The sequence below is a fragment of the Sceloporus occidentalis genome, unplaced genomic scaffold, assembly GCF_023333645.1.
Source record: "Sceloporus occidentalis isolate IW3139 unplaced genomic scaffold, rSceOcc1.0.p SCAF_213, whole genome shotgun sequence".
Taxonomy (NCBI): Eukaryota; Metazoa; Chordata; class Lepidosauria; order Squamata; family Phrynosomatidae; genus Sceloporus; species Sceloporus occidentalis.
This window is the reverse complement of record NW_028317193.1, coordinates 1,116,699-1,179,615: the sequence shown is the minus strand read 5'-3', so window position 1 is coordinate 1,179,615 and position 62,917 is coordinate 1,116,699. Positions and strand designations below refer to the sequence as shown.

Below are 62,917 nucleotides of genomic sequence, written 5' to 3'. Positions count from 1 at the left end.
ACAGGGCCCACTAAGCTCTTCTTACAGGAAAATGTGGGCACTCCATAACACCCTGATAAAGGAAGTAGCCATCGCTAGTGGAAAATCACACATTAGAGAGCATTTTGCAGCATGGAATTACATGCACGGGCCTGCTTGGCCACTCAATGAAGTCAATGGGAGTTTAAAGTGAGACTTGTGGCTTGTGCTTCAGTAACTGTCAAGGTTTCAAGTACAGCTCCTTTTTGGGGTGAAATATTTTAACTTGTGGTTTGGAACAAACTGAACATACAGTATCCGTGTTTCATAGTTACAAGGTTTTGTCTTTTTGTTTTGGCCAGCCATTTACTTACATTTTCTGCTGAGCTTCCAAGTGCCTCTTCCTCATACTTTTTGTTCTTCTTGGGAATAGCATTCTCCTGCTCTCCCCCGACTTTCTTTTTCTTCTTTTTGCATTTTTCTTTCATATCAGATGTTTCACTTTGAAGTTCATCCTGACCTGACAGTGATTTTTTGTCTCCATCTTCCTTAAGCTGCCTTTTGTTTTTAGATGAACAAATTTCTGATGCAGTTTCTCTGCCATTCAACGCTCCATTACCAACATCATGTCCAGCTGGGCAGCAATCTGATGCAGTTTCCGTGTTGTATTCTGAACTCTCTATCTCTCCAAGAAATGACAGTTTTCGTTTTTTCTTTTTCTTTGAAGATCCTACGTCAACATCAGCTTGGTGCAAATTAGTATATGGGGTGTCATCTTCACACAAGTCTTCAGCTCCATGGCTAGAATCACTTTTTGTTTTCGACTTGTATACAATACAGGTCTCATCCTGTGGCACCTGCTCATCAGTCATAACATCTTCTGCAAGAAAAGAAACTGTTTTTGCTGTCTTTTTTTTCTTCTTTGGTGTAGTAGATCCAGACTTTGTCTGGCTGTCAACCGCCTGCTCATCTGAAACTTTTTTTTTATGTTTTACCCCCTTTTTAGACTCTGATGTACTTTCTGCACCGGTTACATTTCCTTCCTCATTAACAACATCTGTATTACCAATTTTAGACTTGGGCTCCTTTTTTTTGTTCTTTTTCTTGTCTATTACTTTGTGATCTGTCTTACTGCCACTCACTACAGCAGCTTCAGTTTCAGTTTTGTCTTGGCCTTCAAATGTTACTGCTTTATCCTTTTTCTTCTTTTTGGTGATAACTGAGGCAGTGTCCACCACGTGTGATGGAGAGTCATCTTCCTCAGGCGTCATTTTCTTTTTTTTCTTCTTGGTGACAATCTGGTTACTCTCATCTGCAACTGGGGAAGCGTTATCGTCATTTGATGCAATTTTCCTTTTTTTCTTTTTGGTGGTCTTCTCTTCAGAGTCTGGAACAGGTTCATCTGGCATTTTTTCTTTCATTTTAGCTCCACTTTGGTTAGCTTCTGGCTCTGGGGTAGGAACACTATTTTCCTCTTCCATAATGTTTTTTTTCTTCTTTTGGCTATCCTCAGAGGCAGCTGAATAAACAGTCTTTGCCCCCTTTTGCGTTTTTTTGGTGGCCCTTTCTTTACTTTCAGGTTTGTCTACAGAAGTACCATTTTCCTCTGCTATAATTGTTTTTTTCTTCTTTTTGGTGCCTGTTTGGTTACTCTCAGGCTCATTGTGAGAAGTGCCATTTTCTTCTGCTATAATTTGCTTTTTCTTCTTTTTGGTGAAAGCTTGGTTAGCCTCTGGATCAGCTGGCGCAGGAACATCACATTCTTCTGTAATCATTTTCTGTTTCTTCTTTTTGGCAATGGCTTGACGAGTTTCCAGCACAGTTTCAGAAATGCAATCATTCTCTGGCACAATTTCCTTTTTTTTCTTCTGTTTTGTTTGTAAATGTGTTTGCTCAGGTACGCTTTCATGTGCTGTGTATTCAGGCTTCATTTTCTTTTTCTTCCTTTTTCCCTTGGATTCTTCAGCATCAGAAGCCATTGTTCTGGGAAAAAAATTTACATTTTTTTTTGTAGCGGAAAGGAAAAATAATTGTAATATTTTGCATACTGTGTTCTTAACGAATAAACAATATTTCAGAGCTATTTTAAGATAAGTGATTGTTTTATTACTGATCATTCCATTGAAAAATAAAACTTTCATTCATTCACCCATTATATTCTGCCTCATTTCCAAATATATCTTCACCTCTCGTCTTTACACTCTTTGCATTGAGACATCTTTCAGGACAACTCCTGTCCTCGTTCTGTTGCATCAATATATTGCTTAAATTTCTTTTTTTTTCTTTTAGAGTTGAACATTCCTTAAAAAATCCTTGCAAATGCTATGTATTATTCAACAAACAGAATTAGACTGATCGCATATCAACCATACATCTCCTCCCAAACTTTCACAAGGGATGTCATTGCTTTTTGGTCTTGTGAAAACCCAATGATTAGCAATGTCCCTGGAATTCCAAACTTAAGGCATCTTATCAAGTAGCTCAAGTTCCCATATGAGGTAACCTCATGCCATATGGTGACCTAACAAATGATTAAGGGGGCTACTGGATGCTCTGGTCTGGTAAGCTTCTTTTGATGACAAATCACATATCAGCCTACAGACAAGGGACATGTGAGTCTTCTAACTGGAAAATGGATTAGTATTCATAGCCTTCAGTATTTAACCTGTATACAAGCAGACGTGAGGTCGTAAATGGCAGGGATGATTATGGAGTATAACTGGCCTACATTTTCTCCAAAGATATAAGAACGCAACTTAAATGTGTACATCATGCATTTATATGATCAGATCTGGGGTAGCCATAATCAGTCACCATGGAAACAAACTAAATGTGCTGCTGTGGAGTAAACATGTTCACTCTGTAAACACTACTCAATGTAACTCGGCTTTATTATCATGTAGTATCAAGTTTCTTAATACCTTCTCTCTGACCGGCGACTCAGATCTACAACACGTGCGTCTCCATCTGCCTAACCCGGAAGTCAAGCACTGCACACGCTCCCGAGGAATGCTGGGTAGTGGTGTGTGTTGTGTACGTGTTGTTATAGCAACCAGCATCCTGGCCATGGCTGTAGCCAGCACCGGAGAGAAATTATCTGGGCGTTTATGGGACCAAATATGTCAAGGTATTTCCCTGCCACCCGCAGGGTGATCTTAATGCCAATGCCCTTCGGAATGAATTGAGTTTAATTACTGTATAATAACTGGAATGCTATTAATATATTATTAATATTAATAGCTATATACTGTACACAGTACCTCATGTAGTCAGAATTCCGAAAAGGGTCATTTATTTATTTAATGTCAGGGGGCCTGCTGAGATCAGGCATGCAATCGCCATGTGTATATTAACCCTGCGTTATTATTATTATTATTATTATATCTGCAGATTTTAAGGGATAATACCAGATTCTGGATCACCACCCGCATATTGTGATATATATACATTAAGTGGTACTTCACTGAGTATTCACTATGTCATTGTTTGGATAGGAAGGCTAGAAAAAAATATAAAAAATGTACCTGGACAACAGTAATTTTATTCTATGCATTTTCTATAAACAGCGACAGTAAAATCAGATCTGATGACAATATTGAAAGAACCCTTACTATTGTGGACAAGCGATACGTTATGATTTACTGTACTCCCTTGATCTTGGTAACAATACTGTCAGTGTTCTCTGGAGACATTGTCTTTCCAACCTCCTTTACTAGTTCCGTTCACTCAGTAAGTGAAATTTCCAAGAGGCAAGGTGTTCCTCAAATCATTTGCACGATGTTGGCAAACTATCCTATTTGTGGTTTCATAATGGATGCAATTTGTTTTAATTATAAGCCCCCTGAGACTTGAACCGATTATTATCCTCCTTAGCCAATGGCTCGCTGTTGTCTCGCGTTCCCCATGCTGATACAATGAATGCACACAGCTTAGATGTTTACAGATCTTTTGCAGCTGCAATATGGGTTCATTGTTAGCCCCTGAAGATGCGTGCAGCTGGATGTCTCTGAATAAATACATGGCAGGTTCTGAATGACACTGTTTATTTAATGATTTGCTTTCTGGCCTTAAACCTGTTTTTGTGACCCGCAGTCTAAATAGATTCTGGATTGTGCTCAATACGAGAGTCGTGTTTTAAGGTTCTTCTTCCACCACTCTTCAGAATACTGATCTGAGCCATTTCGATCTAAAAAATATATACTGTTTGCCTTTTCCTCCAGTTGGAAGATTGTGAGAAGTCAGAGAAAGATCTTAGGGAGAAAATATGTGACTACGATATGTTGGGCGACTGTGGAGGATGATTATGGAAAATGAGCTAATTTTCATGAATTTTGGGATGTCTTCCAATTAACAAAAACATTGTTGTGGCGTCTCAAACACAAGAAATAAGTTATTACATAGACTAGGAAATACTATACATACATTCAATTGTTTGAAAAGATGCATACGGGCAAAGTGCATTATGACAATTCGTTACCACTTGGATGTGGCTCTTCTCTACAACTTCAGATGAAGGCCCCCAAAGATCCATGGAGGCCCCTGACCTGTTTATACGGTAGTGTCACCTGTACTGGAGACAGACAGGAGTGTTAACTTGCATGTCTTTAACTGTAATGTAATGCTGTATATAAAACTCTGGGGTGTATATCTAATTCATTTTTCTTTTACATCGTAGAATATGAACAAGAGCAGCCTTCTCCTCCACCAGGTCTTTATTCTAAAGCAAAGCCATTTCTTTCTGTAAGTACAAACATTAATGTGCGACTGTCAATAATTAGACTGTCAATTACAGTAACACTGGTGTGAGTGACACACGGGGGGGGTATATGTAAAAATAGATTCTACATAGTTTTAAAAGAGTGTTTATTAGTGGAAGGGTCCAATTAGCAGAATGGAAAACACTTTGCATCAGAATATCTATGTTCCATCCTTGCAAATGCATGAAAGAATTCATCAGAAACCGCCACTATGCATTTGACTTCTTCCTTTGCCCCAGTAATGTACCCAGGTCTAGGCTGGCTAAGGCCCAAATGGGCAGAAGTCACCCTGCTACAAAACCGCGTCACTATGGGTCACTTACGGGGGAGAGTCGCCTACTTACGCTAAGGAAGCTGTGGCGGCTCAGCATTTCCCAGCACACCATGTATTAAAAGTGCGCATTGCCTGGCTCGGGCCTAGGACAGCGCCCAATGTGAATACACCACCTCCCCTAGCTACTTGTTACACGTGTCCGGCTTGTGTGTCTGTGTGTGCTTTACTGGCTGTTACTTTAAGTAGTGTTATAACTTAATGCTTTATTTGCTTCTGTCATAAGTGTTATTGGCTGAAAGATGAGTATTGGGTTGGTATAGCATGGGCCCGCTTAGTTGGGCGAGTCCCCTGAGCCCAAATGCTCTGGAGCTTCCCCCGCATAAAGGGATAGAGTTCATTAATCAGGGACGTTCCAATTGAAACTAGCATCCCCAGGTGGTTTCCTGTGGGTTCACTGCTATTTACGGACTGCGTAAAGATTTGGCCCACATCTGATGATGCTAACGTTTAAGAATGACCTTTATAGGATGTTATACCCAAAATGTATGGAATTTTATGATAAACTGAAAAAGAATCTCCTACACAGCTGATGTATATTTCCCCAACAATCCTGGCTCCTTAGTCGTGCAAAATTCTTGTTATTATGAATACATTGAAGCCATTTTGTATTTTTTTAAATACAGATCAATGATTTTGACGGACGTGTTAGCGATGGCATAAAACTCCCTGACCCAAAAACATGTAAGTAGATTAACATATGGCTTACATAAAGATATTTGCATGTCTGTATACTTTTCACTTTTGTGATATTTCTTGCAATGCCTATACTGAGGGCTAAGCAAGCCTATGTATAATCTTGGAGAACTCGAAAAGAAGTCTTTGCTATGGCTGCCTCTTTAAAACCCCTGGGCTATTTGATCCAGCAGCTTTACATCCAGGGACAAAATTGTACTAAATAAGAGCAGACTTTACCGGAGATCCCTGTTCTCCATGTTTTAGCTCATAATACTCAATGCTATGCCTCCCATTACGGTCACGTTGGTAGCAACAGTTACTTAATAAAGAGATGAGGAGCTTTCAATCAACTCTAGATAACTTTGGCTTACATGAAGCCAGTTATGTGCTGATGATGTCACATCATGTCTCGGCCAACCAGCTGGGAATTAATTCTAACAGGGTGTTTTTCTTTTGCTGCAAAAAATGCTCTTTTCAGCTCCCAAACAGTAGAGGGGATCTTGAGCCTACTTTGATATGTGCTTCGATAGAGTTGACACTCAATGAGTGTTGAGATCTCATCAGCATGTATTTAAACAACTAGCTGTCCAGTTATTGAAGAAATATAATGATATCATTGTGTATTTTGTATTGTGTGTTTTGCTCTTTAAATATTCCTTAAAAACATCTTGTAATATATTGTCTTATCTGCCCGTAATGTAGGTTCTCCTAGAAAATATTTGGAAAACTACATATTTCCTGTGTTACTGCCAGGATTGGCTGAATTGCTGATTGAAGCAAAAAAGCAGAAGTGCTTCGAAGTAAGTTTTTTATGGTTTGTGATATATTTTTTGTGGTGAGTGCTAGTCCACCAGAGGTGGCTCTACCACATAAGCATATTAAGCATGTGCCTAGACCTGAGTCTCTTGGGCTAGTCTAGACAGTTCTGTTGAACAGTATTGAACCAGACATGACAGATGGTATTTGAACACAAAAGAGTGAAGACCAAACTCTAGGACTTACAGCAGACAGTTGGTTTCATGGATGGAATAGTCAAGTGAGGCCAGGATCGTGCAAATTCCTAAACTTGAACCTGGACAAATGATCTGATCAACATTGCTAACAGACTTGATCAGTGAAGGAAATGCAGAGCCAGTGGAAGACAATATTGAGAGCTAAATAGGTATCAAAAAGTGAGAGGAGATACACAGGGATTGGGAAAGGCGGTCAGTAGGAGATTAAAGGCCATCCTGAACATGACAAGAGCAAACAAGGTTTAAGGTTTCTACAGCAGACTGCATGGTCCACATGGTCCGAATAGTTCTTTTCTATTAGAAGTTTCTAAAAAAAATGTAGTTTTATTCCTGTAATTGGTAAATTGTGGTTGTATCAAAGGACCTTGGTGGATTATGCTTTTTGGACAATTTATTAGCCTACTCATTTTACAAATTCGTTTAAGCTCTAAAGACTTAAAACAGTTCTTTAGAGCCAATAGAGGAACATATGTAAAGCTACATAAGCTTTTTGGGACCTCAGAGGTCCCTTTTGTATCCCATTATTTTTCCCATTAACTGACATAATAATGATTGACAGGCCATAGCGGTGCAGCTGCCACCTCCACCAGATAGATGTTTTAGATGATCTGTATGGTTAGGTCAACCCTGAGTAGAGCATTAGCAAAGAAGCAGTTTGGAGGCCGTGATTGTAAACAATAAAGATTCAACGGTACAAAGTAAAACATTATAATACACATTTATTATATAAGGAAATTACAAATGCGCAAAATAGAAACATGAAATTTGACGGCAGATTAGAAAACATTTGGCCCATTTTCCTGCTGTAACTTTAATCAGTGCTTGATCTTGTCGTAGATTCCGGATAGCTTTATCCTGTCCCATGCATGTTTAAATTATCTCACCAACTCTTCTGCTTGGAGGCTGTTCCACTTATGTGCCACCAAATCATACACAATAAAGCCAATATACGGTAGATTTTACATGTAACAATTGTGTAATCTGTTGTTTTCCTTACAATAAGATGCAGAGTAATTTTCTCAACAGGAGATGGCAGTCAAATGAAAACAAAAATGCTTTTTTTTTTAACAAAAAAACTGTAATAATAAAAAGAAACATTTATCCAGACGCTAAGATTAAAAAAACAGTCATTACTAATGATCGCTTTTAAAATTAAAATATTCAGTCCTTATTATAGCGTGAAGGATGTATTCATTTTGGACCAAATATCTCACAATCTGTCGCCATAAGTAATTTAAATGTAAGCGAAGATTGAATGACAAAAAGACATTCCATGACCATCGCATTGAGCCGAAGGGGACACGCACGTGAGACTCGCATAATAAGAGCAGCAGCTAGTAGACAATAGCAGATGCCCGGGCAGACGTTCCAGCGCCGAGTACGACAACAATGGTAATCAGATGCACAATGGTCTGACACACAGCAGATCTTTTCAAATAACACACTTTGAAAGGACATCACGAAACTGGTAGCAGAATCCATATGATTAAAGCAAAGAAAAGCATACATTTAAATAATAGGCAGATGGTTTAGGGATTTTACGGACTCAGCCCTGCCTCTTTTTATGCATTTTCCCATGCATTAAAAATAGGATAGGGGTGGGAAACTAATATATTTGAGACTGTAGTATCTCATGCCCTAAAACCCCCTTACCAAAAATATTGTGTATGAGAATAAAAATAGTACAGTCCTTTTAATACACATTTCTTTTTGCGAGAAGCCCTTTTAAGTGGGTGAAACGCGTTAGGTTTCTACAAACGTTAAAAAAAATTAAAAATAGTGTATTGCTCAAAAATGATGTATTAAATGAAATTGGGTATAATTTTATATTATTTCTCTGTTACTCTAACGAGGCGCCTGCACTACTTTTGTTTACAACCAACAAGGGGTCTCGTCATTGATGTTCATAGCAGCCTTTGGTTGAAACACAGAGAGTAATGCTCTCATATTTATGTATGAAAATAGGCTCAACACTTGGGATATTAAGGTTGGAACAAGTATAATGTTTAAATATTAAAGTCTGGTTTTCCATGGTATATTCATATATTGGGTTTGTGATATTTCTTATTTTAACCATGTGACTGTAGTACATATGTTTATTCACGGTACTGTCAGATGTAGGATGCAGGTAACTGACAGGGGTTAAAAATAATCTTACTGGTGCCTTAGAAATACTGTAGACTAATCTTTTTTGATTAAGTCCCATATTGACTACTAAAAATAAAAAAACATTTGCCTCTTCAAGCCATCTGAATGGAAACCATCCTGATCAGTAAAAATTGGCAGATGAGCCAAATGTTTTCTGTAAATGACTCCTGAATTCTATAGGATCATGTCCAATTGAGTTAGATTTAGTTACCTTAAATAGTTAAAAGCTGTTTGTGATGCCTTTTAGTGGACCAGCATTTATACAGCCAGATATCACATAGGCTTTCAAGGCCTCAGAGGTCCCCTGTACAGATGTAGTCAGATGTTATGCATTAATAGTATGCTGCTTGACAATTTAGATAGAAGATCCAGCTCCACAAATAAGGGTTAAAAATTCAAAATTTAATTAGACCAGTTAAAACATGATAGACAAAAAAAGAGAAAAAAGAGAGATGTGCTCAAGTGATTGAGAAAAAATACGCCAACGCGTTTCAAACCTTACGGTTCTTAATCATGGCTTAAAAGTATGTTGCTGCTACTGCACCTTATATATAAATGACTCTGTCTAGAGATTGATCTATGCTCACGCCCCCTCGTTAACCCATAATTAGTCAACATAGGGAGTGGGTGCAATTAATACAAACCAAACCAAGGGAGCGGGTGCAATTGATACAAATCAAATCAAAAGCAAATCAAGGGAGCGGGTGCAATTGATATAAATCATGGTACACATGGAAATTCTACATCAAATGATAATTTCAGTACGTATAACAAATGAACAAAAATCAACGTAATAATAATAATATAATATATAAAGTTTAATAAATATATGCTAGGTCATTTCTATAATTCATGTCCACAGGAAATCTCGTGTCAAGGCATAAAATCCAAAAAGCTTCCCTTAGGCGAAGAGCACGGGACCAATCACCTCCCCTATTAGGGGGGTGAACGCGTTCTATGCCTATTACTTCTAAATTAGTTGTATTACCATTATGTATTTCACTGAAATGTTTGGATAAACCAGACATGGATCGTAGCGAAGAAAGAGCTGTACCTAAATCATGTATGTGTTCATATATACGTCTTTTAAACTTACAATGACTGGTTTGTATGAATGACAGCCATACTAACCACTTAAGAGGTTTGAAATGTAAGACACTGCTTATCCCAGTAGCACAGGGGGGGTTAGTAATTCTTAAACGGTTAAAGTGAAAAAGATCCCCTTAGTACTTGTCATCTTGGTTCTTTATTTCTAACATGCAGCGGTGCACTAGGTACGTGTTTGGCATTAATCGTATTAAATGAGTTTATCAGTGCTGTTCTAGTATGTCCACCAGGGATGGTGGCCTCATTTTATTGCAGTTCCTGTCCATGATTAGGACACATCTGTATGCGAGACATGGTGAGCATGACTGTGACAGTTCACCGATTCTTCAACAAATTACGGGTAGACTCGTACTCGTTCCAGAAGAAAAAATGTTTTCATGAATTTGGAGACTGGCCAATCCGGCATGCCTGGTACAGCTGTGCCATTCTTATAGCAACCATCCAATTACAGAGCAGATAATTGGAATCCTGAAAGACCTAATGATACGTATTATGTGCAGCTATCATACTTCCAAGTACCTCTTGTCACTGAGTAGTCTGCTCATTTTCCAGCGGTTTGACTTCTTATTTAGCATTATCTTAGCTACAGGGGTACAGTGGAACCAGGATTACATAGGGAAACATAGGGACTTAGCTTTAAGGTTATGTATAATTGTACACATCTGCAGCTATACTTTTATACCCCTGTTATCTACACATTTTGAGAAAAAAATATTCCTGGTTCCTTAGTATTATAAATATTTGTTCATAAATGGTTAATGGCAAAGTGTAAGCTGGTTTCAGGCTTTGATGTGTGTTTGTCTTGGCAGATGATAGTAAGGAGTTATTGACCTTTTAAAGACTCTCAATGAATGGCATTTCACTTGTTTATTGGTCAATTAGAGAGCAGCATCTCAAAAAGTAATGGATATTAGGTGTTTACCTATTAAACGTTAACTGTGTACATTGCATATCGTGGCAGATCTTAAGTGTCCTTGGAAACAGGGTCTAGAGATATTATGTCGTGATCTAGTATGTTTTAAGTGTGACATAAATGGAATGTTTATCTAAGTAAAACATCCAACCGTCTACACCCTTTCCTGGAACGGGCAGGGGATCCTATAATTAGAGGGGAAGCCTATTATGTTGAAGAGATGTAAGTAAAACGGATTCACTTTTTATATTCTGACCAATTCAGCAGAAGTGGTACAGAGGCTAATACAGTGATGGAATTCAAACTTGCATGAAAAGGCGCTGGGCTATTCTAAATTAAGATGAGACCAAGGATTCACCAAGAAAAAAGGACAGACTAAATGAGCCAAATGGACCTTATGTCTTGTAAAATGTAGTGTTTCTACAGTAAAATGCTGAAACCATTCACAGCAATGATTTTTATCATAATTTTTGTGTGAGCACTTTTAATATGACACAAAAACAGGCACACTTAGGTAGCTGCCATAAAAAAACTAAGAAGGCTTCTTAACAGTATACGTAGTATATAGAGATGTGCTTCATCTTTCAGCAAGGGTATATTCTGTTAGGCCGTTACACCTACGGCCACAGTTCCACGGAGGCAGCAGCCCCTCTGCCACATTACTGATGGTCCTTTTGTGGGACCATGCTCCCTGGGGGCTACTTATCCATGGACTGCTTTGGCTTATCCACACCATATACTCATATAGCCCAAATACACTATTGTGAACTGTGCCTTGCTCCATAGATCACAGCCTCCTTAGCAAACGTACTCGTCCCTGGGTGTGCTTAAAATGCATGTCATGTCCCTGCACTCAGCAAAAGGAGATGCCAGACGCAGAGGTGAGAGATGGTACAAGCTGGTGGCATACCCTTGGTCAGCCCTAAGGCAGCGCTCAGCCAAAATATGCCACTGGAATTTAGAGGAAAGAATCATTTACTATGCCTTCGAGAGAGTACAGTTAAGTGGAACAGCAACTTTAAATGTCCTGTTCAGTGAACATAATGTTTTAGAATAACAGATAACCTCAATAAATGACCACAGCATAGCCAGCAGACAATGGATTCACATTTCCTCTGGCCATAATTGCTTTATTAATGTAATCCAACGGTGAGACATTGAAATAAATGCATTTGTATAGCAATTTATTCATATATCCTAGACTCAGACCAAATCAGCTGTTTTGATAGTACCGCTGGGAATTGATTGTCCCATGAGATGTAAAAAATAAATAGACATTTAATTTACCCCGTAGCAGAGATAACTCGTTGACATCAGTCTTTCAATGTATTTTCCCATTTAAAGTCTTGACTGTAGTTTTTTCTCTGCAATCTTCTTCAAATACATTGTCATATTCCTTCTCATAATATATTGATGTCTTTAATCACAACCACATACAGCCCAGTCATTAAGGTTTGAGTCTTCATCAGGTAAAATGGGCAGACTAGATGGACCGAATGGTTTTGATCTGGTATCCAATTCTATGTTTCTAGGATTACCTTGGAACATCCCATGGTTGGCTAGCCAGAGCTTTCCCTTTTCTGGGGTAGCAGCTTTGTGATGGGACAGAGCTAGCTGCACATGGTGAAAAGTCTAACTTCAGGGAGTGAAGTGGGTTGGGAGCGGGCATGGTCAAACACCACTCCTCTGCCCAGAGAAAGACGAAACTGGCCCGTAGACCCAGGTAAGCAGGGCTTCACCTGGAGAATCCTGGTGAAATCTGGAGAATTCCAAAGTATGTTTATCACAGCAATTACAGTGTCTACAGGCCCATGGTAGATTAAATAAACAATAATGTTGAATTTGTTGAGCCCCAAGATAAGAGAACGGGGAGTTTGATGAGCCCAACAGTGTGGAGGATCAGGTATAGGCAGCTGAGCAGGTAGGAATACAGAACAGATCAGCCAGAGTTGGGTTTGGTTCACTAAGCAGGTAGTCAGGCAAGCCAATTGTCCTCTGAAACGCCTTTAAGCCTATATGTAAAATATTTCAGAAATAGATGAGGCTTTTCATTGTAAATGTATAAACTTTCTCCTGACACTGCATTTAAATCAATATAACAAATAATTGATATATAAATCTAATGGACTTTATAAGACTTACTTATCTGAGTCTGTTTCCAGTTGCTATGAGGGCAAAGTATGACGCAAAATGATGCCATATTTATATTTGTACAGACCAGAACTGTGTGTTGGCCATTGCGTTATTTATAAATGGCTGAAGAAGAATGTTCTGTGATTTTGCTTTAAAAATTGGGTTACTTTATTTATTATATATTTTCTTACCAAATTTCATTACTTGCAAATGACAACTATATAAGTAGGTAATGAGACTGTATGTGCGCATGTTTCTTTTCAGAGAAGACCAATATGAAATATGTTTAAAAAGATCCTTAACAGATCACGTTCCATTCCTAATTTACCGTTTTAGTGGACATTATTGAATTTGCGTAAATAAAAGTGATTATGTAACATAAAAAACATACAGAGACTTTATAGATCACAATGTGTCTCATTTATATTTCTTTATATTTTTTTTATATTTCGAATGGAATTTAAGCTTAACAAGGACTCTTCTTCAAATACTACATTTTTGCTTTCAACGATACTTCATGATAAGTTGTTTTGCAACTGAAATTTGATTTGCCATTTCTGATATTTCTTATTTGGCAAACACTGATAGGAACTCACATGATATAAAAACAATGAAAACAAGGGATATTTACTTAGCAACTAAGCCAACACGCCACTTTTATCCTCTTTGAGGTTTTATTGTGGAAAGTTAAGTAATCTTATCATAGGATGATTTCCTCCTTAGTCACTGTTCTTCAGAAGCAAACAAACCTAAATCTTCACGTCACGTTCACCGCATTCTAACTAAAATTAAATATATATTTTTTTTACTGGGTAACTAAAATAATAGACCAGGGAGGAGCAGTAAGGATTTCGGTAAGACTCTCCCAGTCATGGAAGAATTCCATTTGGTCTTGGATGTTAAAATAATTGAATGGATAAAACAGTGGCTGTTACAGAAGACAGAAGGTTGTAGTTAACGTGTATATTCAAACAAAGGTCAGGGTCTCTTAATCCTGGGCGGGAGATTTCAATGTGGCTTTTGAACCCAGACTGGATACTTCTGAAGGACACTGCTGCACTCCCCCGCATGTCTCCCAAAAAATGAAAGCTCTACTTCATAATCTTCAGCTAGTAGATTGCTGGAGAGCGCTTCACCTCTGCGATAGGGACTACAGTTTTTTCTCCACGGCCAGGAGACTCTATACTAGACTTGATTATCTCTTCCTGCCATACTACCATCTCCCCAAATTGCTGTCTGCCCGTTATGGTCTGATTACCTGGTCGGATCATGCACCGTTGATATTGTCTCTGACCTCGACGCTGACCCGACCTGCAGCGACGACATGGCGTCTTAACGAATCACTCTTTACGGACCCGATAGTTCAGACTGACACACACTCCCTCCTGACTATTTCACGGATAATGCTATCCCGGACTTTTCCCCTCTTACTGTGTGGGAGGCTCATAAATGCGTAGTTCGCGGTCATTTCATAAAGGTTGGGTCTGAACGCAAGAAAGCTGCTGCGTCCGCCCTAGGGAAACTATATCACGACATCGCGACGTTAGAGCAGGCCCATAAAGGTTCTCTTACTGATGCTGCCTTCCAGCAATTGGTTCTTCTGCGTAGGGACCTCTCTTTGTTGTTGGTCGCTAAAGCAAGGCGCTCTTTTCTGAAGCTGAGGGCCCTTTATTATGAAACCTGGTAAATATTTGGCTAGGGCCCTGAGAACTCGCTGCCGACCATATTATATCCCTAAGATACGTTCAACGGACGGTTCCCACCGCAGGCTTCCCAATGAGATTATGTCTGCCTTTACGGACTATTATTCTAATCTATATAATCTGTCTGGTGCCCATTCGTCTGCTGATCAGGCTGCCCGGTCTGATAAAATACGTGCTTATCTTTCCAGAATGCTGCGGAGGAAGTTGTCTGTGGAGGAGGCGGATAGTATGGAGGCCCCTATCACTTTAGCTGAACTGGGGGTGGCAGTTAAGGCATCTAAGCTTGTCCTGGCCCAGACGGACTCCCTTTGATTTACTACAGGAGGCTGATGGATGTCCTGGGGCCACGGATGGCGTGCTCATTTAATTCTATTTGAGTGGAGGGATATTCACCCACACACCTTGATCCCCAAGGAGGGCAAGGATTTGGAGCAATGCAGTAGCTTCCGCCCCATTTCCCTGCTTAACGCAGACCTCAAATTATTTTCAAAAATTTTGGCCACTCGTATGCAACGGTTTATCCCGTCCCTGGTACATCCCGATCAGACAGGTTTCGCGCCGGGACGCGAATCCCGTGATAGTACGCTTAGAGCGGTGAATTTAATGCATTATGCGATCTCCTCCAAGACTGAAACCATCCTCCTGTTAACAGATGCTGAAAAAGCCTTTGACAGGTTGGATTGGTCCTTTATGTTTGCGGTCTTGGATCATTTGGGTTTGGACCAAATATGCAGCGCTGGGTCTCCTCCCTATATTCCCGCCCCTCGGCTCGGGTGCGTGTTAATGGAGTGTTAATTGACTCCTTCTCTATCACGAATGGGACCAGACAGGGCTGCCTGCTCTCTCCCTTACTTTTCATTCTTTCTCTGGAGCCTTTCATGGAGTCCATCCGATGGAACGGGGACATTCGGGGCCTCTTAGTTGGTGACGTCATGCACAAGGTCCTGGGTTATGCCGACGACTTACTTTTTGTTATCACGCAACCGCGGCTAATGCTCCCGGTTATACTCCGTGAGTTCAAAGAATACGGGGCCTTGGCTAATCTCAAAATTAATAATTCAAAATCTGAGATCCTGAACCTTAATGTGTCTACACTTGACGCTCTGCATTTGTGTTCCAGCTTCCCCTTCAAATGGTGTGAGGGGAAGCTGAGGTATTTGGGTGTCTGGCTTACACGAGACCTGTCGGAGCTTTATCGCCATCATTTCCCTCCCCTGTTGTCTGCTATTCAGAAGGACCTCAACGCATGGTCCCCTCAACATATTTCGTGGTTTGGGAGAATTAACACCCTGAAGATGGCTATATTGCCCAAGCTTTTATTTTTATTCCAGTCTCTCCTGATAGAGATCCCCCGGGCCGTTCCATGTTTCTGCGCTTCATATCGTCTCGAGGGTGCCCCCAGTACTTTCAGGCTTGCCACCTTTTGCGAGCCCTGGAGTGGTCCCATCGTCCTGCACATAAATTGTGGGTTGGTATTGATGCCCAGGCGATTTCTGTACCCCTGCACCACCTCTTGTGGTTGCCACGTCATCACTCCCGAGCTTTCGCCCGCACCCACCCGTTTGTGAAGGCTACGCTACTCGCACTACACTCGCTGGATTTATTGCACTCTCTGACGACGTATCCCTCACCCCTGACGCCCATTAGAAATAATCCTGACTTCCAACAGGGACAGGTTGCTGGCCCTTTTTTGTCTACCACGCTGACGGACAGAGCTCCAATTTCCGACTTCTTACTTGATGGCAGGTTGAGACCATTAGATACGATTCTACCAGGCAGACCGCCCACCACCCTCGATAAATTTCACTACTGTCAGTTGCTGAGTTTCTTCTCTAAATCCGCTCGCAAACATACCATGGCGCGTGCTCTTACTAATTTTGAGCTCTTATGCACTGGCCCATCCCTCCCTCCACATGGTGTTTTGATATTGTACCAACTTCTTTTACGGACGCAACTCACTGTCCCGCTACGTTTTCAAGGCTTCTGGGAGCAGCTGCTGCAGGTTTCTTTAAGCTCGAAAGACTGGGACAAAATTTTTCTCCTCACCCATAAAAGCTCACGCAGTACTAAGCTGCAAGAAACCTCTTACAAACTCCTGACCCGATGGTATAGGTCCCCTGACGTTCTCCATGCTGCCTTCCCAGATGTGCCAGATATGTGGCTCCGAGGTAGGGACGATTTTACATTTATGGTGGAAGTGCCCGAGGATTGTTCCATTCTGCCGTCAGATCCATTCGCTCATGCCCCGGTTCACGGACCGTCAGGTACCGTTTTCGACTGCTTTTTTCCTTTTGCATCATATTGACCAATCGGTCTCTAGCTATAGGAAGTCGATAGTGCCTCACCTTCTGAACGCAGCGAAAGCCTTAATCCTGCTTCACTGGAAGGATCCTCTGCTGCCTTCGTTTCGGGAGTGGATCCTGAAAGTGGAACATATCAGGAGTTGGCCATGTCCTCTGATGATCAAAGTGAGAGGTATCGGAAGATGTGGTATTATTGGATGGAATATATTGAGAGCCCCGATGTTCGGGCCCTGTTGCTCGTGTGAGGGGTCGCTTTCGGGGTGCGGCGCTGTGCTGGTTTCTGGGGGCACCCCCCCCTTTTTTTTTTTTTTCTTCTCTCCCTCCTTCCTGTTTATCCTCTCTTCTCCTTCTTGTGTGCCATCCTTCCCCGTGTCCTTCCCTTGTTATGTCAGGGATGCTACATCTCTGCGCCTCCACACTTACCCCCATCATGTCCTATTTTGATCGGTCCCTGAGGCCCCCTATTCGACCTACAGTTTATGCCTGGGCGGATCTATGTCGACACGATTTTTGGTACCTTACCTTTGGTATGTCAATGTGATGAACAATGTGTTTTCTTCCTACAATATTCTTACCGCTGTATATGCCCTGTGTTCGACTATGTTGGCCCACTGCGTTGGGCTCTATGTCTGCCTGTACTCTGTGGACTTATGGGCCCTGTTTTCCCCCTTTGTTTTCCCTTCCCCACTGATTTCTTGTTCTGTTGTTGTGATAAAACAATAAAACATATATTTACAAAGGTCTCCTTACTAATGTGGCACCTCAGAGTTTGGTACATGGAACCCCACTTTTTCATGTTCCTGGTGGAATAAGCCAAATGGCTGATTTTAGTAAATTAGAATGGTCGAGGGTGTGGCATCTACAGTTTTATGTTGATAAATTCAAAATAATGTAATTATTTCTGAGGATGTAAAATAATGTATAGCTAGAAGCATTAGTAGCAATGAGAGGGAGGTGGTTCTCCTACTTTACAGGTCTCCGGTCACACCCCACCTAGAGTATTGTGTTGAATTCTGCCCCCCCCCCCGACCTCCAGAAGAATATGGACATTCTGGTTAGAGTTTAGAGAAGTGCTACTAAAATTATTTATGGTTTGCTGGATAAACATCCAAGATTGAGAGAGGGGATGGAATATAAATATTTAAATACATAAAGGGATGTGGATGAATGAGAAGTAGTTTCTTGCATATTTTCTTACAAAGTACTTTCAATGTCCCTGGGACACCGACTTTAAGTCTTTCATTCCCAAGATACTGCAATGTCAAACCAAGTAAAAAAAGTATAACCTTTGTAACCCGTACTGCACCATACGTTCCTTGGGGTGCTTGCTTGGAAGGTGTTTTGGAAGAAAATCAGAACAAGCAGCAATGAATGATACAAATACCTTTTATTATGTACCACAAAATAAGATAGGGGATATATAATCATACAGTATTATTAGTGATACAACTGCTCTATTACTTTAAGTTATAAGATATTATATGTTTTCAGATCCCTGCTGTGCAAGCGATTTGCTCATCTTCTCTCTTGACAGTGTGGGCTGTGATGTTAGAATGGGAACATACAGCTACATCTGTACCTCACAGAATATACACCTACTTCGTAGCAGAGCTTTCATTTTATTCCTTTAATTAATTGCATTGTCCCCGAAAACAGTAGTTACTGTGCTGAGCTGTCACATTTAAGATGTGCGTAGGAGGCAAAATGACGCACTCAAGCACAATGTTACGTACCCCTGTTGTCAAGATGTCCAAAATTTCCTATGTAGATGATGCCATATTAAAGATCCCAACCAACATATGCAGATGATAAATGTTTTGTGGTGTTTTTTTTTTTACAATTCGTGTCTTGCCTTAATCATGTATTAGCGACTGGATGTGCAGTATTTAAAGGACAACCCTAGTGAGAAAAAAATGAAATAAATAACATTAAAAACAGTAAAACTTTAATGAAAGGACATAGGTAATACCACACTGCCCATACCAAAGATGCATATCTTCGTTTGTATGTGATATTTTACGTGACAGCAATTTTAGTTACCAGTGTGGGCATTACAATAAATACCGGCGGCCATTTTATGAATTGGAGGCAGCGATGTTTACAAATATTATAAATATTACCAAAGCTCAATGTTACAAAGCAACAATGGAAACTGAGTGTTTTAAGATTGAAAATGACTCGGTCTGCGCCTTTTTTTCGCTAATAAATCATTTATGTCCAAATGTTGATCAGCTTCGCCTTTCTAAGCACAATAACACAATGCTTTAAGGCTTGGTTTCAGAGTTGACCTTTGGTGGTCCATGGAGACTTATTGTTGTACAAAAGGATTACTGCTGTGAGATAGAGATAAAATCAAGTATCAAAAGGTTCATAATGGATATGGGTAACAAACTAAGTAATCAAGACAGGGTAAACAATAAGAAACAATACACCCAGAACACATTTGGATGGTTTCGCGCAACAACAGGTATACAATGATTTAGCAAGTTTACAATATGGAGGTTTAATAAGGTTTATTAAAGTATGTAGGCTGAACTGACATGTTCGCTCAGACGGCAGTAAAGGTTTAGGAGTATCCGGAGTATCCTTGACTTATACAGGCCTAAACTAATATTACCATTGTATACAGATAGACTCTTAGAACAAATCAAAGTATCACATCAGAGGCATCATGAAAATAATGAGGAAAAAAAACTATATGCAAGGTCATTAGTTCATGGCCAAAGGGTAAAATCAGTTGACTAGGAGAGCTACATGTTGTTTGGAATATTTTGACATGTAGGCTGACCTACATTCACATATTTCTGGCACAGCAAGTGTCCGTTTTTGACATTCGGAAACACGCAGGAAACGTTCACAATGTGAATTGTCCTGCCATATATTGTATAAACCAGGACATATTTATGTGCAGGCATCCGGGACCTGGACGCTGAAATATTATTAAATGGCAGGTGACACCGCAGTTATGTTTTGGCGTAAAGGAAGCTTTTATTTTTCATTAATATAATCAATTCATATACAATGTTTTAACACTATCTTGCTTTTTTAATAGTTTTCACAAAAATGTAACTATATTTTTGCTTATGTTTGTGCTTTAGAGCTCTTGAACTTTTAATCTTATCCAAATCTTTTAGGAAACCACAAAAGTCCTTATCAAACTGCTTTGAGATAAACTCTCTCCCAACAGGAACTTTCGTGACAGGTCTATGGGGAATAGACGTGGAAAAAATGGCCCTATCCACATATATAGAATGGCCCTGCCGATGGGGCTGCTCTGTTGGCTGCTGTGGTATAAGACACCTTAATAGATAACCTCTATTTAATGAATCATTCAATATTGTGACTATACCAACAATATGACCAGCTCTGTGAAACCAAACTCTAGAGGCCTTTCACAAATGGGGTGGCCCAGGGGTTCTTTGTCTCATCAGTAATAATCACTTATTTATAAATGTTTTAGAAACTGAGCAATTAACCATGGCTTTTGCTTTCTGGGTAGAGTAAAATACATTATTATTACATAAGAAATATCTGCTTGTTTTTAGAGGAAAAGAACGAAATTTGTCGCTTGTGACTTTCTCACCCAGTGGCTTTACAAGTAAGTAAATGTTTTAAATATTACAAATAAACGATGCATGACAACATAATCATTGATAATATACTCTTTGTCTTAATTACAGTCACAATCCAAAAAGAAACGATCAGCAGTTTACTGGCTTTTTTGACATTCCGTTTGTTGAAGAATGGTTGAAAGATCAGTAAGTACAAGCCAAAATATAGTTAACTAAAAATCTCAGACATGCCGGATATTATAACCATGGTAATATGCATTTTGTGATCCAAACACAACACCCAGGTACTTTATACAGAGTACAGATTCTGTAATCAAATGTTGGAGACACATCCTGCGTCTATTGATTAATTAATTAAGTGTTAATTTGGTGTCAAGGTATAAAACTATTGTGCGAGTGTGCTCTTGCAAATTGAGTTCTAAAATAAACTAGAACATTATGTTACTCAAATGATATCTGCCTTACTGGACATGGACAAACCAGCGCGATGAGCCAGAATCATTTGTATGTTTTTGGGAAACTTGTTGCGTGGCCCAAACAAGGGAAGGAAAATTTTGGTTGGATCAGGTCTGTCTTGTATTTCTCCATCCTTGACTAGCTGGAACCATTGTTACATTGGATCTAGCTCATGCTGGCTCAACCAGCTCTATTCACCACAATGATGTACGTAACATGGTTTAGGTTACTTGAGATATCTTGGATTTAGGCAACAACAAAATGATTACAGCCTGAGCACCAGATTTTCCTCCTAGGCTCCCCTGGGCACAAGTAGGGTTTATGAATAATAAACTGGTCTTTTGCTAAGTGGTTTAATTGGTATAGTCAGGAATATTCCTGCTGACTGCACCACTTTTGCCACTTTGCACTGGAGTTGCCATTTATGCATAACCCAACGTCTCCAGTAATTGTATGGGTCTGTGTGTAAATTACGTTGTTTCTGTGATGTCATCACATTTCAGTAGCTGGCACTTTGTAATTGGCTGAAGAAAACACTCTTTCACATGGTTTTTTACACTAATTCACTTTTAATGCACTTCTAAATAAAAGGGAATATATTATGTACTGTGGCATCCTTACTAATCTTCTTCTGTCTCTGTGATAGAAGTACAATTTACAACCTGTCATTTTCAGCTAGAGAAACATGGATCAGTTGACTTGGTAGTGCAGCTGGAGGTTGGTAATTAGAGCAGTATTTTGCTCGGTAAAAGCAGTACTTAATTCTACAAAAGGCTTTGGTGCTTAAGCACTCATTACTCATCAATCTGACACGTGCTTTATCAGCAGTTTCCTCACCTGCTATTTTACATCAGGAATAAAATCCTGTAATGTTAAAGTGAACATGCCACCCGTATTTGGATCATAAGAAAACAAAACACATTAAACTAACAGAGATCTTAGCAAGACTTTAGGATACTGATTGTATTCAACCTGCAAGCACACTAAAGAGGTAAAACACAACACTCAGAAGCTTGCTCCATACACTTATGGTATACAAAGCGTTATTACATAGAAACATAGAGTCTGACGACAGATCAAAACCATTCGGCCCATTAAGTCTTCCCATTTCCCCTTAATCAGCCCTTGGTTTTGTCTTAGATTCAGGATAGCCTCGTGCTTATACCATGTATGTTTAAAATCATGCTTGACATGGTTAATGCCTACAGGTGCTTAATTAGCCCTTTTGTTATGTGTCTTGATTGTTTCATTGGTGTGATCATTTAAATGAAACTACGTAACGGGTAGGTATGCTTTGTGATTAAGGCCCTGTAGGCATGAAATTCTTCAGCCATGTTTTTTCTTCCCCGTCTACCTCTAACAATAAATTTGTATTTACCTGATTTAAATTTATAGAATGTAAAATATCCTTCCATTCCGATCATTCTCAAATTTACAGTACTTTGATATTAAAGTGCATGACATCCATATAATCCACAAGAGGCTTTTAGATCAATATAGATCAATCTGACATATCCAAGGAACATAATTTGTTAAGGAACTCATTTGTTAAGGTACAGAATGTTCCTGCCAGATAACAATTGCTTGCTGTTTTGCATTTGGGTATGATTTCAGTTAGTCTTGGTTTAATGACACAGTGATGGCCTGAATGATAAGGATGTTTAGAAATAAAAAATGGCCAACCATCCATGACAGAACATGTTAGCAAAATCGTTATTTTGTAAACAAAGTATGATAATTGGATGCATTTCATGCTCCAAAGCTTTGGCAGTATTTGAAATATTTAGTATATCGCAATGATAGATGAAACCACCATGAAAATTAAAAAAAAATATCTTCCTTAATAAATGAATTACCCAAATGTTACTTATTTAGTCATTCACATCCTAAATTGTTTGGGTTAATCAAACATCTTTTGAGCGACAATACAGCAATTGAGTTGAATCACAAATAACATTTCTGTGGCTTTCACTGAATTTTGACAAGATGATTAGGTCCATCTTGTTGCCATTTAAGAGTACACAAAGGTTGAAGTAATTTCTGAATGGACAGCATCCTTGGCTATCATTTAGACCAAAGCTGACCATAGTAACTTTAAAAAAAATGAAAAAAAATCAACTACATGTTTTTTTAGATAAGCCTTCTGATCCGAACGCTCTGTGGATTGGTACTACATAAGTCATAAGATGGGCAATTATATGTCCATTAGTCATGCATGGGGCTGGTTGGCTTGTTCAGCATACGTTTTCCTAATTAAGATCAAGGTCCTACATTATCTGTAACTATTTCTAGAAATCTAGCGAGAGTCTGTTCCAGTGGCGTTCCCCAGAAAGCAAACTTTGGAGATACAATTCTTTCCACAATACTGGGTAGTAGGGATGACAGATTTCCTTCTCTCCTCGTTTTCTCTTTGATGGCTGAAGTCTCACACCTGCCATTTATTTTTAAATGACCTGCAGCCCGTAGCAGATATTTTTTTAAATAGGCAGTATGATATTGGCATGTTATCTAATCCCAACAGCAGACGTGATAAAGTCATTGATATGTCCCTGTGATAATATGGTCTCTGGATTAACAGTCTGTGACCTAGAGCTACTTTGGTGTACGCTTAAACACTTTAGTTATTTGCAAAGTACATTTCAGGTATAGGACTCCAGCATTTTATGTTTAATAGATTAGAAAAATGATTGATTTTACATAAAACCATCCTAAAATATTTTAATTTTGATATCTCCACATTTATATTGGGGTTTCAATGCACTAAAATAAAAAAATGAACCGACTTGCTCTAGTGTAGTAAAACCCCATGCTGTTTTCTGAAATAACACAATACTATTACATTCTCAGACTGCAATATGTCCAGCTTTCCTCTGGGAATTTAACAATTTTTAGCTTTAGTCAACCGGTAACAGTTTCATTTTGGAACCAGTGTGATTTCTCTATACTTCCCATGGAGCTCAAACAATTGCCACGGCAATACATTTCACAGAATAAGGTCAACAAGCGTTTTTCAATGAAAATCCAATACTAAAGTCAATAGTCTTCTTTGGTGTCATCTGGAAACTTTAGCCAAAATGTGTCAGTCATGAACATAAGTTGATTTATCGAACTGTTTTCCTACTTTTTTTCTGTCTGCAACGGTCATTATATTTATTATCTGACAACCTAATGTTTTAAGGAATTTCCTAGGAACAGACCTGCCAATAAAATAGTCTGTGACACTTTTGGCCAAACCCATCTCCTGCATGGAAAAAAACTGAGGCATTCAAAGGGGCCAATAAATATTGGGGTGGTTATGCAGAATCCACCACCACTACCACCATGCATTTGCAAAAAGGACACAACGGAAATGTAAAGGGATCTCTCCGCTATCATATGCATTGGCATATAATGGCTGGAATGTCTCTTAAATTGTACTAAAGTGTTCTCTAAAGCCCACTTCAGCAGCCAGGCAGGAGATGAGAAGACGGATTAGGTGTCCCTGCTGAAATTCTCTACTGACATGGGTATCAATCGCGGGACATCTTCAGCCTCTGACACTAAATGCAGGAAGGGAGTATTGAGCAGCAGGGGCACCTAGACATTGTGAAAATGTCTCCTGCCCCACGAGTGATGTCTTGTTATAGGAGATTTCAGAAATGTTTACTGGATTTTACTCAACAAGAAATGTAATATGTAATATTTCTTTTGCAGCCCAAGACCTCCTATTCCTCTATCACTACTGCTTTCTGAGGAAGAGGCAGCTAAGATTATACAGTCATTCTGGAGAGGATATCAGGTAAGACCTCTGTCTTAGAGTAGAAAACTCGTCCACATGCATGGACAGAGTCTCATTATGCTAATAGTAGAGACGACTCAAAAAAGTACAACGTGTGGCCTAAAGCGTGCAAAGCAATGATCAGACAACTGCACACCACAATATCGTCTTCAATTCGTATCTTTAAAGTATTTAGTTAACATTTTATAAAATGATTGATCAGTTAAAAAAATACCAACACAGCATATAAAGTATTCTTGATCTACTGAAAAATGTAATGTTGTAATGTATGATGGTTCTAGCTCTTGTCATCTGACCAAAGAATGGGGAAGGAGAGGGGTGTGAATAAAAAGTGAGAAATTGGCTTATCACCAAAAAATGTGATGAACTCTCACACAAGAATCATTTATACGTATCTTCAATGTTTCCTTCTTTCAAAATTGGAAACAAGAAAACACACAGCCGAGCCTAGAAACAAACTGTGACCAAAATGTAGTCATGGTTATGGTCAGCATGTGGTCAGGCATTACTCCTCTATCACCTATGGATTGTGTATGGTCTTTATAGGAAGTTACCACTGCAGATCAATTTTGAGAAAACGAAATTTGCCCTAAGGAAAGGGGAAATAACTGCATAAGCCCAAGGGAACATTGTGTTTCTTCTCTCTTCCTTCTTTACCCTTCTTTCATTCTCTTTCCTTTCTAGTGCCCTACATCTTGGTCTTGACCATTGGCTATTTTATAGCTACTGGGTGGCGTCCCCTTACTTGCGTAATTTGTATAGTCATTACGTTTAGAAATTATTATTATTAACACTGTATTTGAAGAATGTAGAAAATCATCTTATGCTGTGGAGCTTTTATATAGATTTTTGTTTTGTATGGGTTTGTTTGACCATATTGAACAGAGATGGACTGCATTTTGATTATTTCTGTATGTATTAGGAAGAAATTGTAATAATAATACTATTAAAAGTAGTCAGTGGGAGAAGGAAGACCTGGAGGGCAATTGGAATATGAAAGAGAGAGGATAGGAGAAAGGATAACTGTGACGTAAATTATCATGACTGTGGGAAAGGAGAGATGGTGTTCATCTGATATTAGCTTAGGAAAAAATAAAATATGGGAAAAACAGTTCACAATTTGTACCACATAGAGGAATATAAGGGTTCTCTGAATAAATCCCACAGTCTTTACATTATATATTAAGGTAGCAACACAGATTTATTAGTGGAAGGAAAGATTATTTCATACATCATTGCCACACTGATGAGTTGATTTTAAGACTGGGGCAATAAAAATAAAACAAAAATATGAAATAAAAAGGAAAAAAATTATTACTCTGTATCTTATGGGTTGTTTTAGTTTATTGGTAAATATGTATACTGGTATTAGCAGCATAAAATAATGTGTTCCAAAAATGTGTACATATCTCTCCTATTCCCAAGGTTTTTCTGGTTTCTTTTAAGCTGACACTAATGCCCTTGGTGACAATAATTAACAGTGACAATATCACTTCAGGCTTCAACATTTCCGAGACCTACAAGGCTAATCTTTATCAAGTAGAGCAGAATGTGTTCTATCATGGCAGCACAAGGCCACAGTAATATTTACTACACAAATAAAATATTCTGTTATGAAGAGTTTTCTGGTTTCTACATTAAAAGGGAACGGTCACTTTTAAGATTACTCCCAATCCTAATTACGATGCCTATATTCAACATATTTACAAATAATGTTTTTACTTTATCAACTAAATGAAGTAAAGGAGCTGCACTGAAATGCACAACAAGCAAAAAAAATTATATAAAAAGCAAAGCTTTTATTACATCGTGTAACTAAAAATATATAATACACTTACTTGATCAAAAAGAGCAAAAATCTGATTGACAGAAGACCGTCCAAGACCCCTAATGTTTCTCAAGGGGGATTTGGCGGTATTATTTCACCTGTTGGGCACAGGTGGGAGCTTTGTGGACCATTCATATTACTCTTATATAACTTTCTATAGGTGTGCCAATACAATTTTATTTTTTTGATACTTTATCAACTAAAAACCCAGAAACTCAGAATAGCAGGGTTACAGGTAAAGACTCTGGGTGAGACCTGGAATGTTCCCCGGTATGGCCTTCATATAGTCATACGAATAGTTCTACCGAAGGACAATGAGGCTATAAGTTATTTTAATGCTAGACATGTCTGCACAGATGAAACAATGCACAGTATGAACACAGTACTCATCTTTATAGAAAGATTCCATAAAAGCTTTACTGGGGGCTGTGGGAAGTAGATGGACAGTTTGTAGGTAATGTCTTTGACAGAGGCAGATGTGATGGAAACTATAAACCCGAGTGACCTCAAATTTAACTTCGGTTAAAAATAATGAATAATTCAAGTTTTAATTATTTCACTACAGGATTCAATTTTATTGTATATATCCCCACACAATCTTCTTCATCATTCCTTGTGCTTTTCACTTTTCCTGCCCTCCCCCAAACCTATTTAGCATAAATGTTTTTACATGTAGTATGGTAGTATGGATTTTACTTTAGAACATGTTTAGAATCATTTTTTGATGTATACTCAATACTTTTTTGTGTCTGATTTTATATTTTGTGGTATCAGAGAATAGGCTGAGATTTAGAATTGTGTGTATATAAAAGAATCAATGAGCTAAAGGCTATTAGCAAAATAACTCTTCTAGGTGCAGAATGAAATCACAGCAGATATTTGAAATCATTCATCTACTTAACCTCTATGCAAATATTGATTTAAGAAATGTTCTTGTCAATGCCCTGCTTCTCGTTCTGGAAATCTGTTGTCTGTCTTTACTGGCTGATGAATAACATCAATAACAGGACACTTAGGTTTTTGTTTTAATCTATTTGTTTTCATTTATTTGTAGAATGTTAACCCAAAGTGGCCATTAACCATGTGAACTTTTAACAAATATACCTTAAAAGTTTGGATCTCCAGATCCTGTTGAAATACCAGGCCAGTCAGAAGCAGCTAATGTAGTAGTAATAATAATAGCAAACATGCTTATAAATTTGTGGTTCATGCTAACGTTGAACGGTGGCAGCAGCAAAGAGATATCTATGGCAAACACCGTGCTTCCTCCCTCATAATAAAATGATATATGTATTCGGGTTCAGCCACCAGACTCACTTGTAACTCAAGACCCGGTTGCAACTTCACTACATTGTGCTGTTAGATCTAGGTCCTCTTATAGCCAAACCTCAAATTTGTTGGACAATACTTCATAAAAGCTTTTTAAACAATATTGCTTTTGTAAAGTTGATAAAGGGAAGCATGTTTGTAAATCACATGATTCATGTGATGATTAATAGAATTTATATAAATCTGAGAATAACCAAAGGTCCTGTGTTGGGTTGTCAAGTCGGTGCTCTTCAAACACATGCCGACAAAAATCTTTTTTTTCCCATTCCATATCACGCAGCAGTGGAATTAAAAGTCTAGCACATTTCATGTCACTTGACACTTGAGTCTAATCCTACATTGTTTTAGTGGTGTTTGTTGGAAGGTCCACTGTATCTGTGAAACCTGCCCCTGAAGAAATCCATTGGATTCATTTTACAATTGATTTTTCGAATTGCTTGGATTTATTGCTTTTACCACTTAACTTTTTTACATTGGCAATAATATCAGCATCTTGTTCTAGCAAAAAAACAAAAAACATCCTTCAGCATATTCCTTAATATGTTATGCACCAACAAGCATTTCTTCTTAGCTGTTCATGCATGTCTTCACCAATATCTGTCTTATTCTGTCAAGAGACACTTAGTGTAGTTAGTGTAGTTAGCATATAATATCATACCCCTTCCATTAGTCTTCTGTAAAGATGTTAAGCATAACGGATTCAGTGTTATATAAATGTTGACAATCATATTTATTAAGTAGAAGCTGGTTTACTATTAGTGAAGCAGACATGAAGCACTGAGTGCCGGTGGAATTAATGGACCTTTTGCTGACTTGAGTTGGTAAAACATAAATACAGTACAATGTAAATACTTACAGCCACACCTGGGAACCTCTCTGATATGATGCCTTAAGTTCTTCATCTCCGTCTTCTTATAGAAGCTTCTAACCACTCTTTGGGATAAATAAGGGGCAAAATTGTCAGATTGTGTAGAGATGGGTAAATAAGAGATGTCAGATCGGGGAGAGGGGTAGAGCTAGCTCCCCATGTGTAAAAAGCACAGCTCTGGAGTAATTCAAGTTGAAAGTGCTGAATTAGGATCAGATGATGCCGGATCCCATATTTGCCACCGCCTCATCTCCCCCTTGCCCCCCGGTAACTCCCCTACACATGGGCACACATTTTTACACACCCTCACATTTGCACAGACTTACACATTTAGGCCAGCACTCATGCTCGCACACAGTAATATATACATTCATGCTCACACACACACTTACACATACACATCCATGCTCATACACGAACATTTACAAATACATTTTCACACACACGGTGTGGGTAAGGCTAGTCCCCACACTCATATGGAGTCTGAACTTTGAGCGGAGCCACTGAACTTTGGGGCTTCAATAAAAGAAACATTTTGTTTTAGTGCATTTGCGCTTTGGATATTTTTTGTTCCATCATGAGCCAGTTTTAAAATAATAATCATTGGGCTCCTGGATGCAATAAGTAAAAAATAGGACAGAAATCAGAGAAAGTTACATAATTAGCATTCGTCTGTAACATGCAAATCTATTTCCTCTCGGGGATGTTACATTCAGTTCGTTATGTTGCGTAGTTTGTCTAGCAGAGCATTGATAATGAAATGTTGTCAGGTCACTGACTTATTCATGACTGCCAGAGTTATATAACGCTACTCAGCATGCCTGATGTATTTCCAGTTTTTCATTGTGATACCCTACACAGCTCTAAGGGTACAAATTAACGAAGGAATAGCCTCTGCCTCATCTGCCACTGAGAATATCTTTTGCCAAATCAGTTTTGCTCTTTAGCCTGTAAGTGAACTAAACAGCCATTAGTATGTAACAGACTTTTTAAAAAATATTTCAGTGCCGGGATTTCTCCTCAAAAGGTACAGATCTCCAACCTTCAGGACCGTCTCAGTATTTTTATTAGTCCTCAGCTCATTGCATATTATAGAAGTCTAAAACATTTGCCCCTCCCACGCATTCTGATGTTAAGATTATTTTTCATGAGGTAGACCTTACATGTAGATATTTTTCCTCATTAAAAAAAGTGATCTTTTTCACACAAAGTATTGGGTAAATAATTACTGATGCAGCCTTCAGAGCTAGCCCTACATTGTGTTATCATTTTATATCTTCAAGTGAGGTTTCCGTTACTGCAAGTGCATTCCTTATTACACCGGTGTTATTCAGAACAGTGCAATACTGTTCTTGGAACAGGTGAACATTGTTAGAATTCCATCTTTAGGCACCGCAGGCAAAAAAAATATAATATTCTTGACTTGCTCTTAGAATTCCACATATGTGTCGTCAGGCTTCCAAGACACACACCCTTACTTTGCAAAGTAACGATATTGTGGTCAACACAAAGGAACCAACAGCCCCATATGTAGGTTTCATTTGCTTTTTGTCCTTTATGAAGCTTGAGGTGTCAAGACCACAGATGACCACAAGGACCCTAATCTTTCTCTTCTGGGTCTGCACTCCCCTTTTTTTCCATAATTGACCAAAAAGAGGGGACATATCTTCTTAGTCCCCCCACTCTTGTCTTAAAGGGAAAATGGTGGCTAAAAGGGACAAGTTCCCTTATTTTTTTTGAAGCCGGAAGCAACCTTGTGCTTCCCTTGTCAATTGAAGAAAGTGAAGAAGTGCCACAAGTGGTAGTGAACTCAGACCGTATTTCACCTATGTAGCCCATAAATGGCCAGCATGTATGTGGGGTCTGCATGCGGAGAAGATTGTACACTGCCATGGTGGTGGAATTAGTTTGATATGTCAGTGTTAATTTTGTCTTCTGTGATGGCAGCAGTGAGGTAAAACTTGGGACATTCCCAAATGGGAGCTCACAGCTATTTTAGTGATGTCCATTATTGGCTGGGCTACTCTTGTCGTATAGATACATAATTACTTTGTTTGCCTAATCCACTAATATTTTCTTTTTTTAACAGAACAAAATGCGTAACAAAGGGATAAGTCATACTGGTACAATCAAATCAAATCAAATGAGTGAAGGCATCTGCCTGGCCTTTTTCCTTACCATAGCGCTGGCACCGTTACCAACTTCACCAGCATGGTTAAAGCACAACAACAATTTAGAGGATACCCAGCAAAAACATTTCAAATAGGCATGAAAAATTAGATAGGACTTGCCAAAGTTGGGGTACTTTGACATAGTGGCAGGTTAAGCAATATATGGCCATATAGTGTGACGAAATCCACAATATTTATACCTTAGATATGTGTTTTTAATTCTATTCACTGCATTTTTGCTCTATTTTGTGTATCTTTGTTTTTTATCCTAGTATATGCCTAAATGTTCTTTTCTGAAAGGTGTGCTTGTATCAACAGCATCCTTTAAGTTGTGTTTTCTGTTTGGACACTGTATGCATTCTTGACATTTTTACTTTCGTTTCTTCTCCAGGTACGCTGTGATCCTGAAGTTCAAGAATTACGCCAGTGGCAAAAAGATTTAAGGGAGGCCAAAGACATAAATAAAAAAATCCAGGAGTTTTGGGCTACACAGGAATCAAAAGGTAAAACAAAATTCATGGGCAAATATTTAACTCATTCATAAAAGTATTATTAAAAGTGCTGTTGTTGAACACCAGTATCCACTAACAGATACATGTATAAAATCTTTATTGTTTGTAATGTCACAGAATCACCTTTATAACGAGTCCATATAAAATGCATTCTCCAATAGGAACATACCATCCAAATATAGTAAGTCCAAAATTTCAGTGAAATTCAGATATACCGATCATATATCTAAAAGATCCAACGATACAGTGCAAGAATGTATACCATGCACAAGCATCATAACATTTGAGATACCACATTGTGCAGACACTGAAGGCAATATGGAAGATAGAGGAGTTTTCCTTTGTCTTGCAGTACTTTGGCAGTAGGTTTTAGAAATACACCTTGTACATCTCTTCTGATACCTGTTTTTAGTGAGATGTGGAAAATGAGAAGCAGCACTAGCCACTGTAAGCTACAACCCCAAGGGTGTTCAGTCAATCTCCAACTGCCTGAACAATCTGGAGTTGTAGTCCATTAACAAAGTACTTGAATTTGACCATAACAGAACAAATTGTGCAGCTTAAGGACAACTGTCTAGTTTAGTTAGCCAAAGGGTCTGATGGCTCTTTTATAGAAATTGTATATTGCAGGGCTGCATTAAAATCAGTGCGACACACTTTTTATAAAAACCCTGTTAAAAGAGTTATCTGGTTACCTTAGCCAAGGCCTAATTAATAGGTAGTTGAGACCTACTGGAACTGGACTGGCAGGAGTCGTGTCCTTGTGGCTTGGTGGTAGAGTAACAGAATTAGCCAAGATAACAGTACATTTGACATGCTGCCCCCCCCCCGTGTTATACATCTCACATACTGCAGGACAAACTTTACATGTGCAGATCAATGACATGAAATGTGAAAGTGTCAAGGCAGTAATTTGAATAATTACTAGCAAAGTCACAACGGTGATTTATTTTCTTTGGGTGATAAGGAAGGACAAGTGCTCTCGAATGTCATGCATTAAAATATTGCCAATAAATGCAGCTAAGCATTCCCTTAATTAGCTGTATCGTCTTTATTTTGGTTCACACTATGCAAGTTAAAATAACATTTTACAGCTTGATATTCTGATCATACCTGTGATACACATCCTGGTAGATTAGCAGGCTGATGGTCAAGCCAAACTTCAACCAAGGCAGACATAGGGTTCAGTTTGTTGAGGTCCTTGTATACACCAGTACCAAAATACCACAAAAAGGGGATGAAATGTTTAATCTGACTGGCCTCCAACTTGCACTCCTGTATTTCTGATGAGCTGGGGCACGTGTCTAACAAAACTACTGTAAACTTTCATGCTAAATCATTTTCTTGGCCCCATTGTGTCACTTACAGTCTTACTCTACTAGTGCATACATTTTGATACAGGAGACACTAGTGATGTAGAGAAGGTTCACCTAAGGGCCAATCTCAGAAATACCATGCTACCTCTGTTGCTACACCATAGTTTCATTATTTTAAATCGTGGTATTTGCAGGAAGGTTAAATGTACTTTAAAACTACTATACATAGATATGTACAGTTTGTTTTGGCTTAATATATGTGTCAGCACAAGATAAAATGGCACATTATATATTTAGATGTAAAAGCAAAATAATCAAAATTGTGCTTGCCATTTACTAAGGCATAAGTGTCATAAAACATGCAAGCTGTATGAGACATGTGTATGAGACATATAGCTGGTGTGCACACGAAAGTAATTAAAAGGTGGTGGGAAAAGAGACAGCACAAATAGCCATATACAAGGGCACTCGACTGTGTTTTTTTAGGGGAGGGAGGAAAGCAAGACAAGGGAATTTGGGTCCCAAAGATGAACTCATTAAAAGGGACACCTGGCAGGTAAGTTACACCAGTGCGCCCTAATGCGGGTGCTGCAGCTGGATGGTACCCAACACACATTACTACTCTGTGGTAGTAGCATTAGTTCATACAGACACTGTAAGCAGCAGAGGTAAGGATAATGGAGAACAAGCGAGGTGTTCTGCCGATGGGAGAGGGAGATAGGTGAGAGGGGAAGATGTGAGAGAGGTGGAGAGTGTGTAAAAGGAGCAGAAGTAGAGAAAAAAGAGGAGAGGACGAGAGAGGAAGATGAGAGGGGTAGAGCATTTGTGTATATGTAAGTATAAGTGTGTGGTGTGTACATGAGTGTATGGTGTTAATACGTGTATAAGCATATGGTGTTAAGAGTGTGTATGGCATCAGGAATGAGCCTAGGGTTAGTGGCCTCTGGGAGTGAATGTGTGTTATGTGTGTGTGTCAGTATTGTTAGTGTTGTTAGAGCAAGTTTGCATGTTAGTATGTGTGTTATTTGAGGGGGACACAGAAATACTGAGCCTAACGGCCACTAACCCCTAGACTCATCACTAAGTTACACCAAGTAAGGGAACATTACAGAAATAGCTAATCATCATAGTTCATATACCAGAATTCTATATTATATGGTATATTTCTCCTCAACTGATTTCTTACTGGAGGCAAGAAAATGTGCCATTGTATCATCATATTTGTCATAAGAGTTACGTTGGCAGTCTGGTTCATAGTTAATCTACATGGATTGTGGCTCTTACAATACATTAAATGCTTCTGTTATTATACAGTACGTATAGCACTGCCGTATAGAGAGAATATAGTGACCCTTCCATAGACTACTGCAAGTTACTTTTTTTTGCCTTTATTCCCTTGCAGTGTTTTTTTTTTTTAATTATGGCAAAACAGCTATAACACACTGTTACAATTGTATTGCCGCACCATGCTATGGTACTAAAAGGGGCATTCTAACTAGGGGGCTATTCTATACAACCCACTGTAAGGTAAGGTCTATTCTATTATGTTACATCAGAGATCATCGTACCACTGGCAACTATAAATTCCTTGACCCACCACATAAAAGGTTGGACAGCACAGATGAACAACATTGGTACGACTGGTCTCAAAACTGCAATTAATATGAATGTTCTATTATATACATATTTAAATTAATATTTATCTCCTTCAACGTGTTATATATTAGAAAGAAAGTGCTAACTAAATGAAGCTGCTACATTCTAAAAAAGATAACTTGAAATGTTAAAAATTGTATTCTACATATTGCTGTTTCGAAGGAAATATACAGGAGTTAACAAAACTGTGAAAAATGATATAAAAATACATGAAATGTGTTATCTTTTGAAACCTAGCAGAGGATTCACTGAAATGGTTGCTAAAGTGCAAATGCAGGAATTTAGGATTCATGTAAAAAAATCAGCAATTCTAGTATATATAGCCCAAAGAGACATTAAGGAACAGAACAATATTGTCTTTTTTTTTCATACCTTTTAGTTAGTTGTCCTGGCCTCCAGACAACTTCAGAAGTTATCTGTGGCATCTGCTTATAGTTGGACCAGATGCCTGTCTAGTTTTGTGTGGTTTGCTGCCCACTTGGCCCTGGGAGCAATAGATTACTCAAACAAACTAAAACAGAGTGCACATCACACAATGACGTAGGCTTGCCTCCCAATGTGACGGGCGTAGGACACCCAAGGATACTTTTTCTGATAACGTCGAATTTACCAGGTTTCAACTGGAGTCTCCGAGTGAAAATCTGTTTAGAAGGAGCTCCAGGTGTTGGCAATCTCTGGGCAGGGGAGTAATGTTTGGTCATGCCCACTAGCCACCTATTATGCAACCCTTCAAATGTTAACTGGGGCTAGCCATGTCCTTTATCTGCCATATGCATCTAATAAGAAGAGAGGGCTAGCTCTGGGAAGTTCTCAGATATTCCTTTTCTCTGTTAACTGTCAATGTTTCTGGACTGTGAACTATTAAGTACAAAAAGCATTGTGGTGCAATTGTTTGGTCATCATTTTGGCCCTCAAAGTTCTAATAAAAAATATTCATATGAACTAATTACAATGAGTTGAAGGGTGTTATTTTCATGCTACTTCATGTTGAGGGCATAATCCCATATGACACACTAATAAACCTTAATTGTGCTTTCCTTTTTATGTGGTCCTAAAGTCCTCATTTTGATATCTGTTTTTATTTTTTCGGGCAGTTGCATAAAATGCTTTGCAGAATGAACTTTAGATGTAGAGATGACATCATATTAAATGTATCATCATATATATGTTTGTGCTTCACAAGACATATTAATAGGAACATGCTCAATTGCATTACCCAAAACACATTTGAAAAAATCTCCTAAAAGCAGTTTAGTATGTTTTCATTCCTTAATACGGTTGTTGAATAGTTCATTTGGGGCACTGCTATTCATGTGCATGGTTTCTGTGCCATTGAAGAATAGAGTGAAAGTGGCCAAACTTCAGACCTGGCTTTTTACTCCGTCCTTCTGATTTAGGATGAGCTGCAGGATATCCTGTTGGGTAAAACAGGAAATAACAAAACAAACTAATTAATGGTTTAACAAACCTGCTGATAAATAAAGACATTCATCAGGTTATTTAAATAACATTAATATCATGAAATATGAAATGCATTAAATGAGACAGAACATAGAAATAGGCAATACAATGTATAGGTTATATCAGTGTAATGTAGAGGATTATATGCTGCCTAAATCATCATATCTGGTTTTCTCCGGGCTCCGGGAATGACAGCAGACTGAAGGGTCCTTCAGAGAAGTGTTGGACCCAACTACTTTCATCGCTATTGGGAAACTGCCCTGACCTTACATGACTGGTCATGTCTCACCAAACTTAGCCCTATCCTACCTACTCTGGTATGATGCCTAATCTCGGGGTGGTAGTTAAAGGGTACTGTAGTCAAGGACAACTGCCTCAATTTTCTGTTTAAAATGTCAACACTGGTACACTTCAACTTCCATTTTCTCCATTTGGGTAAAGTAGCGGATACTGCTGTCCAGAGGCAGCCCAGGATTCAAGCAAACTCTCCCGCATGTGCTTTACCCAGTGCTCCACTCTTGATCATCTTACCTCCTGCTTGTACACCAGTGGCTGCACAGACACTGGAGGGTCATGCTCAATGTATCACATGGAGCTCTCCCTCTGCCGGGGGAGTGGGCGTGTTTGGGGATGGGGCCGGCAACAGACAGTATTAAATAGGAGGGAGCCCTAGCGCATGTGGGTGTGGCCAAACTCTGCTCCGCGAAAAAAAACAAAAGTGACCTGAAGACTGAATTTTCCAATGAGCAGAATCATTCAATTTAATGCTGCATAATATGTTCACCAAAAAGAGAAAAAAAACACACATTTGAGGAAACACAAAACATCATCATATGAAAAAGCATCTTGGAACTTATCATGGTATTACCTGGCACGCTGGGATTTCAGCCAACAAGTACTGAAAGTGGAGAACCCAAATGATGCAGACTACCACATTTACAATGTTATTTGGGTAAAATTAGAGTGGATTGTAGATTTGAGAAAAGGAATTGTTGAACAGAACAAAACAAGTGATTTATTTTAGCACATTGAAAGCTGTGATCTGAAGGTTCACTCAAATGCTGGACCATGTACACACATCTATATTTAGCAGTCCACGTGACCTTCTGTAATAACGTTTTATACAACAACCTCGATACATGCTTTCAGACTGGAGCTACGAATTGAGAGACGTAAATCTGCTGTTGCGTTAGGGTTAGAGCTTATGTTACAGAGATAGTCTCTTCCTAAATAAGACAGCAATCAAAACGGGCTTGTAATGTATCTTTGTACAAATGCAGTAGAGGTCATCACTTTGGTCAGTAGGTTGGATTAGGTGCAAGAATCACCATCACCATGTACTGGGTTGGAAGGGACTTTTGTTTCCAGGGCTGACTTGATTTGATAATTCTCATGTATAGGCACATAGAGCCTATAGTTTGTGCTGAGTAAATTGCCTAAATTATTAAGGGCAATAATATTATAGGGACATTTGGGTTGACTTAGCCGCCAGGTGCAGTAAATCATCAGCTCCTTCTTACCATAACCTTAACTGGTGGCACACAGTCTTGATTTTTAGGACTGTCCCTTTGAGCACTCTCACTGTCCCACTCTTGCAGGTAGTGGGGATCATGGGAAAGTTAGGAAGAATAGATGATCTCCACCTAACCATCCCATTGAGCTGTGAAATCAACCTCAATCACAGCTCCCACATGGATTCCTGGTGATGCACTGAAGCTGAATGCTGCAATATGATGTCATATGCTGAATTTCTGTTTCCAGAGACACAGCATATCAATGAAGTGTGTTTAGGTTTGACCTTTTTTAGTGGTATTGTGATACAGCACTCACAATGTTTCAAATTAAGGGTTTTCAGGTGATTCTACACTCTGTCAATACCTTGTAATTTAGTGAGACCGCTCCACAAAACACATCCATTTCAGATGTGTGATATCTGGACTTTCCTACCGTCTTGTCACACTTTCCCCTACTTAGTCTAATTGCTGAATGCTCACACAGAAGCTTACAATCCATAATACTTGTAATACTCTGTCTCAACCTACATTCTTAAAGCAACCATCTGCCCTCCCTTCATTCCTACAGGCCACTGTTTACTCCCGCACACCCGCTGTAAACTCGCAAGAGCAGAGCCCTCTTCTCAATCTGCACCAGCATGTCTGAAGATGTGTTAATTTTACCAATTACTTCCATGGTTTGAACTCTTTGTACCTGTTGTATACTAAAAAGCAGTTGGAACTTTTTATTTCCTTAACATAACTATTGACCAAAAGTATTACTTAATCGTAGTATGAGACTATTTTACTAAGAAAAAAGTTCAGTAAACTTAACTAATTGGTCCTATATTCTAGCTCTCAAAGGAGCTTCTAGTTTCTGACACCAGAGCTGTTATTTAACGAGTATATTATTCTGTTGATCCTACTGTGAATTTACACTTCAAAGTTAAAAATTCACTGCTAACAAAATGCCCAAGAGGCAGCTGGAGTCCCAGACTATGTGAAGCTCTGATGTTCATAACCAAGAGCACAGTATACACACTGATACATTTTTTTTGGACCAAATTACAGTTTTTTCTCACCAAAATGAGTTGGCCTATTTAATTCAGCCTGATAAATACTGCATTGTGGTTATCATTACTTCTCTTGGGTATCATGTGGTGTTTTTTCACTCTATGCATTGTGTCAGGCTCCTCGTTTCAAGAGTTGTTGATTCTGTCGAGGTGTTAATTAGCCAAGTTTCAAAAGAAAGACTTTTAGCTGTCAAGCATTGTAAAATAGTATGACAAATATGTAGGAATTTATCTATTCTATCAAATCATGTGTGCAGGTTCAGGACAGCTTTGGTAGGGTAAAACCCTTCTAGGGTACGCTAGGACCAACAACCTCCTTTGGTGGCCACTCTTTTAGTTAATATCTATTTGTTCTTAGGAATATTTATATTATGTCCTACTAGTAAAGACATATTCCTGTGGCATTGGTTGTAACGGCAGAGATTTATTAGCTTGGCCCTGGTAGCCGATAATAAGTGGCTACAGATAGTAAAGCAGGAATAAATATGTTTCTTGTAAGCAGATAGCACATCTCCTTGCTACTATGTCTTTAACTATACAGTATCACTCATCAGCACACCTAGCAGCCATAGCTCCTTGCTGATTCTTGTTAATCATTCTTCATTAAATTTAATGATTTATATATATAATTTTACTACTGTAACTCTGTCACGCATTCATACTGTGCAGTGGAATAAGCATATTCGTTTTTATATGTGTATTAGCTGATGCCCAAATCTAGCCACATGGTCCATATATATATATATATACAAGCAAAATAAAATGTATTCTTTCAATGTAAATTTGTTTAATGTAAACTAAAGCCCAGAGAAGGATCGGGTATTGAGTGTAATGTTGTCCTAAAATGTGTGGTCACATAGCAAGCGGTGGAATTGTACCATTCCTTGGCTGAGAATATCAACCCACTTTTAAAATATTCCCCTCGCTGTACATAGAATCGAAGTAAGATGAGCAATGCATTAAGAAAAAAATATTTTATTATTATTTAAAAATTTATTTTCTGCCGTTTATACATATTATTGTGATACACTCATGCCCAGCAAATATTTTGAGGTCATAGAAAAAAAGGGGTCTGGGGAAGGGAAGAGGGACAGAGTTATTTGGGTTCCATGGAAGCACGGATCTTCCGAAACGGAGAGACTTGGGAGCTGTCCATCCATTAAGTATTTATTATTCATAAGTTTCCGTTAAGTTAAATATAAAACCTGTTCACATATGGTGGTTGTAAAATCCCTGCACGTGTAAAAACTCTTGTGAGTGTAGCCTCAAATGGCCTCATCAATACTCAACGCGTACGCCGTCTCACCATAAATGTCTAAGATAGTTTTAGTGCCAAATGACAGCAACAGCTGAGAATGCTGTGATAAAAAGGTCACAAGATGCTGTATTAATAAACACGCCAAAGGTCATAGCATATCTGGAGCCTGTAGATGTAAAAGTAGTTTCTCTCTGTCTGCCATGGAAATAATGAATTGTTTTATTGTATGGTACACTTTTTCTAGACCCATGCTTCCATATGCATTTCGGGCTTGTGGCTGATTGGTAGGTGGCTAATTATCCTGCTGTAAATAATAGGGGGTTCCATACCAAAAAGTAGGTTGTACAATCACTAAAGATATAATTTCTTAAACAATACAAAAAGGGAAGCATGGCCTAACAAGCATATAAATACAGATTTTGGGGTTCTGCTAAAATGACCGATCTGTATCTCCATAAAAAAAATCTAGATTGCAAGATGACCATGTGGTAGCTGGAGTTAAGGACTAACTGCTCGTGGGCCAATTAGCAGATCAGAGCAAATTTGGGACTAAATGCAAGTCACTTAGAAAGCATCATATAACAAAAAGGCTTAGAACAACTTAACAGACAAATAGACACTTAATAGCCTGGCCTACAGCTCACATGTGCTATTACAAAGAAAAATACATCTGAACGTGCCCACACAGAAAGTCCAGAACCAACAACCCCAATGTATTTTTCAGTAAGGACCCCAAGAGATCCACAAAAGGGTAAAATCATATACCAGCTCAACATCAATCAACATATCAGTGTGACAAGGGCAGTTTTTTCTTCCTTCATGGAGAGAATTCGCTTAGGATTTTGGTTCTGGCCCTCTTTGAAGGGTAGGGTCAGACTGATATTTCAACGAAAAATGTTGGTGGCACAAGGGAGCTCAAACCTAAACACACCTAAGTTTGGTTTTCTAAAACCATGTAAATATAAATCTATACACGTTTGAGCAAGATTGGTTGTGCCAAGAGCAATAAACATGTAATTGTTTTCTACAATGTTCTGTTAGATGAGTCTATTAAATGAATCGGACACCTGATCAGAAGTTTTATATTAACAAAGCTCATTTGTTTATTACTGTTGTCTATTATGTTTGCTCTATTTGTAGAGATATTTTGTTTGAAGGTTTTGCTATTGATTTAATTCAACCATGACTTGATTTTTCTTACTTCCATTAGTCCTTAGAATAGACACATCTGCTCAGCTGGATATCAGGCAGCTCTCTGGCTATTTGAGAACAACGTGTTAACTAATTAGTGTATCTCAGGGACAGAATGTTCCGTTAGCTGTTTATTTTGCATTTTAACCAGTGTCTAAAAAACAAGTTCTCCATAGTTGACATCAGATTTAGGATCAGATCAAATTTAGGGGGGCTTGGGGAACCATTTTCCTACAGTCCTTTTGACACTTGTCCACCAAGTTCTCCTTATCCCTTACTGTTTTCCATCACCAATGTCTTTGTTTCCCTTTTCTTCTTCATTGTCAGGATAACAAGCAAGCAGCTTGGAAGTACAATGCTTTACATTATCAGGAACCTGGCTGGGCTTCCTTGAATGCTAGGTTTCATACAGCTATATTGCCCGTACCCCCCGATGAACAGTCTTGTACAAGTAACTGTGAAATGGAAGAAAACTGCATAGATTGCTCTTGGTAATCTTCCCCCCCCCCTATTTTTTCTAGTTGAAAAAGAGCTGAAGGAGATGCAAGGTGGAGAAACAGCTGCAAATAATCCAGAGGTGTCCACCAGAGCGTCCTCACCGACTCCAGAGAATATACATATGAGCTGAATATTGAAACACTGGTACAACATGTACCATCCTATGACATTTTACCAAATCTTACATTCAGATATTCTGGCAATGCTCTTGTTTATATTTTGAAAACACATCACCATGCCCAAAAGTATTGTAATTGTTGCAGTTATTTGGTGCAGCCCATTTTTGGTAAACAAGTGAAGAGGCATAATAACCGCTTTGTATCCATCATTACGCTCCATGTCATCATGATTTTCACGTTACCTCATAATGAACTATGGAAATAGTCTCCAGGAATCGGGTCTCATGGTGGCTGTATTTAGGTAAATAACAGCAACCATAGTGTTTATGTGCAGTAGGAATAACCTTTTTGAGTTTTGCTTCTACCCCTTTCATTATCATACCTGTTAACTTCCCATGTCAGTCTACCGTGAGCTCTCCCTCTTCTGGGAGAGTGGCTTCATGAAGGCATGGAGCATGTCGGACCCGTGGGTGGAGCTAGATTTGCATGTGAAGGGTTAGCCCCTGACAGTTTTAAGTAGGAGCAAAGTGGGTAGGGAGTGAGCATGGCTAAGTGTCACTCCCTACCCAGAGAAAGTGACCCAGAGATCTGGAGATGTACATCCCATTACTTACAGCTGGCATAACTAAGGCCTACACACCTCGTTAGTGTCTGTAACCCATCTACAACTAAAATATCTATAAAGACTAGTAATTCAGTATAAAGTAAAACTATGCCGCAAACACAATTTTAGGGGTTAACTTATTAATCACCCTATGAAGTTGGTTTCTATGTGTGTAATGATCTGTAAAGATGATTACAAGTTTATAAGATATACTGAACAATGAAGCTTTAGGAAGGTAAAAGATCAATTTTTGCATAACTTATACAGTCACCCAGACATTCATATACTGAGCTCTATGCAATCACACCTTATCATTCATATTTCTGAGTAATTTACTACCAAAAGTCTGAATAGTAAAGATTTTATTTTGTTTTAACAGCATATAGAAAATAAATTATTTCCCATGCCTTTTCATGTTTCCAGTTATTATATACAGGTACTATGGTACAGGAATACATTTGATTGTCTGGAAAATCATTCAATGATGTTTAATCTATAGCAGAAATGTAACAATCAGCATCAAAAATACAATATAAAATGCGCAGTTGTGCAAGTAATAAATACAAATCTGTTAATAATAATCCGTAATCCATTATCATTAACAAAAAAAAGTAATCAATGTAAAGAAACTGGACTGCTTAGAAATCCACTTTTGGCTGAAGTGCAGAATACATTCTGAAGGATTGGTATTAATTAGGAGGGGACTAAAACACAGATTCCTATATTTGTAATTATTAAGGAAAAGATGAACTGTGAGGACACTGTATTGCTACCTTCCATTTCCTTAAGTGGACATGATATATAACATCATCCTGGAGCAGGACCTTCAACCCTGCCCTAGTTGCCAAGAGCCCTAGTTATGGTGGTCACTGCCCTAGTAAATGGCACTAAGGAGAATATTTAATAAGTATTCTTTTGTCAAGTTATTAGCAAAATACTTCTTAGCGTCCTTGCCTTCCGAGAATTCATATGTATTCATCTATAGACAACTTTCCATGAATCAGTAAGTAATACAGTAAGTCTGCATATTTGGTTAATATTTTTAAACCGTTCAGCAAAAATTGTTATGACTTTCCTAACTCAGATGCTTACCAACATGAGTTATATATTGTATGTAGCAAGTGTGAGATTAGGGATTAAGTCAACTGCGGTACCATCTATGTCCCTAGAATAATGGACTCCACTGTTGCTGAAAAAAAACAGCTCATGTAGCTTGACTCCTACCAATATAATTTTATGTTTGTGAATATTGCAGAATGCATCCACATGAACACCTAAGCATGTCTAATTAAAACTCTTTAATTCACTCTCAATGGAGTGGCATACTACAGATACCCATCCTTTAATTATACATGCATGTACACACATACGCACACATCCTACGTACTGGCACACATATCTTTGTATTATATACAAAATATACCACTCTAAAATTATTGCTAAGAAATCTGCAACCTAGGTAAGCAAGCTTCTGATCTCAGATTCAATATTAAGATTAATCAAGTCTCAGCTAGAATGCTCACCTAAAAATAAACATAAGAAGAATCACTAGAACCTCCATAATCCAGGACCTAGTTTATTACACCTTAAAGTGCACTTAGATCATATAACAATACAACATTTATTGGTTTTAATAGTATTAGATTAATGTGCCAAGCCATGAATAACCATGTTTGCAATCATTTGGGATTTTAGGTGATTGTGTATTCTCTTAAATAGGAGAATTGCTCTTCTGACCTTATTTTTAAAGAAGTCATATCTGTCTCTGTAGATACAGTTATCAGGATCATTGCTTTAAAGAGATGGCAATTTCCCAAGCTCCCTTACAGCTAAATTGACAGATCTCTTCTTCTGGCCAAAAATACCAGATGCCAAATGCTTGTTTAGTAAATTGAACACTATATACAACCATGACAGCTCGTCCTCCTTAGCTGTCTGCAGCCGCGATCAGTGCATTTTATTTTACCAGAGATATCCCATCACTTTGGGTACAGCTTTATTTGGAGTAGAAAGACAGCATTCATATCGCAACCTTTACCATAGCCCATGGCAATTAGGAAAAGTGTTTTCAGTTTAGAGAACATGTTTACTGTATTATTATACATTAATAAATGTATAATACATCTTTTAAATAAAGATTGTAGTAATCATAACTATAACAGATCCATAATCGGTTTATGTGCCATTATTATATATTATCAAATCATTTAATGTTTAAGCACAGAATTCTAACACTAGTTAAGATTTCGTGACATGCTAATACAATTCACTAAACAGCATTGGGTATACCAACTTCTTTCTTCAATATTTCAAGATGTTTGTTCTTCAGATGTAAGGGCAATGTTAAGGAGTGGAACGTGTTAATACATAGAACATGGATAGGACCATAGTAAATAAATGGGGTTGGGAGGATAACACATGGTGGAGCTGGGCCATAGTAAATAGGTGTCAGTTCAATAGACAACTGGGAACACAAGGTTGTAATGCAACATGTAAATTGGAAACGAACAAGCTAAGGGCGGTAGAAAGCAGAATAATTACAGATTTTCAGTATGAGCAACATTCTACTATCATTGTTAAGATATTTAATGCAAATAATTTGGTTTTGTATGTTTTTTACAGCCTCATTTTCATATTGGAGAGCTATTGCCTCTAGATATAAAGTATTACAGGACTGAACCTGTGCTTGGCTTGTCTGGGGAAGGATTGTGAGCTGGAACTACTTACAAACCTCCTGTCTTTTGGTCATTATTATTATTATTATTATCTTTTATTTATATAGCGCCAACAGTTTACGCAGCGCTTAATACAATACATAAATTCAAGGGATATGACAAGACAAGAATTGACAGACTAAGACAAACCGATACATTTGGTGGAGAGAGCCCTGCTCGCAAGCTTACAATCTAGAGGGAAAATGGGGTGATAAACATAAGGCATAGAGAAAGGGTGAGAGGTATTGTGGGGGTATCAATGACAAGGATGTTCTAGCAGCTAAGATGGTATGCTTCTCTGAAGAAGTGGGTTTTTAGATGTTTCTTGAATGTCGGGAGGGAGGGTGAATTCTGAAGGTTCCTTGGGAGCAGATTCCAGAGATATGGGGCAGCTCGAGTGAAATCTTGTAGACGGGAAAAGGAAGAGGTGATGAGTGAGGAGGAGAGCCTTAGCCCATGGGAGGAACGTAGGGATCGAGTAGGAGAGTATTTGCTAATGAGGTCAGAAATGTACGGAGGAGCGGTATTGTGGATGGCCTTATATGTCAGTACCAGGATCTTAAATTTAATTCTAAAGGTAATCGGAAGCCAGTGGAGGGTTTCACAGAGGGGGGAAGCAGAAGAGGAGCGACGTGCAAGGAAGATGAGCCTAGCAGCGGCATTAAGGATAGACTGTAGTGGAGAGAGTCGAGACAGTGGAATGCCAACCAGAAGAGTGTTGCAGTAGTCAAGACGGGAAATGATAAGTGAATGAACCAGAGTTTTTGTGGATTCTTGGGTGAGGAATGGGCGGATACGAGAGATGTTTTTTAGGTGCAGGCGGCAGGATCTGGCGAGGGACTGAATGTGAGGGATGAAGGAGAGGTTTGAGTCAAGGATGACCCCAAGGCATCGGGCCTGGTTAGTAGGAGAGATTGTTGTGTTGTTAATGGTGATAGAGAATTCAGGTAGTGGAGTGGAGATGGAGGGAGGGAAGATAATGAGTTCCGTTTTAGAAAGATTAAGTTTCAGGTAGTGTTGTGACATCCATGAAGAAATAGTAGACAAGCAGCTGGTGATCCGGGACATGAGAGATGGAGAGAGATCAGGAGAAGACAGGTAGATTTGGGTATCATCTGCATATAGATGATACTGGAGGCCAAATGAGTTGATTAGTTTGCCAAGAGAGGAAGTATAAAGAGAGAACAGCAGAGGGCCAAGGACTGAACCTTGGGGGACACCAACCGAAAGTGGAAGGGGCGAAGATGTGTTGCCTGAGAAGTTGACAGAGAAGGAACGGTTAGACAGATATGAGGAGATCCAGGAGAGAGCTGTATCTCGAATGCCCATAGAAGCAAGTGAGTCAAGAAGAAGGTGGTGATCAACAGTATCGAAAGCAGCAGAGAGATCCAGTAGAATTAGAATAGAGTAGTGACCTTTAGCTTTGGCAGAGAGCAAGTCATTGGAGACTTTTGTTAGAGCTGTTTCAGTAGAGTGAAGAGGTTTGAAACCAGACTGTAGAGGGTCAAGGAGGGAATTAGAGGAGAGGAAGTTAGTGAGGCGATTGTACACAATCCGTTCAAGCAGCTTAGAGGTAAAAGGAAGCAGAGAGATAGGGCGGTAGTTAGTCAAACAGACGGGGTCTGAGGAAGGATTCTTTAGAATTGGTGTGATTAGCGCATGCTTGAAGGCAGATGGTACAGATCCAGATGATAGAGAAAGATTGAATAGGTGGGTAAGTGATGGACCAAGGGATGGACATAGAGACTTTGTGAGGTGTGAAGGGATGGGGTCAAGGGGACAGGTTGTTGGGTGAGAGGAAGAAAGAAGAGTGGTCATAAGGATAAAAGATGACCTGTATATGTAGGGGCAAGTCTGGGTCACTGCATATGCTGGTTCTGCAAGCCATGCTGGGGTAGGTTCCACTCATGCCTCGCATTGGCCAGCTTTCAAGGTCTAACTCCACGCACCACCTCATTAAATTAAATTCTTAGTCTGGATTTTTAATGTTACTTGAATTTAGTATTTAACAATTAGTATTTCTAAGAAACAGAGACCTTCGAGCGTTTCAGGCCCCCGTATGTTAGTAAGGCACCAGTCTACCAACAGGTACCTGGGTACTCATTACCAGGCCTATTCATTAAGGGCAAATCTAAAATCTAATGTAGTATACAATGTAATGCCTGCATTGCTCAATAAAACATTTGTTTGAATACATGTAAGTAAAATACAAAAATTCTGCTTGAATCATGAGTCCTGTAACGTCTATAGATGTTCCCTAAATTAATACCACACACTATACTCCGCAACAGGGGCATTTACCTGGTTGGTGGAGTTGGTAGAGTTTTTACACTATACATCATCTTATACTTACACCATAAGCACTATAATAATATATCAGTAGTAAGTTCACACTTACTTTACCTTATTGGTGAATCTTGTGTCCCAAAGAAATACTCTTTTTCAGGATCCAGCCTTCTGAAGTACATCTTCTTGGGTGGCTTCACTACTACTTTTTTTTTTTTGCAGTTGGAGACTCTCTACAACCCAACGTAGGGCACAGAAGCTTATACATCCTATATGTGGTGCTCGGCTGAGTCTCTCTTGTTATATGTCTCAACATAGTTACCCTTTAACTCCTACCTTGCACACTATAGACAGTCACTTCCAATGCCATAAACACAAAGAAAGAGACTGACCCGCTAAACCTTATGTATCTGTCAACCCTGTTAAAATTAAGACTGCACTTTCCTCTAATTAATAGTATCTATCGTAGGACTTTTATAATAGTAAATAAATAAGAAAAGCTGATGCACTAAAGCAAGTTACAGTCTTAAATCCTCTGTATTTCTATAGTGATGCTTATAAAATATGTTTGTTTACAGACAATTTGGCCACATAGAGTTATGAAAAGAGATGAAAGTGCTTTCTCGTATTATAGTTGGTATGTTCAAATTTCCTATTTCCACTTTGATGGCAGTTCTACCCGTGACCTTCGACGTCTCCTAGAATATCATTAACTATCCAAAACATGAATATAATTTCACAATTTTGTTTGCTTTTTTTAAGTGAAATGGTAACCATTCAGGAAATGTAACCGATTGATGTCATCTCACAGGAAAACAGGAAGGTGAGTGAATGTGGAAAAATATAATGAATTGTAGAACAATGGGAGATGCGGTGAAACTATGGTTTATAAAGGTTATGGACTGCAGGTTGCTTTCCAGATTGTAAATGACGTGACATGGACTTTTACAAATATTTATTATCAGCCTTTATTTCTGTAAACCCACTCCCTGATAACATCTACGTATCCTGGGAACACACGTTGGATTTGCACATTTAAAGGGAATCAGGAATTTTTACAGGTTTATTGATAATTATTAAATGTCATCACGACATATTCAGTAAAATCAATGTTACTTCACTGCTTGCAAGCTAGCTGGATTAGAAATAAGCACTTTTTGTTAAAGCAGAACTTATCTGCACTTTTCTGGCAAAGCTCTGTCAGTAGAACGCTATGGTCTCTGGAACATCTGAGATGTCTTTCCACCAAGAACAGGGTCTTTAGTTTCTGGGGTACTATATGGCACCTCATCAAAAAAAGAGCAGTGTGTATGGTTGTGGTCATAGGACAGAATTCTGAACATTTTCGATCATTGGAAAGGCCTGGGTCTACAATGACCGATTATTCCTCAAATAACACCAGTTCCATTAAAGATACCACAAGAAGGAAAAAAACCAACATCATATGGATCTTTTTAGGATTTAAAGACTTTTTTTTAAAGAGATTCCCTTTAATTTTGCAAATAGTTTGATAAAGTAAAAGTATTTGACTCATCTAAATTAAAAGCACTATGTCCTATGTTTTGCTGATCTGAAAATAAATGTAATTTAGCTTAATTCTAAAAGGAACCGTACTATAAAATGACTTAGTGGTCGAGAACCTCATATAAGAAATGACAGCTATAATAAATTATACAGAACACTATTGTTCAGTAATGAACCATAATTAACCTATAAGTACCAGTTGGGCATGTATGCTATCTCCCATGTCACGTTTTGATTTCAGTAAGCCAATGCAATTATTTAAATATGATATTTTTGGGAAGTGACCTATACACATATTTTTAATTTCATTCTTGGGTAATAAAAGGGCCATCAAGTTTTCAACCGGCAAGAAATATCCTTATGTTGGCAAATGTCATTTTGTAATGCAGTGCACACCCTCTTCCATTAAAAGAGATAAAGCAGGGGGATGCTCCATAAAGCTAAAGTTTATAGAACCAAGTTTGTTGTAACAATGTCCATTTTTTGATGTTATCTTAAGAGTTCACAGCTGTCCACATTCAGATAAGCTCTATGAGACAGGATTACCCGACCTCTTGAATGTTCTGCGGCTGTGATCAGCTATCGTAACTGATTCCTCCCTCACAAAGACTGGACCACTGCGTAAAAAAACATGTTTCAGAGGCTCCCTGGAATCTCTATGATTTTCACCAAAGATGTCTTCCAGTGTAACTTGGTGGAGCAGTAGGGATCTGGAAACAAGGACAACAAATGGACATCTGAGAATCCCATGTTTTTTGGTAGTTTTGCAGACTGAACAAATTACACTTGCCATCAGGGCCACAAAATGCATCTCAGATACATCTCACAAAGCTCTCATACTACAAGGGATCCTAACCCCCAAAGCGAGCTAATATTTAAAGCACGTTCCGGGTAGGGCTAATAAGTGCATGGGTCAAGATTATCTCAGCATCATATGTGGGATCTCTCTGGGATTGACTCGGAGTCTGCGGGTGAAGCCCTGTAAAAGATGGCGTTCTAAGCAACTAGCTAATACAAAGAATGGGAAATATGGCCCCTTTTCTCTCCTCCATTTGTGCACTGACGGATTTACATGTCAGGCACCACTAAGCAAAATACCTAGGGGCATCACCAAGTTTCTTGGAGTAGGGCTCTGACAAGGTGGGGCAGGAGCGGATATGACTGTTAAACGTCTCCCCTAAAAATGTTGACCTGTAGGCATGAGCCTAGCCTGCTCTATATCAGGGACTAACTAGCTGCGTTTATAACTCTAATGCAAATATACATCCGTAATAGGTGCATGGGTTGATTGATGGTGATTTAAAATGAAATGTCCATGAGAGCATTGTGTTAATATTGTCACAATGAAAGATATCAATGGGAATATAAAATGTCAAAAATGACCACATACAGGAAGATCTCATTAAAGGCTTAAGAGGAAGACCAATTGTAATCTCTCACAAGAGAGGGAGAATAATGATTAATAAATCTTGTACAAATCACTTTGCCATAAGCCATATAATGAATCTTTTCCCAAAGGAAGCAAACCCGCAGTTCAGTGAAATATGGTTTATCTATTCTGTTAATGAACGGAGTGTAAATGGAAAAACTTAATATTTTGTTTTCCTGCCTCCCACTTAAAATGGGACTTTTTAAATGTAACAAAGTGAGTGAATTTCAAGTTCAAGAGTGAAAATTTACATTTTATTCAACTTGTTCCCCTCATGTATACATTTAGTTGTGATTGTGTTTGTATAAAATATAGAACGGTAGTGTTGCACACAGTAAATTTATAAATCTTATAATTTCACATAAACAACACGGAAACTTTAAGAAGAGTGTTCCATTTCTATGGCAACAACCTATCAGTGCCTGCTTTTTGCCATATGACAAGTAATGTATCATTTAGTATATATATATATATATATTCGTGATCCTGAGAATAGGACAGTATGGCTTCAGTGCAGGTTTGATGTGTAAGACACAGAGCGCTCGGTCATCTCTGTGCACGCCGGGTACTCCTTGCGTTGCATAAAGCTACAGTGCATGTACAGCTTGGTATTACAGAATTATTTGTTGCTATAAATGATTAGATTTAATAACTATAAAATATATGTTTTCTCAAAACAAAGACTTATTGAGATAAATCAACACGTCAGAAAAATACTTACTGTCCCACCGTTAAGTACCACGGCCATCTCAGTAGGCTGGAACACACCACTTCGTAACGGGGCACTTAGTCGATTTCCCATACTACCAGTGCGGAGCACACCGGGTCTCATGGCTGGGCAGAGAAAAAAACATAACATAGCATCATTTCCCTTTAACAGCAAATTAGGCATCTGAATGAGAAGTCTTGTTGTCATTCATGTATTTTTTTAACCAAAAACAATTTTTGGCATTGTCAGTCTGGGAAAAAAAAGCCATAGAGGCTTTGATGGTGGCCATGCTCAACACTCACGTCATTTCCTAGGCCCTCAAGAGGCAGCATGTGAGGACTGCAAGGGAGCAGTAGATCAGACGCAGGCAGTGTTGCAGACATCGTTTAAAGGTATTTTTTCCCCAGAAAGTACTCGGATATAATATGCACCCCCTTTTCAGCACCATTGCCCAACTGTGCACATTATACCTGAGAGTTTACGGCATACCACCAACATTTCAGGAATCCAAACTGGGACAGATCTCAATCACAGCTCCCCAACTCACGGGACACTTGGAAGGTATGCCTTTGGTTATTTAAAATGTTGACATGTATACATTGGTGTAAACAAATAAAAACCTGATAAATTTAACAAAGATAAATTCCTAAGCTTCCAAGTACTGCCATGAAAAAAATGGCAGCTACAATGTATGCAATTCTAGCACTGGGGTCACATTCAGATTGTTATCTCAGAGTGGGCTCCTGCCAGGGCCGGACTGGCCCACCGGGATACCGGGAAATTTCCCGGTGGGCCGGAAGGTCCGTGGGCTGGGCGGCCGGCAGACTTACCATGAAGACAGCCGCTGAGCGGCTGCAAATGGCAATGAACGCCTCCCTCGGTGCCAGGGGCGGGCTGGGCAGGGGGGCAATTGCTCCCCAGGCTTCCCGAAATCTAATCAAAGCGGCCGCTGGGTGCTGATGCGGCCGGCCGGCATCAGCACCCAGCAGCCGTGTGCGATGGCCGTCTAGTGATGGGAGCAGTGTGAGGGGTGAAAGCTCCGCCCCCTCGCACTGACCTTTCACCCCTCACGCTGCTCCCATCACTATGCGGCCATCAGATTGCTGGGAATGTAATCTGAACGGCCGGTGCGTGCTGATGCCGCCGGCCGGCTCTGCTTTAATACTTTTTTTTTACTTTATATGGCAAGCCGATCCAGCTTACCATATAAATAAAAAAAAAGTGTTAAAGTAGCTCCGGCCGGCGGCATCAGCACGCACCGGCCGTTTAGATTACATTCCCAGCAGTCTGATGGCTGCATAGTGATGGGAGCAGCGTGAGGTGGAAGCTCCGCCCCCTCGCACTCAGATCGCTGCAGCACCGGATGTCAGGTCAGTGACTTCCTGTCAGCGTAGAGGAGAACAGTGTGCAGCTACCAGGAAGTCAAGAGAAGTAGAAGGTGAGTAAAATAATGTATTTTTTGTACTGTATAATGTTTTTTGTATTTGTTAAAAACAAAAAAAATCGGCATGTGTGTGTATGTAAGTGTGTCCCCCTATATGCCACTCTGCCTCCAGAAATGCCTTATACCCCCCTATATGCCACTCTGTCCCATGATATGCCTTTTAACCCCCTATATGCCAGAGTGGCATATAGGGGTATAAGGCATTTTTGGATGCAGAGTGACATATAGGGGGTCAACGGCATATCTGGAGGCAGAGTGGCATAAAGGGAGTTAAAAGGGATGTCATGGGGCAGAGGGGCATATAGGAGGGTATAAAGCATATTGGGGAGGCAGAGTGGCATATAGGGGGCATAAGGCTTTTCTGTAGGCAGAGTGCCCCATGATATGCCTTTTAACCCCCTTTATGCCACTCTGCCTCCAGAAATGCCTTATACCCCCCTATATGCCACTCTGTCCCATGATATGCCTTTTAACCCCCTATATGGCAGAGTGGCATATAGGGGGTTAGAAGGCATATCATGGGACAGAGTGGCATATAGGGGTATAAGGCATTTCTGGATGCAGAGTGAGGGTATAAAGAGAGGGTATAAAGCATATCAGGGAGGCAGAGTGGCATATAGTGGGGCATAAGGCTTTTCTGGAGGCAGAGTGCCCCATGATATGCCTTTTAACCCCCTATATGGCAGAGTGGCATATAGGGGGTTAGAAGGCATATCATGGGACAGAGTGGCATATAGGGGGTATAAGGCATTTCTGGAGGCAGAGTGGCATATAGGGGGTTAGAAGGCATATCAGGGGGGCAGAGTGGCAAGCCTGGGGGCAGAGGTGCATAACTCGGGGTTAGGTTGTCAAATGAAAGGAAATAAAAACCAAATATGTCTCAATCATAGCTTTTATTAAATATGGAAAAAAATTGTCTACATGAATTAATAAAGAAATAAAAGTTTCTTACCAGAATATCGTGAAGAATAATGTGATCAGTGTTTTGTTCCACTAAATAAAATGGAACTCTTTCATCTAACAATGTTCGCAGTAGCAAATGTTTTGATCCTATTATGTGTAATGTATTTAATTTATTAGGGTGTTTTAACACTTTTGCTTTCTGGCATTTTAATACAAATAATGAGATAAAAAGAATTGCACATAGTGTGACGCGGGTATGTATAAGGGGTGCGTGTGGGTATAAGAGCTTGACCGTGACATAAACTTTATGGGGCTGGTCTCCAAATTTTTCCAGGGCTGCTTTTCAGTCCCAGTCCGGCCCTGGCTCCTGCTGTCTGCACCTATCACAGTGGGGCTTATAATTCTGCCCCACCTCAAACACGGCAAGAACTTCCATCTATTTAAAGGCTCATCTGTAATTGGTCCACAGATAATGCTATTGGGGGAGGCTCTTCACTAAGGGGACACAGCTCATACAGGTTATTTACTTCTGATGACTGGATGGATTTGTAACTAGGCACAGGCAGAGTGTGATATAAAAATATAGGCGCTGCTTTGCTTAGTTCTCTGGATATATAAAGGGAGTTGCCTATAGTTACTCCCTATACATTTGCACCTTTTGCCATGGGGCTGGGGTGCCTTTGTCATTATTCTGAAATGAGTCATGTCTTTTAGGTTAGCTATTAATTTGTTACCAGACTGATCATGGCTTGTGAGCAATGAAGCATGTCTAAAATCTGAAAACACTACCAGTACCAGCTTTCGCTAGCTGCTAGTCCTGACCTGTGCGTCACTACTGTAAGGAACTGCTAGGCAGGTCATGAGCCAGACTAATCATTCACAAAGCTTCACTTTCTCTCCCAGGTTCCATACCTTAAAACATCGTCCCACTGGCTCAACATAATAGACATCTTTATATTTTGCATTGGACTGCAACTCCAATCACGGCATTAAGATTCTGGCTCGAAATTATAGTACTTGCAGAAACACATTGGTTGCCTTGATGCACCTCAACCATGGTTTGCAACCTTTAACCACATCTCACCTATGTAACCAGCCCCAGGGCAAGTGCCAGAGGCAGGGATTCCAAAAAACGCTACTGTCCAGAGAAAAACTGGGACTGGTGGGAGGTCTGCATGTAATATTAAACCTTTAATTTCTTGAATTGGTAAACTGACATGAAAACTGACATTGCGTTATAAAAATTTAATTATCAACTAGGATAATTTGAGAGGGACTTTTGTTTTAGGGGTTGGTTAAAGGCCTTGATTTTTTTGTAAATGTGTAACCCTTTCATAGCTGTTTATATTATTAAGGCATTTAGAAAAAAAGTAAATGTAACAATAATTTACAAGCATTTTCTGATGAACAAACTCAATCTGCTTTGATTTAACACAAATTATTGTATTGTTTTTGTCCATATTGAATACATCATTCAAACATTCACAGTGTGGGTTGAAAAAAGTATGTGAACCCCTAGGCTAATCACTTCAACAAAAGCTAATTGGAGTCAGGAATTAGAAAACCTGGAGTCCAACCAATAAAACAGGATTGGACGTTTGTTTTAAAGATACTTTGACACTTTGCTATTCTCAAGAAGCATCTGCTGAAAAAGAAATCTCAAAAGACTTACAATCACGAATTATTGTATTAAACTGGAAAGGGTTACTAAAAAATCTTAAAGAGTTTACACACTTATCAGTCCACAGTTAGTAAAATTGTTTTTAAATAGAGGCAATTTAGTACCGTGGCTTTCCTCCCTAGAAGTGAGAGCCCAGCCAAGTTGATTCCAAGAGCACAACACAGAATGTTCAATGAGGTAAAAAAGAACCCTAGCGTAAAAGCTAAAGGCTTGATAGGATTATTGGAACTGGTTAACATCTCTGTTCATGAGTCTTCCATATGCAAACAGGCAGGAAGCCGCTGCTCTACAAAAAAACATTGCTTCGTGCATAAAGCTTGCCAAAGAGTACCTTGACACTCCACAACACTACCTGGAAAATGGTTTGTGTACTGATGAAACTAAGGTTGAATTGAAAAACACACAGCACTACGTACGGTGTAAAAAGGGCACAGCATACCGACATGAAAACATCATCCCAATTAGTAAAGTATGGCGAAGGGAGGCATCATGAAGTGGGTCTGCTTTGCTGGCTTGGGACCAGGACAGTACGCCATTACCAAGAGGATAATGAATTCCCAAGTTTACGAAGGTATCATACAGGATAATGTCAGGATGGCTGTCTGCCAGCTGAAGCTCATTAGTAGTTGGGTGATGCAGCAGGACGATGGCTCTAAACATCAAAATAAATCTACTACAGAATGGCTTACAAAAAAAAAAAATCTGCCTTTTTTCAGTGGCCCTGTCAGGGCCCAGACCTTAACCCATTAGAGTTGCTGTGGAATGAGCTCCAGAGAGCTGTTCAGACCAGACATTTTAGGAATATGGATGAGCTTAAGCAGTTCTGTAAGGAAGAATAGTCTAAAATTCCTCCTGAATGTTATGCAGGTCTGATCTGCAGCTCCCGGCAGAGGTTATTGTTGCCAAAGAAGGTTCAACCAGTTATTAAATCACTTACTTTTTCTACCAGCACTGTGAATCTTTAATGGTTGTGTTTGATAAAGACATGAAATATTATCATTGTTTGTGTATTATTAGCTTAAGCATATCATGTTAGACGTAGATCAGATAGCATTTTATGAACAGTTAATGCAGAAAACCAGGTAATTCAGTCCAAGGGGACTGTTCTTCCTGAAGGGGAACACTTTGGAGGTTGTATAATGGGCTTTAAATAAATGATACATTCAGCAATATTCCTGAATGGGACATTTTTTTTTACAAAGGACGTTCATATGCATTCATTGTTATAGCGGCTGCTAAAGGGCCCCTTTAATGCTCCTACAGGAAACAGTACAATTTCCACCTAAATCGACAGAGGTAATTTGAACTAGAACCCCCCAAAAAAGCATCCACAACTAAAGGGAGAACAAGGATGGCATGCCGTTTCTGCTGAATGTCCAAGAAAGATGCTGACAACATTAACCTTTTGTGTTGCCTTTGTCAGCTGGTTACAGAAAACAGGCTGTATCTCATTTTCTCAGAATTTCAAATTAAAAAACAACAAGTTATTTTTAACATTTTAGGAAAGTATCTAGACTAGAAGATTTAGATTTTTTCACCCACTGAAAACATTTTCTGAGTTTATAAATCTAGAAACTAGTTAAACTTTTCTACCCAAGCAGAGATGCAACCAGACCCCACTGACCATACCTGGGAACTTCTAGGCTCCGGCTACCTGGTGCCTACCTTTGCGGGACGCAGCCAGAACTGCCCAATGACAGCAGAAAACGGTACCACTGACGTCGATGGGCAGTCCTGCTGACATCAGGGGCAGTCATGCTGACATCAGTGGGATGGCCCACTGACATCAGGGGCGTTCCCGCTGATGTCAGGAGGCATTCCCGCTGACATTGCAGGAAGCACCCCCATTTAAAGAGGAAATGGGCGGGAAGCGGGGCCTGTCAAGCCCCCTCCTCCCGCGACCCGGCGAATTTGGGTGTTGACCCGGAGAACTGGTGCTTCTCCCGGAGCTCTCCAGGTAAAACCCGGAGTTCCCAGGTATGCCACTGATGAGGCGCAAAATGTATGTCTGGGGTCGTTGGTTCCCTTGTGCAGAGGAAATTTGCCTTGTATCATGGATCTGGACTCCTCTCTGCTGTGGAAACATCAGAAGCATATCCTAGCGGATTAAATATATGTGTGTATATATCTATATACACACACATACAGACATCAAGATCTGAAATAAGAACTCCTTTCCTTACCGCCATGTTCATCCATAGAAAAGGCCTTATTCTCCATATAGCTACGTGGAAGCTGGATATCCTCCTCAAAGGGAGTTTCTCGCATTCGTGGCTGTGATGTATCAAAATAGTTTGTTGTATTCTCTTGTGGGGCTGGTAGAATAGTGCAGTGGACCTCTATGATGGCGTGGAAGATAAGGAATACCCAGCCACTAGATACCAGTGCAATTGCCAATGTAGGATCGTTCCACTCATCTTTTTTACTTAGTTCACTGTTACCAAATAAGTACATAGTCATCCAAGCTACCCAAATTAAAACGGAAAGAAAAGTTGTAATAATAAGGCATATTCCATTTTTTTTCCACTTCTGAAACTTCCCACACAGAGTAAAAAATGATAGGACCAATGTAGCCACCATTAGAACCATGATGTAAATCAAAACCATGACAAAATCCATGGGCTCATAATTACAGGCCATCTTCTTCTCTCTGACAACAGTCAGGATAATCCATTCTACTGCGATGATGACTTGCACCAGCATGAGGCATATAACCATTCCGAACAGGTGCCAGCCAGATGGACTCTTGCCATGTTGGACAAGCTTACGGATCCTCCAGGCTTGTGCAAGTAAGCATGAAAAACAAAGAGAAAATAGCACACCCCACAAAAATCTCCTGGTGGAACAGATAGCTTCATCTTCTTGTATAATAAATGCAAAGGCCAATCCAAACAATCCAAGAGTCCCTAGAAGAAATAGGAAATGTATTCCTAGTGGGCTTTTCTTTTCTTGTTCTGTGATGAACGGGAGTCTCACTAGCAAAATTAACATCAGCAGTAAGGTGGTTAGCACTCCAGCTCCAGCAACAGCCTCCACCACTATTCCCCAAATGGCATCCAGGTCACAAAGGTACACGTAGCGTGGGAATATACCAAGCCCACAGCCTCTAGAAGTGGTTGACTTCTCTGAAGAACCATATCCAACCAGAAAGAAGAGAAGTAAGAACACAGCAGGTTGAACTTTCATTTTTCTAGAGGGATCAAGAACAAGAAAAAACGGTATCAGACATATGATCAACAAGACATTGAAATTATATGTAAATTGCATTTGGGGTGTCTGGTTTTAGATGTATCTAATTAATACAAGTTTTTAAAATATGGTATGTCAATTAAACTGTACCAGGTAGACACTCTACTTACAGGAATGTGGAGGTTAAAACATGAATGTCAGATCAGCAATATTGCAATACTCATTGTATACATGCATGTATATCAGTGATACAGTGATCACTATAAAAGGACAGTAAAACGCAGATGTGCATTGTTCTTTTTCTTTCTGAAATATATATTTATTGTGTATATATGAGCCATGCATAGGCACATCATTTGTGGATAACGTTTAAAAGCTTACAAAATATATATTTTATTTATTTAGGTACAAGTTGAATTTTTAATACACACAACGCCGATGGGGAGCAGACATTTCAGCTTTATTGCTAAAAGGATCTACTGTTGTGTAGATTGACTCTCAAAACCAGATGAAGGCCAGCATCGGCCAGTAAACGGGTAATTAAATCGACTGCACACTAGAATGAGGACCTTGACACATCATCACCCTGAGACAGCTGTCCCTTTACTATTACTCCACTCTGGATGTAGTCAGGAATCAGGAATCAACAAATACCAGAAGCCAGCCGCCCACCCATGGGTTTTAGATTTTCAGATCTGTCTCCTACCTTTCTGTGGCATATATTGATCTTTATGAGGGATGGAACCTCTTTTTTGGCTTCTAAAAAAAAAAGCTCTGTTTGTTTGGGTCCTAACATCTTTACAAATCTATCGAGTCCTGTTCTAGGTTAATTATTGCTTGGGGCATAATTTGTTTGACAGCCTGCTCTGAATGGTTTGGCAAATACTTGTTAGAACACCACAGACCTACTTTAATAAATAAAACCATGTCTTTACATATGTCTTGCTAGTTTTTATGCGTTAACTGCCTCCATTTCAGTCTGAATTTCCAGACACTTTTACAGATATCTGGCCCTCTGCCCCACAGCAGGTATTATGAGCCAGTTGGGGAGATTTTTACACTGTAGCTCCCACATGTCCTCCTTGTTACGCTCTATAGCTGAACATAGCAAGGTTACCCTTGGGGTAAGGAATGTGGCTGTCCTGCCCATCGCCGATTTACATTGAGTCCCACACCAGGCTCCACCCCTACCCAACTCCAGCCACACCCTCAACAAAGCTCATGTGGACACCTTAAATGTGGGAGGTATGCAACAAGAAGAATGGTTGCAGTGTGATATACTCCCTGGAGTACCCAATTGCACTGGCCTACAATGTGTCTTTGGCAGCTTTAACAAACAAGTATTTATGGACAAGTATCCCTCAATTGTCTTTTGGAGCTATTGTGCTTTTATCAGGATTTTTACACCGCTGCTGGGGGGGGGGGAATGCTGCTGTCGTGTGTGACTAATGTCAAAATCAACACCGCGTAATATAAAATTAAGTTCATTGACCTCGTCCCAACCACGGAATGATGGAAGTAACTCTGCTTCCTGGAAAACTGCAGATGCTTTAAGCTAATTACAAGAGATTGCTATACCAAAAATATAAACTTAGAAAAAAGATTTAATACACATAAAGTACCAACACACTGTAAATTGAGGGACTTTTCCCAATTTTGCAGTTTGCATCACATTTCGTTAGGAAAGTTGAATTGTGCATGCCCCAAATGGGTTAAAGGGCACAGCTAAACAAAATGGCTTTATACGAAAGGTTAATGAAGCCCTTCAACCATGGGTCTCCAGACCAGTTTCTTCTTTTTCTGGACGAGGAACGTATGCGGTCTCACCAACTCCTCCATGTTCCTTCTAATCCCTGCTCCCGCCAGTTTCCTCTCACTAAGGGCTGTCTGGGCCCATCACTGACCATACATAAAGCCGCTCCCCAGAAAAGGGAGAGCTCCACAGAGCCTGCCATGGGAAGTTCCCACATATGTAATGTGATCTTACGACCTGATGATCAGCTTTATGCTTTTTATGCAACTGAGTAATGAATCTAGAGCAATACAGTCAACCCCACCAAACATCTTCTAGAAAAGAGTGACATCAGGCTAGTACAGAGGGTTTGGGGTCCAAGAGAGGTACCCTTTCGAAAGAGAGACGATTCTGAGGTATGTTGAGTAGTTGAGTGCAAGTGTCCATAACTGTGTATAAATATTAGCAAGCCCTGCTTCAACAAAGGTAGCACAAAGCAAGTGCCTTGTAGGAGTTTCCATAGCCCCACTACAGATAAGGCTTCGGTACTTTTTCTGTACTCTGGGGAAAGAACTGCAATCTTTTCCGGTTTTACAATTATCTTATTCAACACACAAACTCTCCTTGTGACTCAACTATTTTGTGGTTGCCATGGAAATCAATAACAAAATGGAAACAGTCAGATCTTGCTGATTTCAAGGTTGGCTTCCTTTTCATAAGATGAATATTTCCTTTCTACAAGTGTAAGAAGCCTTTGCTTTGAATGGGAAAACTAGTAAAATACATCTCATCAGATGAAGTTCAGCCACAACACCATAAGACCATTTACCAGGGAATGAGCTTCTCAGCTCTGTTCTGTAACATATGTGAGACTCTATAGGGACATATTGTAATCAATTATAATATATCATTATATCTAGTGTATGTATCTTGTCAATTCCAACTAGTACAGGAAACTTTTCTGGTATGGAAATATTTGATGGCACGTAGGAACCATTTGGTCCTTCTAGTCTGCCCATTTTTCCTCATGTAGAAACTCAAATCAGTCCTTGGTCTTGTCTTAGATTCATGATAGATTTATGCCTATCCCATGCATGTCTAAATTCCCTCACTGTAGTAGTCTCTACCGCTTCCACTGGAAGTCTCTTCCATTTATTTAACACCTTATTGGTAAAGTAAAACTTTCTCGTATTACATCTAAACCTCTGACCCTCCAGTTTTAGACTAACTGTTCTAACATTTTTCATCTGGAATAAACTTCCTTCCTGTACTCTGTTAAATCCCTTTAAGTATTTAAATGTTTCCATCACATTCCATTTCCTAATTACTTTTAACCATTTACTATTTTAGTAGTCCTCCTCTGAACGCCCTCCAATATGCCCATAGCTTTCTGGACATGGGGTCTCTAGAACTGTCATCAAGACTGGAGGAGTCAGGGCTGAGATGTTACAATATCCTCCTCACATACTTTATTTAGGGTCCTTTGTAGTGGGACAGTCACAACTACTTCTTACTCAATCTCTATAATACGTCACCAAATTATTTGCTTATTCTTAAACCGTCAGAGAAGTCCTTTTACATTCTTATGATTAATGTGAAGTCTCACAAGTACCAGAAAACATACATATTTCTTTAGAGGATAGGGCCACCTCATGTCGATCTCTTATGAATCAGGAGGTAGGATGGTCTAGGCATCCACTGTTGTATCAGTTTCTTTAAAAACCATTACTAAGGCATGGACACCAATATGCTTCAGATAGGTGTTCTTTCATTGTGCTCACATCACAGACATCTGTTTCTCCAATGAGGAATGCAAGAATATCTGCTTAGTATGCAAAGGAAGGGATGATTTTCTCTCGCTTCGCATAATAACAGTTGACAGAAATAACAGAAATTCTGACCGTGTTCGCAGACGAGGATAGTTAAGCAGAATGATCGTTCATAAGTTAATAACATGGGGATCTGACGCCACGATTTACTACTTCTATGTAGGCATGGAGCACATCAGTAGCAGACACGTTGTAAATAACTTGTGTGGATTATATATATTATATGTAAGGGAATGAGATCACTTATAATTACCATTACAGATGAATGTAACTAATTGGTGAAGTCACATAATGATCTGTCATTAGTGCCATCGGTTCACTCAGAACCCAAAAGTCCTATGCATGTGTTACCATTTAAGTCTACAACCAGGGTATAGATCAGACCTGGGCAAAGCACGGCCCGCGGGCCACATCCGGCCCGCTGAATAGCTCGGACCGGCCCGCAAAGAGTGTCCTGGTGACTCACCAATGAGTCCGGTGTCCCCCCCCCGCCCCGGTCACTTACCTTAAACTCCTGTGTTGGAAGCGTTTGTCTCGGGTGCCGGCGCTTTACGCTGGGCGCCGGCATATGACGTCAGACGCCGGCGATCAGCAGTGAAGCGCCGGCACCCGAGACAAACGCCTCACGCTTCCAACACAGGAGTTTAAGGTAAGTGACCGGGGCGGGGGGGGGGGAGATCCTGAGAAGGGGGGGTTAGGGAGTTAGAGGGGAGATACTGAGAAGGGGGGGTTAGGGAGTTAGAGGGGAGATACTGAGAAGGGGGGTTAGGGAGGGAGGTCTTACTGTGTGTGTGTGTCTTACTGTGTTTGTGTGTGTGTGTCTTACTGTGTGTGTGTGTATCTTACTGTGTCTGTGTGTGTCTTACTGTGTCTGTGTGTGTCTTACTGTGTCTGTGTGTGTCTCACTGTGTCTGTGTGTGTCTTACTGTGTCTGTGTGTGTCTTACTGTGTCTGTGTGTGTCTCACTGTGTCTGTGTGTGTCTTACTGTGTCTGTGTGTGTCTTACTGTGTCTGTGTGTGTCTCACTGTGTCTGTGTGTGTCTTACTGTGTCTGTGTGTGTCTTACTGTGTCTGTGTGTGTCTCACTGTGTCTGTGTGTGTCTCACTGTGTCTGTGTGTGTCTCACTGTGTCTGTGTGTGTCTTACTGTGTCTGTGTGTGTCTCACTGTGTCTGTGTGTGTCTTACTGTGTCTGTGTGTGTCTCACTGTGTCTGTGTGTGTCTTACTGTGTCTGTGTGTGTCTCACTGTG

The 62,917-nt window shown here is 39.5% G+C and overlaps 1 protein-coding gene and 1 pseudogene across 1 annotated transcript; one reads left to right on the top strand and one right to left on the bottom strand.

The window, feature by feature from the left end:
- The first annotated feature begins 3,024 nt into the window (after window positions 1–3,024).
- Window positions 3,025–41,634, top strand: LOC149277504 (IQ domain-containing protein K-like). Its single transcript, XM_089502847.1, has 9 exons — window positions 3,025–3,085; window positions 4,634–4,698; window positions 5,673–5,730; window positions 6,427–6,524; window positions 20,590–20,642; window positions 20,725–20,802; window positions 24,766–24,850; window positions 31,438–31,549; window positions 41,528–41,634. The coding sequence occupies exons 1-9, from the start codon at window positions 3,025–3,027 to the stop codon at window positions 41,632–41,634; spliced, it is 717 nt and encodes a 238-aa protein (XP_089358973.1).
- A 7,782-nt stretch (window positions 41,635–49,416) lies between these two features.
- On the bottom strand, window positions 49,417–59,256 carry LOC149277503 (G protein-coupled receptor family C group 5 member B-like; annotated as a pseudogene).
- Between the last annotated feature and the right edge of the window lie 3,661 nt (window positions 59,257–62,917).

Bases quoted from the DNA above. Each gene is read 5' to 3' on its own strand.
- LOC149277504 (XM_089502847.1), top strand. From the start codon at position 3,025: ATGGCTGTAGCCAGCACCGGAGAGAAATTATCTGGGCGTTTATGGGAC. The intron at 3,086-4,633 runs GTATTTCCCTGC...TTTACATCGTAG, and splicing joins ATGGGACCAAATATGTCAAG to AATATGAACAAGAGCAGCCT. The intron at 5,731-6,426 runs GTAAGTAGATTA...CCCGTAATGTAG, and splicing joins ACTCCCTGACCCAAAAACAT to GTTCTCCTAGAAAATATTTG.